This window comes from Gossypium raimondii, chromosome 8 (assembly GCF_025698545.1).
Source record: "Gossypium raimondii isolate GPD5lz chromosome 8, ASM2569854v1, whole genome shotgun sequence".
In the NCBI taxonomy this organism is placed as follows: domain Eukaryota; kingdom Viridiplantae; phylum Streptophyta; class Magnoliopsida; order Malvales; family Malvaceae; genus Gossypium; species Gossypium raimondii.
In genome coordinates, this window is record NC_068572.1 from 29,298,079 (window position 1) to 29,370,167 (window position 72,089).

The 72,089-nt window shown below is 33.5% G+C and overlaps 4 protein-coding genes and 1 long non-coding RNA gene across 11 annotated transcripts; all 5 read left to right on the plus strand.

Annotated features, from left to right (window-relative positions):
* The first annotated feature begins 10,325 nt into the window (after positions 1–10,325).
* On the plus strand, positions 10,326–11,839 carry LOC105793230 (uncharacterized). Its single transcript, XM_012622154.1, has 4 exons — positions 10,326–10,362; positions 10,477–10,682; positions 10,786–11,682; positions 11,816–11,839. The coding sequence occupies exons 1-4, from the start codon at positions 10,326–10,328 to the stop codon at positions 11,837–11,839; spliced, it is 1,164 nt and encodes a 387-aa protein (XP_012477608.1).
* Positions 11,840–32,029: 20,190 nt separating this feature from the next.
* LOC128042861 (uncharacterized) lies at positions 32,030–32,859 on the plus strand. Its single transcript, XR_008198336.1, has 3 exons — positions 32,030–32,116; positions 32,370–32,397; positions 32,519–32,859. It is a non-coding gene; the product is annotated as an uncharacterized LOC128042861 (long non-coding RNA).
* Positions 32,860–32,939: 80 nt separating this feature from the next.
* Positions 32,940–34,650, plus strand: LOC105791180 (dynamin-related protein 12A-like). Of its 2 annotated transcripts, XR_001132820.2 has the most exons (5): positions 32,940–33,100; positions 33,229–33,318; positions 33,796–33,857; positions 34,127–34,266; positions 34,362–34,650. XR_001132820.2 is itself a non-coding variant. In XM_052635301.1 (2 exons), the coding sequence occupies exons 1-2, from the start codon at positions 34,153–34,155 to the stop codon at positions 34,488–34,490; spliced, it is 243 nt and encodes an 80-aa protein (XP_052491261.1). In that variant the 5' UTR covers positions 33,949–34,152; the 3' UTR covers positions 34,491–34,650. The 2 variants fall into 2 exon arrangements, 1 of the variants encoding a protein (XP_052491261.1); XM_052635301.1 differs by lacking the exons at positions 32,940–33,100; positions 33,229–33,318; positions 33,796–33,857 and having other exon boundaries at positions 33,949–34,266.
* A 1,757-nt stretch (positions 34,651–36,407) lies between these two features.
* LOC105791179 (protein phosphatase inhibitor 2) lies at positions 36,408–39,988 on the plus strand. Of its 4 annotated transcripts, none has more exons than XM_012619127.2 (5): positions 36,408–36,496; positions 37,538–37,583; positions 38,375–38,487; positions 38,659–38,832; positions 39,529–39,988. In XM_012619127.2, the coding sequence occupies exons 2-5, from the start codon at positions 37,579–37,581 to the stop codon at positions 39,759–39,761; spliced, it is 525 nt and encodes a 174-aa protein (XP_012474581.1). In that variant the 5' UTR covers positions 36,408–36,496; positions 37,538–37,578; the 3' UTR covers positions 39,762–39,988. The 4 variants fall into 4 exon arrangements, with proteins under 4 accessions (XP_012474581.1, XP_012474582.1, XP_012474585.1 ...); XM_012619128.2 differs by lacking the exon at positions 36,408–36,496 and adding an exon at positions 36,579–36,603; XM_012619131.2 differs by lacking the exon at positions 36,408–36,496 and having other exon boundaries at positions 37,538–37,664.
* A 26,671-nt stretch (positions 39,989–66,659) lies between these two features.
* LOC105791181 (uncharacterized) lies at positions 66,660–68,222 on the plus strand. 3 transcript variants are annotated; one of them, XM_012619133.2, is made up of 3 exons: positions 66,665–67,142; positions 67,561–67,664; positions 67,952–68,222. In XM_012619133.2, exons 1-3 carry the CDS (start codon positions 66,791–66,793, stop codon positions 67,973–67,975), a joined length of 480 nt encoding a protein of 159 aa, XP_012474587.1. In that variant the 5' UTR covers positions 66,665–66,790; the 3' UTR covers positions 67,976–68,222. The 3 variants fall into 3 exon arrangements, with proteins under 3 accessions (XP_052490413.1, XP_012474587.1, XP_012474586.1); XM_012619132.2 differs by having other exon boundaries at positions 66,679–67,142; positions 67,558–67,664; XM_052634453.1 differs by lacking the exon at positions 67,561–67,664 and having other exon boundaries at positions 66,660–67,142.
* Positions 68,223–72,089: the final 3,867 nt, after the last annotated feature.

Genomic DNA, 72,089 nt, shown 5'->3' on the forward strand with positions numbered 1-72,089 from the left:
ATATTAAGTCAACATAGCCTTCCAATTTTGCCTCGTTAAGGCCTCGATCAATCTGTGTAGGTTCTGCTAAAACGAAGTACTAGTATTTATCTTGGTTAAACGCGAAGAATAAACAAGTGATATTCGCATGTTAAAATTGGTTAATGACTTGACTAGGTTATTCTAATAGGATTAGAAACCTAGAGGCAAGTAATTTGGATAAATCATAAGATGATTAGAACAAGAGTTGTTCACCAAACTTTAGGAGTTACATATGATGTAATTAGCAAGTGTTGCTTACCTAGATAACCATAATCTTGAGAGTAAAGCCAAAGCTGACTTAAGAGGAGGTGAAATATGGATCCTTAACCCACTTGAAATGCTTTTCGAGAAAGCCTTTCCGAAACTAACGTATGAGGGTATTAGTTTTGTAGTAAAATAGTGGGAACATCATTTAATTAAGTCCTTTTAATGATTAACATAAATTTGATAAATTTTCACATGCATAATTTCATTGTTGTGGATATATTATGGTACGCAAACACAAATACACTATCATTGCGATCGGTCCTTGAGAAGGACAAGTTGAATGGATTAAATTTTCTTGGTGGTTCCAGTAACTTGAGGATTGTCCTCAAACAAGAACGGAAATTATATGTCATTGAACAACCGGTTCCTAACGAGCCACCCACTAATGCCTCGAGGGTGATAGAGACGCTTACGAGAAGCATCTCGATGACATGGTAGACGTTGGATGTCTTATGCTTGCCACTATGAATCTCGAGCTTGAAGCAACATGAGGACATGGTTGCTTATGAAATGATTGAGCACCGAAAGAACTTTATCGAGGGCAAGCACGGCAAGAGAGGTTCGATATCTCTAAGGCCCTATTCCAATGTAAGCTAGTGAAGGAAGCCCAGTGGGACCTCATGTCCTTAAGATGATTGGCTATATTGAAAGCTTTGTCTAAGCTTGGGTTTCCATTGAGCCAAGAGTTGGCCATGATGTTATTCGCAATCGTTGCGGATAGCTACTGATCGGTTTGTCCTCAATTTCAATATGAATGAAATTGATAAGACTACTCCACGCTTGCTCAAGATGTTCTGAACTGCTGAAGGCAACATGAAAAGGTTGGACCCAAGCCTATCTTGATGGTCCGTAATAATAAGGGCAAGGAAAGGCCAAAGTTCGAGACAAAGCCCAAGGGCAAAGGTAGGCCCAAGCCCGAAAAAGTTACTGGCGCATTGAAACCTAAAGGAGGGTGGCTAAGGAAGGAAACTGTTTTCATTGTGGTGTGTTGGACATTGGGCAAACCGCCCTATCTATCTTGAGGAAGTCAAGAAGGCCAAAATAAGTGGAACATCTGCTTCAGGTATTTATGTTATTGATATTAATTTATCAACTACTACTTCATGGGTATTAGATACTGGTTGTGGTTCTCACATTTGTACTTCTGTACAGGGACTGCAAAGGAGTAGGACTTTGGCTAGAGGAGATGTGGACCTACGAGTTGGAAATGGAGCAAAAGTTGCTGCATTAGCTGTGGGAACATATAATTTATCTTTGCCTAGTGGACTTGGTTTATGTTTAGAGGATTGTTATTATGTGCCCAGTTTGACTAAAAATATTATTTCAATTTCTTGTTTAGACAAAGTTGGTTTTGAGATAATTATTAAGAATAATTGTTGTTCCTTTTATCTCAATAATGTTTTCTATGGTTCGGCACAATTGAATAATGGCCTCTATGTTTTAGATCAAATGAATCCCATCTACAACATAAATACTAAAAGATCAAAAATAAATGACTCAAATCAAACTTATCTATGGCATTGTCGTTTGGGCCACATAAGTGAGGAACGCATATCCAAGCTCCATAAAGATGGTTTCTTGGATTCGTTTGTTTTTGAACAATTTGAAGTATGTGAATCTTGCTTATTGGGAAAAATGACTAAGTCTCCTTTTACTAGTAAAAATGAACGAGCTAGTGATTTATTGGGCCTAATACATTCTGATGTATGTGGGCCAATAAATATACAGGCTAGAGGAGGATTTCATTACTTCATCACTTTCACTGATGATTTCAGTAGATATGGGTATGTCTATCTCATGCGCCATAAGTCTGAATCCCTTGAGAAGTTCAAGGAATTCAAAAATGAAGTACAAAATCAACTAGGAAAAACTATCAAGACACTTCGATCTGATCGAGGTGGGGAGTATATGAGCTTAGAGTTTGATGATCTTTTGAAGCAATGTGGGATTGTCTCACAACTTACTCCTCCTGGTACTCCTCAATGGAATGGAGTTTCTGAAAGAAGAAATTGAACTTTGTTAGACATGGTTCGATCCATGATGAGTCATGCTGATCTATCGTTTTCCTTTTGGGGACATGCACTTGAGACAGCTACTTTCACACTAAATCGTGTTCCATCGAAATCGGTTCAAAAGACACCATATGAGATATGGACTGGGAAACGTCCCAGTATGTCTTTTATGAAAATTTGGGGTTGCGAAGCTTATGTTAAACGTCAGACGTCTACTAAGCTTGAACCCAAATCTGAAAAATGTATTTTTGTGGTGTATCCAAAAGAAACCAAAGGATATTATTTCTTTAATCCCACTGAGAACAAAGTACTTGTTGCTCGGACTGGTGTCTTCCTAGAGAAAGAATTTGTTTCTAGAAAAGGAAGTGGGAAAAAGATTGAACTTGATGAAGTTCAAGAATCGCAAAATACCACTGAACTAGAGATAGACAACAGCAAGTTCCACAAGGGGTTGAGGACCAAGTAATTGCTGTAGAAACACAACCACTGCGTAGATCTTTAAGGGAACGCCAAGCACCTGAGAGATATGGATATCTCGTTACAACGCATGGTGACATTCTACTGATAGATCAATATGAGCCTAGGACTTATCAAGAAGCGGTGACGAGCCCAGACTCTGAGAAATGGCTTGAAGCCATGAGATCTGAGATGGATTCCATGTATGAAAACCAAGTATGGACTTTGGTTGACCCACCCGAAGGGGTTAATCCCATAGGGTGCAAGTGGATTTTCAAAAAGAAAACCGACATGGATGGTAATGTACAAACATACAAGGGGAGATTAGTCGCTAAAGGTTTTCACCAAGTTCATGGTGTTGACTATGATGAAACCTTTTCTCCTGTAGCTATGTTTAAATCCATCAGGATCTTGCTAGCTATAGCTGCATTTCATGACTATGAAATCCGGCAGATGGACGTCAAAATAGCTTTCCTTAACGGGAAACTTGAAGAGGATGTGTACATGACACAACCTGAAGGTTTTGTCAATCCAAAGGATGCTGGAAAGATATGTAAGCTACAAAGATCCATTTATGGATTAAAGCAAGCTTCTCGAAGTTGGAATCTTCGTTTTAATGATGCAATCAAAGAGTTTGGTTTTATCAAAAATGAAGATGAGCCATGTGTTTACAAGAAAGTTAGTGGGAGCACTATAACATTCTTGGTATTGTATGTGGATGACATACTTATCATAGGAAATGACATACCTACCTTGCAGTCTATTAAGACTTGGTTAGGAAGTTGTTTTTCTATGAAGGACTTAGGCGAAACAACTTACATATTAGGAGTAAAGATCTATAGAGATAGATCATGACGACTACTAGGTCTAAGCCAAAGTACATACATAGACAAAGTACTGAAAAGGTTCAGTATGGAAGAATCTAAGAGAGGATTCCTACCTATGAGATATGGTATTTCACTCTCAAAGGAAATGTGTCCTTCAACTCCACTGGAGAGAGAACGAATGAGTAAAATTCCATATGCTTCCGCTATTGGATCTATCATGTATGCCATGTTATGTACCCGTCCAGATGTCTCATATGCCTTAAGCATGACGAGCGAGATACCAAGTAGATCCGGTGAACGTCCATCGGACCACACCAAGAATATCCTTAAGTACTTGAGAAGAACTAAGGATGTTTTCCTACTATATGGAGGTGAGGAAGAATTAAGTGTAAAAGGTTACACTGATGCTAGCTTCCAAACCGATAAGGACGATTCTCGATCACAATCGGTTTTGTGTTTTGCCTTAATGGTGGTCTTGTGAGTGGAAGAGTTCAAAGCAAAGTACAATGGTCGATTCTACAACAGAGGTTTAGTATATTGCGACCAAAGGAGGCAAAAAAAAGCGGTTTGGATCAAAAAGTTCATTACTGAACTAGGAGTTGTGCTTAGCATATCAAATGCTATAGAACTCCGATGTGATAACAATGGAGCCATTGCACAAGCTAAAGAACCTAGATCTCACCAGCGATCCAAACATATACTTAGGCGCTACCATCTTATTCGAGAGATTATCGATCGAGGGATGTAGAGATATCAGAGTACCTACAGATGATAACATTGCTGATCCCTTGACCAAGCCTCTGACACAGCAGAAGCATGATCGTCACACTAAGTCACTCGGTATTAGATATATAAGTGATTGGTCTTAGTGCTAGTGGGAGATTGTTAGAGTATGCCCAAAGATCAATCATGACATGGTTGTAATAACATACTTGATTTATCATGTTTATTAATATAAGGCGTTACCATTATTATTTCAGTTTCTTTTCTGTGTATATAAATAAACTGTTTTATAATAATGTCCTGAGAATAATATGATTATTCTTAAAAGTTCCTTAGTCAAGTATTATTGTTGGATAGGACAACGATAATGCATTAAGACTAACGTGTAGTTGATTGATGATAAAGAGTTGTCATTGATATGGAATGTCGAATCATTACATGAATATGTGTGTTAGAGAACGACATATTGGGTGACCCGTTATGAGTATGTTTCTTGGATTATTATGTAATTGTCACGATATTACTCATAATGATTAATATTGATATGATCCTCGGACTTGAGATCATCATAATCCCAACATCGTGAGTTGTATATTTTGATACGATCAAGCGTAATCAGAATCGGTTGTTCTATAAAGACGATGTTGGATATACCACAATCTATGTAGAGGATATGGTTGGTCGATATAGGATAAGTCCCTCCTACATAATGGGAGTAATATCTTAGGCCACTTGATTAAGTAAGACTAGAAATGCATGGCCATGCTCAAATAAGTTGATATTAGATGTCATACTTATTTGTATATCGTAGTCTGCTTAAGAGATAAAGGAACACGGAATGGACAATGCAAGTGTGACTATTCCATGACTTGTGCCCAATCCAGAGATAAAGGACTTAAGGATTATTGCATAAAAGGTTAATCATAAAAAGGTTATGTCGAATCATGATCTCTTGTGACTTAGGTAGCAATGATGCATTGCTAGATGCCACTCATTGTTCGTAGCATTAGAATCGTTCTAGTGTTACTGCTAACGTTACAAGAACCTATAGGGTCACACCCTATAGTTGAAATGAACGGAATATACCATAGTTGGTATTGTTTTTGGGGTCGCTTGAATTAAATTAATTATAGAATTAATTTAATTCGGTAATCAAATTTCCAACACATTATGTACAAGGTTGTTGTACGTATAGTGAGGACATGAATTTGGTTAGCATAAGAATTCAAATAAATATATGGTTTACCAAACTTATATTATAATTAATGTAATTATAATTTTCGGTTTAAAATATTATCATATTTATTTAATTCTTAAAAACCCTAAAAAACAAAAGGATATAAATAATCACGTTTTTCTTTGTTTGAGTCTAGCAACCGCATAAGAAAAATAACTCTCAAAATTGTTTTGGGGATTCCTTCCGTTCGTAGTCAACTGGGTGGATTACGTAGAGACCGGGATCATGATAGATTGCGGTTTTGGTTCGACAGCAGATCAGACTACTTGTTGTTGAGGTGTTGCTGTCTACTCTGAATAAACATTAGGTAAATTCGTAACCTTGATCACCCCGATTCGTTCCTCACACATGGATCCATGGTTAGGGTCGCCGATTTTAATTTTTTTTCGCTGCGTCGTAGGGGTGCCGGCGATCCAACACCTAGGGCTCAACTTACCCTTACGTTCGAGCCGAAGAACTTTCTTTCACGGAGATACCTTAAGAAAGACTTGGCCACCCACAGAATACTCAATATCTCTCCTCTTCAAATCCGAATATGACATCTGTCTATGAGAAGCTGCCTTAATCTGATCTCAAATAAGTCTAACTTTGTCCTCAGTCTTAGAAACCAACTCAGGACCCAAAACTCGTCTCTCAACCAACTCAGTCCAACACAAAGGGGTACGACACTCACGACTATACAAAGCCTCGTCAGGTGCCATCTGAATACTAGATTGAAAGTTTTTATTATATGCGAACTCAGCTAGTGGCAAAAACTCTTCCCAACTACCATGGAAGTCAATTTCATAAATCTGCATCATATTTTCTAGAATCTGTATCACTCTTTCACATTGCCCATTAGTCTAAGGATGGAATGCAGTACTAAAATCAAGTTTCTTCCAAAACCAAGAGTTGAAACATGGGACCCTATCATAAATAATAGAAACCGGAACATCATAAAGTCTAACGATATCAGAAATGTACAGTTTAGCCAGTTTCTGCAAAAAGTAGTGAGTCCTGACTGAAAGAAAGTGAACAATCTTGGTCAAATGATCCACGATGACCCAAACAGAATAGATTGCCAAGATTGCTCACTGGGATACATAGCGTATGGGCTGCTATACGTTTTCCGCAGAATAGATTGCCACGTTTCAAACCAAGCCACCAGTATAACTCTCAAAGATCTCAATACATCTTATTTTCACTGGGATACATAGCGTATGGGTTGCTATACGTTTTCCGCAGAATAGATTGCCTCAACTCAAAATCGTTAGGCACACAAAGCCTATCACAGTTCAACCCAAAATTTGAAGTCGTACCTTTCTCAACCTAAAAAAACCGTGAAATCAAAGAATAATCCTCCAACTGTTTAACCTGAATCTGATCAATCCAAGTTGACTTAATTTGCAACTTGACTAACAAACTACCATCATCAAACAGACTTATGCGATCAAACATCGCCCTCAAATCAGTCATCGCTCTACGGCTAAAAGCATCGACCACAACATTGACCTTACCCAGGTGATACTCAATATTGCAGTCGTAGTCCTTAAGCAACTCAATCCACCTACGTTGCCTAAGGTACAACTCTTTTTTAGTCAAAAGATACTTGAGGCTCTTGTGATTGCTGTAAATGATACACCTCTCACCATACAAATAATGCCTTTAGATTTTTAAAGCAAAAAAAAAAACCACATCCAACTCAAGATCGTGCGTGGGATAGTTGTCTTCATGTGACTTAAGCTACCGGGATGCGTAAGCCACTACCTTACCATCTTGCATCAGAACACAACCCAACCCAATGTGAGAAGCATCACTGTAAACTACGAATTCCTTACCAGATTTAGGCTAAATCAAAATAAGTGTCTGAGTCAAAACATATTTTAGCTTCTCAAAGCTCGATTGTTACTCATCAACCCATAAAAATGGTGTATTTTTATGCAACAATTTAGTTAAAGGAGTTGCGATAAGCAAAAACCTCTCAACAAATCTTCAATAATAACCTGCTAAACTTAAAAAACTACAGATCTCAGACATATTCCTAGATTGTTTCCACTCAAGCACAACCTCAATCTTTTTAGTGTCAACTTGGATTCCCTCAGCAGACACCAAATGACCAAGAAAAGTAACCTCCCTTAACCAGAACTCACATCTGCTAAACTTAACGTAGAGCTTTTTCTCTTGGAGTAACTTCAGAACTACTCTAGGATGCTCATCATGATCATCTTTTGTCTTAGAATATACTAGAAAACTATGATGAACTAATCCAGGTATGGTTGGAACACCCGATTTTTAAGATCTATAAATACAGCCGGAGCATTCGTCAAATTGAATGACATGACTAAGAACTCATAGTGCCTATAACGAGTCCTATAGGTGGTTTTACGCACATCAACTTCTTTAACCTTTAGCTAATGGTACCTAGGACGAAGGTCTATCTTAGAAAATTTAAAGGCCCCACGAAACTGATCGAATAAGTCATCAATCACCGGAAGTGGGTACTTATTCTTTACCGTTAATTTATTCAGGTGACGGTAATCCACACACATCTTTATAGTATTCTTCTTTACAAAAAAACTGGTATTCCCCAAGGGGACACTCTAGGCATAATGAACCCTTGATCGAAAAGTTCCTGAAGCTGAGCTCTCAATTCTATAAGCTCCTTCAATGTCATGTAGTATGGAGCAATAGACATTGGAGTTGTACTCGATAGAATATCAATACAAAACTCAACCCACCTATCTGGAGGCAACCCTAACAATTTCTCGGGACAGACTGTAACAACCCGATTCTGGGCCTAGTCGAAACAATGGTTTTGGGACCACAAATCTGACGAGGGAAAATATGATTATTATTATATTTTTATGATCTACAATTTCATGGAAAAATTTCGTAAAAATTTCATTCAAAAATTTCGACGTTTGGGCACTCAATTTAGTCAAAAGGACTAAATTGTAAAAAGTACAAAAGTTGAGTTCTACATGTTAGAAGTGTCTAATTGTTATGAAATTATAAATTGGGGTCCTTATATGGTAATTAAACCATTAGTTAATTGATGGACAAAAATAGACATAAGAAATGGGTGAAATAGATTTTTTTATGGGGGCATTTTAGTCATTTGGTAATAAAAAGAATAAAATGGGAAAAAGATGACAAAAATCATCATCTTCTCCATAAGTTGCTGTCAAATTTGAAGAGTCACCATAGCTAGGGTTTCTTCACTTTCTCAAGCTCATAGTAAGTGCATCCTAGCCCCGTTTTTAATGTTCTTCGCATTTTTGGAATCCTCGTAGCTCGGTTTAGCTTATTCTATCAATAATTCATGTTAGAGTTCATATTTGGAAAAATACCCATAGGTGAAATGTGTTTATTTTGCTGTTTTATGGTGGAATATGAAGCTAGAAATTATGTTAAACAACTTTTGCTAAGTAATTTTAAGCAAAAACGAGTAAATCGACATAATCGGTAAAAATATTTATTGTTCATAAGTGTATGTTAGAGTGAGAATTTGATGTTGCCATAGAAGGGAAAAGTGTTCAGCATGTTATAAAACATAAGAATAAAGTGCGAAATTTAATTTTCGAGCTTGGGACAAAAATGTAATTATGTAAAAGTTTAGGGGCAAAAGTGTAATTTTATAAAAGTTGAGACGAAGCTTGTTTTAATAAATGTGAATATTAAATAACCTCAATTTGCTATTATAGATCAAGAAAGACAAGAAATCAACCTTAATCGGAGAAAAGAGAAGATTGAGGATTAAATTGCAAAATCTTTACATTTTGCATCGAGGTAAGTTGTATGTAATTAATATATTATTATAATTATTTTCGTTATACTTTGTGACAATATACGTAAAAAGGTTGATATTATAATGTGTTTTGAACGAATTGCAAATATATTTGGAAAGTAAGAATCTTTGTGAAAATGTTATAATGCTAAAGATTTGAGTAAGTATCGATGAACACGTGTGTAGTACTGTGTGAAGGCTACTACGTGTATCGATAAGTAATGGTCACATGTGTGGTACTAAGTGAAGGCTACTATGTGCACCAAGAAGCTTTGAGCACGTGTGTAGTACTGTGTGAATGCTATCACGTGTCTCGGTAAACTACGGTTATATGTGTAGTACTAAGTGAAGGCTACTATGTGAACTAAGAAGCTTGAACACGTGTGTAGTACTGAGTGAAGGCTACTACGTGAGTCGTAAAACTTGTTCACGTGTGTAGTACTATGTGAAGGCTACTATGTAAATTGTAAAACTGATCACGTGTGTAGTACTATGTGAAGGCTTCAACTCGGGAAGTGGACGGAGTTAGAACATCATCCTCACTATCATCATCATCTTTTGGGTATTTTGCAACCAATACTTTGAAAAAATGGCTTGTATAGATAACTTTATGTAATGTAGTATAAATATATATAGTATTGTTCGGTTAAATATGTTGGAGTTTATTAATGGATAAATTATGTCTGAATATATATATAACTGTTATTGCTTGGAAATATTGAAGTTGGTTGAAATTGTTTTTTTTTTAATCTGCAGGGGGTCTTATGTAAAAATAAGCAGAAATGCTGCCGAAATTTTTATAAAAAAATTTAAGTATTTGAATTCTAGTAATACCTCATACTCTGTTTCGGTAAGGAACACGGGTAAGGGGTGTTATATTTTAGTGGTATCAGAGCTAAGGTTTAGCCGGTTCTCGGATTAGTATAATGTGTGTAAATGTCTATCTATACATGCCATTTAAATATTGTGATAGTGAGATGATTTCTGACAATTTAAAATTTTGTTTTATATAGTAAATGGATCCTGATCGAAGTGTGGCAGATGATGTTGAAAGTAATGTGTCGGCTTCCGCACAAGGAACCGCGCATGAAGAAAATAGACATGAGACACATAGTCAGGATGAGGCTCGAGAAGCCTTCCTTTGAATGATGAGTAATTGGTATACAGAATTTGTCCGTGTAAATCCGAATGTTCAACCTCCCCCACCCCCTCCTATTCCTCAACTGATTCCCGCGGCTCCACAAAATGTTGACTTGGTAAGATCAGGTAGGCCTCCCGTTGACAAAATCCGAAAGCATGGAGCTGAAGATTTCAAAGCTAATATAGATGATGACCCACAGAAGGCAGAGTTTTGGCTTAAAAATTCCATTCGGGTATTTGATGAATTGTCTTGTACTCCCGAAGAATGTTTAAATTGTGCAATATCTTCGTTAAAAGATTCAGCGTATCGTTGGTGGAAAACATTGGTATCTGTAGTTCCAAAAGAAAGGGTTATGTGGCAATTCTTCCAGAATGAATTCAGAAAAAAAATATATAAGCCAACGGTTCATCGATCAAAAGCGCAAAGAATTTCTCGAGTTGAAGCAGGGCCGAATGTCTGTGGCTGAGTATGAAAGAGAGTTTGTTAGATTGAGTAAATATGCTCAAGAATGTGTACCCACTGAAGCTGCTATGTGTAAAAGGTTTGAAGATGGTTTAAATGAAGACATTAGAATATTTGTTGGGATGTTGGAACTAAAGGAATTTGTAGTATTGGTTGATCGGGCTTGTAAGGCTGAAGAATTGAATAAAGAAAAGAGAAAAGCTGCGATGGAGGCTCGAGATACAAGAAAGCGGCCTATGAGTAAACCATTTCAAACTCAATCAAATAAGTCTAAAGAGATGAACCCTAGAGTGACTACTTCAACTGGATATCTACGTCGAGACTGGGGAAAATTGTACTTGGGTTCTGAGGCTCAAGCTACATCGGTATCAAGTATGGGTAGTATGAAGCCTAGTAGACCAGAGTGTCAGCATTGTGGAAGACAACATCCTGGTGAATGTTGGTTAATTAGCCGGGCTTGTTTCAAGTGTGGTTCTCGACAACATTATATTAAAGATTGCCCTGAGAATCTGGAAGAAGAAAAATTTCAGAATGTTAGATCGAGTGATACTGTCAGCAGAGTTAGATCGTCGAGAAACACTGGAACTAAAGATAGCGATAAAAGTGGAATGAAGAGTACAGCTGTAAAATCAGAACCTCGAACACCTGCTAGAGCTTATGCCATACGAGCTCGTGAGGATGCATCATCTCCCGATGTGATTACTGGTACATTCTCTCTTTGTGATATTGATGTTGTTGCTTTGATTGACCCTGGGTCTACTAATTCATATGTGTGTGTGAATTTAGTGTCTAATAAAAATTTGCCTGCTGAAAACACTGAATTTGTGTTAAAAGTATCAAACCCTTTAGGCAAATATGTTTTAGTTGATAAGGTTTGCAAGAATTGTCCTTTGACGATTCAAGGTTACTGTTTCCCGGCTAATCTGATGCTCTTACCATTCGACGAGTTCGATGTTATCTTGGGGATGGATTGGTTGATATCGCATGATGCCAAGGTAAATTGTAGACAAAAAATTCTTGAATTGCAATGTGAAAATGGTGAAATTCTTCGGGTTGAAGCAGAGAAGCCGAATAAACTGCCTAGGGTGATTTTGCATATGTCTGCTCAGAAGTATATGAGAAAAGGATGTGAAGCTTATCTTGCTTATGTGTTGAATACTGGTATAACTGGGTCGAAGCTTGAATCAGTGCCGGTAGTTTGTGAATTTCCAGATGTATTTCCAGAGGAATTGTCTGGGTTACCTCCGATTAGAGAAGTTGAGTTTGCTATCGATTTGTTACCTGGTACTGCACCGATTTCGATTTCTCCATATTGGATGGCTCCGACGGAATTGAAAGAATTAAAGGCTCAGTTGCAAGAATTGACGGATAAAGGATTTGTAAGACCGAGTTTTTCTCCTTGGGGTGCTCCTGTACTATTTGTGAAGAAGAAAGATGGTTCTATGAGACTTTGTATTGATTATCGTCAGCTCAATAAAGTGACTATAAAGAATAAGTATCCCTTACCAAGAATTGATGATTTGTTTGACCAACTAAAAGGAGCAACAGTGTTTTCAAAGATTGATCTGAGGTCTGGTTACTATCAGTTGAGAGTTAAGGAGTCCGATGTGCCAAAAACCGCTTTCAGAACGAGGTATGGACATTATGAATTTCTGGTAATGCCTTTTGGGTTGACTAATGCTCCGGCTATTTTTATGGATTTGATGAACCGAATCTTTCGGCCGTATCTAGATAAGTTTGTGGTGGTGCTCATAGATGATATTTTAATTTATTCTCGGGATGAATCCGAGCACACCGAACATTTGAGAATTGTGTTACAAATTCTAAGGGAAAAGAAATTGTATGCTAAATTCAGCAAAAGTGAGTTTTGGCTTCATGAGGTCGGATTCTTGGGACATATAGTTTCAAGTGAAGGTATTCGGGTTGATCCAAGCAAAATTTCAGCAATTGTTGATTGGGAGCCACCAAAGAATGTATCCGAAGTTAGAAGCTTTCTGGGCTTAGCCGGGTATTACAGACGCTTTGTTAAGGGATTCTCTATGATTGCTTCTCCTATGACTAAGTTATTGCAAAAGAATGTCAAGTTTGAATGGACCGATAAATGTCAACAAAGTTTTGAAAAATTGAAGGCATTATTGACTGAGGCACCAGTGTTGGTACAACCTGAGTCAGGGAAGGAGTTTATAATTTACAGTGATGCATCATTGAATGGCCTTGGGTGTGTGTTAATGCAAGAGGGCAAAGTAATAGCTTATGCTTCGAGACAGCTGAAACCGCATGAGAAGAATTATCCAACGCATGATTTAGAGTTGGCTGCCATTGTTTTTGCTTTAGAAATTTGGCGTCATTATTTGTATGGTGAGAAGTGTCGAATCTTCACTGATCATAAGAGCTTGAAATATTTAATGGATCAAAAAGACTTGAATTTGTGACAACGAAGATGGCTCGAGCTAATAAAAGATTATGAGCTAGTGATTGATTATCACCCCGGAAAAGCTAATGTTGTTGCTGATGCATTGAACAGAAAATCTTTATTTGCTTTGAGAACTATGAGTACGAGATTAACTTTGTCTGATGATGATTCAATTTTGGCTGAATTGAAGGCTAGATCGTTATTCCTTCAGCAAATTCAGGAAGCTCAAAAGAATGACAGTGAATTGCAGGCTAGGAGAGCTCAGTGCGAAGCAGGTGTTGACTCAGATTTTCGAATTAGCTCAGATGATTGCCTGATGTTCCGGGATAGGGTATGTGTACCGAGAAATGATGAGTTAATTCAGACCATTGTATGTGAGGCACACAGTGGTGATTTATCAATTCACCCAGGTAGTGTGAAAATGTATAATGATTTGAAGAAATTGTATTGGTGGCCGGGCATGAAAAAGGATATTTCGGAATTCGTATCAAAGTGTTTAATTTGCCAACAAGTGAAAGCTGAGCATCAAGTACCATCAGGTTTACTCCAACCGGTAATGATTCCAGAGTGGAAATGGGACAGCATCACGATGGATTTTGTGACAGGATTACCTCTGACTCCAAGGAAGAAGGATGCTATTTGGGTAATCGTTGATAGATTGACAAAGTCGGCTCATTTTATACCGGTACGCATGGATTACTCACTTGACAAGTTGGCGGAGTTATATGTTGCTGAAATAGTGAGATTGCACGGGGTGCCTAAGTCCATTATATCGGATAGAGATCCGAGGTTTACTTCGAGGTTTTGGATAAAGCTGCAAGAAGCCTTGGGTACAAAATTGAACTTTAGCACTGCGTTCCATCCGCAAACTGACGGACAATCAGAAAGAGTGATTCAAGTTCTTGAATACATGCTCCGGTGTTGTATTTTAGAATTCGAAGGCAGTTGGGAGAAATATCTACCATTGGTTGAATTTGCTTACAATAATAGCTATCAGTCAAGTATACGAATGGCACCGTATGAAGCATTATATGGGCGTAAATGTAGAACTCCTTTATATTTGACTGAGCTCGGTGAGAACCGAATTCATGGAGTTGACTTGGTGAAAGAAACTGAAGAAAAAGTGAAAGTAATCCGTGACTGTTTAAAGGCTGCTTCAGATCGACAAAAGTCATATGCGGATTTAAAGAGAAAAGAGATTGAGTTTCAAGTAGGTGATAGAGTGTTTTTGAAAGTATCTCCATGGAAGAAGATTTTGAGATTTGGTCGTAAAGGCAAATTGAGTCCATGTTTTATTGAACCGTATGAAGTTATTGAAAGGATTGGACCCGTAGCTTATCGGTTAGCCTTGCCAGCTGAGTTGGAAAGAATACATAATGTATTTCCTGTATCGATGTTGCGATGCTATCGTTCGGATCCTTCACATATAGTTTCTCCTACAGAAATTGAAATTCGACCAGATATGACTTATGATGAGGAACCGATAAAGATTTTGGCTCGAGAGGTTAAACAGTTGAGAAATAAAAGTATAGCTTTAGTGAAAGTGTTGTGGCAAAAACATGGAATGGAAGAGGCTACATGGGAACCGGAGGAAGCTATGAGGAAACAGTACCCAAACCTCTTTTCTGGTAATATTTTCGAGGACGAAAATTCCTAAGGGGGGGAGAATTGTAACAGCCCGATTCTGGGCCTAGTCGGAACAGTGGTTTCGGGACCACAAATCCGACGAGGGAAAATATGATTATTATTATATTTTTATGATCTACAATTTCAAGGAAAATTTTCGTAAAAATTTCGTTCGAAAATTTCGACGTTTGGGCACTCAATTTAGTCAAAAGGACTAAATTGTAAAAAGTACAAAAGTTGAGTTCTACATGTTAGAAGTGTCTAATTGTTATGAAATTATAAATTGGGGGTCCTTATATGGTAATTAAACCATTAGTTAATTGATGGACAAAAATAGACATAAGAAATGGGTGAAATAGATTTTTTATGGGGGCATTTTAGTCATTTGGTAATAAAAAGAATAAAATGGGAAAAAGATGACAAAAATCATCATCTTGTCCATAAGTTGCTGTCAAGTTTGAAGAGTCACCATAGCTAGGGTTTCTTCACTTTCTCAAGCTCATAGTAAGTGCATCCTAGCCCCGTTTTTAATGTTCTTCGCATTTTTGGAATCCTCGTAGCTCGGTTTAGCTTATTCTATCAATAATTCATGTTAGGGTTCATATTTGGAAAAATACCCATAGGTGAAATGTGTTTATTTTGCTGTTTTATGGTGGACTATGAAGCTAGAAATTATGTTAAACAACTTTTGCTAAGTGATTTTAAGCAAAAACGAGTAAATCGACATAATCGGTAAAAATATTTATTGTTCATAAGTGTATGTTAGAGTGAGAATTCGATGTTGCCATAGATGTGAAAAGTGTTCAGCATGTTGTAAAACATAAGAATAAAGTGTGAAATTTAATTTTCGAGCTTGGGACAAAAATGTAATTATGTAAAAGTTTAGGGGTAAAATCGTAATTTTATAAAAGTTGAGACGAAGCTTGTTTTAATAAATGTGAATATTAAATAACCTCAATTTGCTGTTATAGATCAAGAAAGACGAGAAATCAACCTTAATCGGAGAAAAGAGAAGATTGAGGATTAAATTGCAAAATCTTTACATTTTGCATCGAGGTAAGTTGTATGTAATTAATATATTATTATAATTATTTTCGTTATACTTTGTGACAATATACGTAAAAAGGTTGATATTATAATGTGTTTTGAACGAATTGCAAATATATTTGGAAAGTAAGAATCTTTGTGAAAATGTTGTAATGCTAAAGATTTGAGTAAGTATCGATGAACACGTGTGTAGTACTGTGTGAAGGCTACTACGTGTATCGATAAGTAATGGTCACATGTGTGGTACTAAGTGAAGGCTACTATGTGCACCAAGAAGCTTTGAGCACGTGTGTAGTATTGTGTGAATGCTACCACGTGTCTCAGTAAACTACGGTTATATGTGTAGTACTAAGTGAAGGCTACTACGTGTATTGAATGATAAAAAAAAAATATGAGTAGTACTATGTAAAAAGCTCCGAATATTATTTTATATATACCGCCATGATAATGAAATACGAGGAAGTGATCGGAATGTAATAAGTTGTGAAAAGTGATTGAATTGATGAAATTTGTGTTGTGTTATAAAATAAATGGTTATAGTGCTATGTGAACAAGAGATGTTGGAATAGAATGGATTTGGACAATAACGGTGACGTTAGTTTGAAAATTCACAAAAAAAATTGTAGAAATTGAGTTAGTGGTTGAATGAGATATGAAATTAAATATTATTGAGTCTACTTTCATATAAAAGAAACAGAGCAAGCAAAAGAGTTGTATATTTTGAGATATTTGAACTTTAGTGAGACAGGGTCGGAATGATTTTGGAATCCCCTGTTCTGACTTTGGAAAATCACTAAAAATTGTAAAAGAATAATTATGAGTTATAATTTATATTATTAGAATCCTTGATGAGTTTATTTTTAAATGAAATAAACAAAATTATTATCCAAATTCTGTACAGTGAGATAATTCATTTTTAGTGAAGAGAGGTCAGAAATGTCAAGCAGTGAAATAGGGAAACCTTTAGAGAATAAACTGTACTAATTTGCTGAACCAAAAATTATGAAAATTTTATGGTAAGAATATATATGAGTCTAGTTTCATGGAAAATTTACGGATCTTAATTTGGAGTTCTGTATCTCCAGATAAAAATAATTTACCGACTGTGACGCAGAAAAACAGTTTGCTTTAAGTTGACTAGATGATAGATTTATGTGTGATAGAGATTATATAATATACGATATTACCTTAGAAATTGATTTATTGATTACATACATACTTACTAAGCTGTAAGCTTACTCCTCTTTGTTTTTCCTTTGTTTTATAGTGATATTAATCAACTCGGGAAGTGGACGGAGTCAGAACATCATCCTCACTATCATCATCATCTTTTGGGTATTTTGCAACCAATACTTTGAAAAAATGGCATGTATAGATAACTTTATGTAATGTAGTATAAATATATATATATATAGTATTGTTCGGTTAAATATGTTGGAGTTTATTAATGGATAAATTATGTCTGAATATATATATAATTGTTATTGGTTGGAAATATTGAAGTTGGTTGAAATTGTTTTTTTTTTATAAATCTGCAGGGGGTCTTATGTAAAAATAAGCAGAAATGCTGCCGAAATTTTTATAAAAAAAAATTTAAGTATTTGAATTCTAGTAATACCTCATACTCTGTTTCGGTAAGGAACACGGGTAAGGGGTGTTACACAGACATTCAAAAATTCTCTAACTATTTGAATATCCCTAACAAACGAATCCACTGAACTTAAATCTTGCACAAAGGTCAGAAATGCCTCACACTCTTTTCGAACTAACTTTCTGGCTACCAGAGCGAAGATTACATTGGAGAGGTAATCTGAACGCTCATCGACCATTATAATCTCTAAATCATCCTTAGATCTTAGAGTCACTCTTTTAGTGGCACAGTCTAAGCTGACTCGATACTCCACGAGTCAGTCCATTCCCAGTATCAAATCAAATTCTCTAAACGGCAACTCCATCAAATTAGCCGGAAACACAACATCTTGTATCTCCGGTGGAACTCTTCTATAAACCTTATTAACCCGTACTGAATGACCTAGTGGATTAATCACAGAAACCTCACCAGAAGTACTTTCAACTGGATACCCAGATTCAGAGAAACATAACTAGCTATATAAGAGTGTGTTGAGCCTATATCTATCAGTGTAAAATACGTAACAGAATCAATAAAGAACGTACCGACGATAATGTTCACGTTGTCTTTGTCTTCACAGCGTCTTGCCATATATACCAAAGCATGCTATCTAGACTCTATCTAATTTGCACCTCTGTCCGGTACTCTCTAACCCCGAGCCAAACCATTACCCTCTCTGACTTGCCCACGGCCCCTAGGTGGCTGTTGTATTCTCCTCTGGGTTGAACCAAACACGGAGTTAGAGCTTGTACCTGATCACAGTGGAGCGACTAATATCTAACGCAATGCTCCGTTGACCCGCATCACAAACTAGCTCCTAGCCTCTTCCAACATTTGCCCAGATGACACCTACCACAATCCCCACATAAACGAGTCTCAGTAACAGTAATCGATGCCTTAACCCGAGGAGGCCCATCAAATCTGGCCCATTTCTTTAGCCGCTGAATAGAGCTAAAGGGTCTCAAATCCCTATCAAACTTAGTCCGACCTCTCTTTCTGTCCCTCTTTTTGTGCTTAGTGCGCTTAACCTTCTTAGCAATTTTCGCATTGTCCACCAAGACTGCAAAAACTAGCTTCCTCTTGAGAGTTATCAGAACCTTAATATCGTACCTCAGCCCCTCCTCAGAATCAGTCGTGACTAGCGCACGAGCATATCTGCTTAACCTAAAAACTTTGGCCTTATATTCGGCCACAGTTCTATCTCCTTGAGTTAGGCTCATAAACTCGTGTCTACGAGCCTTAACATAACTCGCTCCCACATATTTGTTATGGAAGGCGTTCCAAAAATAATCCCAAGTAATCTGCTCAAGCTGAATACCCTTCTTAATGGTGAACTACCACCATTAAGCTTCATCGCGAAGCAATGACACTACACCCTTTAATTTCTACTTCGGAGTGAAGTCTATATCATTCATAATCCTTTCTGTGGCCACCACCCAATATTCAGCCACATTCGGGGTGACCCCAGCAACGCCCCTAAATACCTTAGCTCTATTGAATCAGAGTCGTTTAGTTGCTGACCCTCGACTCTCAGATTAAGAATGGGTACCAGCAACCTCTGAAACACTCTCAACATGGCTTGAGACAATGCGTTGTCCCCATCCATCTGAGTTTGAGACCCTGTCTCAAAAGTCAGCGTTCCCCAAAGTCTCACTTGTATCCAAATTAAACATACTTTCCATCAATGATGACTCAGCTCGAGCTCGTTTTTGGCACTCGTCGAGCCTATGAGTACCTTGTCCACGTGTTCCACACGTACTAATTATATATTATCCACATTACCATAATTTTATGTATTAGTTTTGATGTTTATTATCAAATATTTTATGTCTAGAACTTTATCAGAAGAGTTTACAAAGTTGTTACAGTCTCTAACTATCGCAAAGTAATTCTAATATTATAGTGTTTTTTCTAAACTAAGAGTTTAGCTAAGACAAAAGTACTTATAGGATCGACACTGGAGGTTCGGTATTCCATAAACTCATTTTTCAGTTTTAAACAGAAAGACTTTTTGTTCAAAAAAACATTTTTCACAAATAATTTGAACACAAAATCACAACATGAGTTTTGAACCTAGGCTCTGATACCACCAAATGTAACACTTCAAATCTGGCCAGACGTTATGACCAGATTTGGAGATGTTACCTTAGTTCATTCTTAATTCTAGAAACACTTTCGATAAACCAGATTCTCATTTATTTAAGTAAACCCTTCTCCATTATAAAATCGTTAAATATTTATGGTCAAATTTTTATAAAATCTCTTAGTTTTGTAGTGGAATTCCTTATCAAATAAGAGTTTTGGAAAACACAATTTGATTTTGGAAATTTGATATTTTACAGTTAAAGTAGATGTAGTTTTGGAAACATTCAAACAGTTAAAATGAAAGTAATACCCAAAATTAAAAAAAATCCCCAAAAAGGCCCAAAACAATCCAACAAAATCAAAACAATATAAACAAATTAAAATAACGTAAATAACAAAAAGATGTTTAACCAAGCTCCCATTGTCCCGACCCGCCTAAGTCTGAGGATTACCTGAAGATCAAACAAACAGAGAATGAGCTTCTAAGCTCAGTGTATAACATATAAATAAATCAGCAGATATCATTTCAGACATGCGTCCAGATTTCAATTAGAAAAATCTCATAAACAAAAACAATATTAGAATATATAAGAAGAAAATGTAGGATATAAACTCAAAATATAAGTTGAATAATAATAAATTGAATGATTTGTGTACAATGCAAAGGCCTATATATAGGCTAGCTAAATAAATCTAAATAAAACTCTTAAGTATACTAGAACTCTAATTAATCTAAACAAGAAGTAGTTTTAAACTAAATTTTCTTATTGACATAAAACTCCTAAATAACTTAAACTACTTAATAATTATTAAAATTCAAAATAATAAAATGGTAAGTTGATAAATACAATATTGGGCTCATATATAATAAAAATTAAGCCCCAAACCCGAATTTTTTGCTTTTGGTTTTCATTTGTTTGTTTTTGCTTTAGGTTTTCATTTTTTTCTTTTTATTGTTCATTTACGCATTCTAACACTTTATTGTTTCTTGTGTTAGTAGGTTAAATCACGTTGCACATTCCTTTCTCAGTGCAACAGAATTCTTTAATTTCTAGCCGATTTTGAACTTATAGTGCTATTATGTTTTCTTTGTTAGTTTGATTCTAATATATTCTAATTGATTGATATAGGCACTTTTTAAAAGACTCACAAGATTAATTCTTACCTCATTGGGAATTTGATTTTTATTTTTGAGTGCATAACAGTGAGGTTTGCTTAATTTTTCTTTTCTTGAGTGTTATGTTTTTTTCAGGCTTTCCTAATGATTCACAATACTATGGTTGGGAAGTTGAGAAGGGATCAAGAGGTTCAAAATGCTCGAGATCAGTAACGTGACACTATTCTAGACACGATCAGCAAAAATTTAGAACATCCAAGTACAAAAATTGAGTGTCGAAATTGTAATTGGGGAGATAAGATTGATCAACCTCATCTTCGTGCAAATAATGCTCGATGTGTCTCTCGTGCAAATGATGAAACTTTGGTTAATAATGACCATAAGCAACAATTTTTAGCTAAACCAAAGTTCAATATTCCACTATTCTGTGGGAAGCAAGATCCTGAAGCATATTGTGAGTGGGAATAAAAAATTAAACTTATGTTTCGTTACTATAAATGCCAGGAAGAGGAAAAAGTCCTATTGGCGACCCTTGGATTTTCAAATTATGCGTTGAGTTGGTGGATTCAACTTGGAATTGATCGTCAAAGAAACTACGAAAGGGTAATTGAAACATGGGACGAGTTGAAGAAAATTATGCGAAAGTGTTACGTTCCTTCTCATTACTACAAAGAGTCAAAACGAGACTTCAACGCCTTGTTCAAGGTAATCGATTTGTTGATGAGCACTTTAAGGAGATGAAGATGCTTATGTAAAGAGCAAATGTACAAGAAGATGACGAGACTACCATGGTGCGGTTCGTAGATGACTTGAATGTTTCAATAGCCAATGCTCTTAATCTTCAAACCTACATTGATCTTGAGGATGCAGTACACAAGGCCATTGAGGTTGAGTAGTAGTTTCAACAATATCAGTCTTGTCCATTTAGTGCTTCACAATATCATAGAGGTACGAGTTCTAATTCTACTTTCACGAATTCAAAACCCCCTTATGCTACTAATAAGTGGCTGCCAAATTGTGATGAGACTAAACCTTTTGAGTGGAAAAGTGAGGCTCTTATAAAACATTTTTTTTACATCTTCTAAGCAGCTCACTTCTACTAAATTTTCACCAAAACAACAAAAAGCTCATGATATGAATGTTATCCGTGCAAAGGGTGTAAGCACTATAGTCGTGATTGTGCCAGCACGAGATTTTTGTTGATTGAAAAAGATCATAAGGGTTTCCAATATCCAATTAAATATCCAACTAGAGAAGAAAGTAAGTATGACTTTGTACCTTTTTTTGATTCTTATCTAGTAGAAAAGATATTTCTGATGACAAACTTTGTGAACCAAAAAAAAAAGATGATGGTGAGAATTTCTTCCTTGAACCAATGGATTTAGATGAGATAGAAACGTCATGTTCTCCTATTGAGATAGAATATACTGAATTGAATATTCATAATACTTATGGGGGGGATATGGGAAGTGAGGAAAACTCATGTGAAAAGACAGAGAGAAAAGAGACCTTAAGTGATAAAAGTCTACTTAATTGTCCAAATTTGGTGAGTAAAAATCTATATGAGGTAAATTTGGAGAGTTTCTAAGTGGAAAAAGAAAATGAAAAGTAAGAAAATACCCATAAAAAAAGTGAGGAATGATTATGTTTTAACTAACTTTAACTCAAATTTGTTTACTGGTGTTTGTTTGTTACAGGATTTCAATGATCCTTTGACGGGCTCTCAATTATATTACTCTACTATCGATAGATGATTTTACTTGCGAGAAAGAGGTAAGTTGAACATCGATAATTCTCCACTGGTGCTAGAAGATAAGAAAAGTAATGATACATCGAAAATTGAAATATGTAGGCATACCTTGAATGTTTTTAATAACTATGCTACTGATTTTATTTTTCCTGACAACATGCTTTCTCATTGGTCAAGTTTCAATAAACAATGGTCTGAAAGTTCAATTGATTTTATGGGTTTATCTAGGTATTTAAAGTTTACTTTTGTTGCATTCGACAAGTTTATAAAAGAATCTCATGCATTTGATCTTGCAACAAAATCTTCTACCTTAAACTCTAAATATGAATTTTTACGTAATAATATTAAACTACTTGATTTTTATAATTATGTGAAATTCTTAACTCATCGTTGGAAATTTTTTTGGATGACCATGATTATTCAAAGAAAGTTACAAGTTACTTTTTACTTGAACACTCATGTGCCTAATATTTATTTTTCTAGTGTTGAAGCTTTGTTTTTGAAGGAGAGATACTTGGTCCATGCTGATTTGTGATATCAAAATCATATCTTTGATCCTGGAGATAGTTTTGGTGCACAAAAAAACTTAGGTAAGTATTTTATTCATTTTATTGTTATTTATTCTAATCCCTTTTCTTTCTGTGCAGCTAAATACTCGAGGACGAATCTTCTTGAGGAAGAGGGGAATGATGCGAGTCTCAAGGCACAATTTTAAACCTATGAATGTGATGGGCTCACACTACCTCAAGGCCCAACAACAATGTCAAAGGCTAAGCAAATCAAATCAGGATTCGATCAAAGACAAGATTCGAGAATGAATCTTTTCGAGGAAAGGGGGAATGATACATGCACGGATGAGGTGAAATTTATTAAATTCCACTCACCAAACCTGCCAATTTTCAAGCTTGAGAAATCAATAGATTTACGATAACTTTTTGGATGGGATCCTGATATTTCTAGGCTGATATGTCTCATGGCGTTTGAAGATCTCTCTCTTATCTTCGAAACGTATTTTGAATCACTTAATTTTGAGTTCAGGAGCTCAAGTTATGACCATTTTAGTAAAGACTGCGCATGCAGAATTTTTGAACGGGATTATGACGAGAATTACAAATTTCAGGGTTTTAATTCGAGTTTAAATCATATTGGGTTTGGGTTTTGGGCTTAATTTTTATTATATATGAGTCTAATATTGTATTTATCAGCTCTTATCATTTTATTATTTTATTATTCCAAATTTTTAATAATTATTAAGTAGTTTAAGTTATTTAGGAGTTTTATGTCAACAAGAAAATTTAGTTTTAAGCTACTTCTTGTTTAGATTAATTAGAGTTCTAGTATACTTAAGAGTTTTATTTAGATTTATTTAGCTAGCCTATATATAGGCCTTTGCATTGTATACAAATCATTCAATTCGTAATTATTCAACTTATCTTTTGAGTTTATAAATTCTCTTTGAGTTTTTTTTTTTAAGAATTTCTCTTGAGTTTCTTTTAGAAGAGTTTTAACAATCTTTCCAGATTGTGGGGATCACCTTCAAACTTTTTCTTACCAAGTTTTCTTTCGTAGAGGGGAAATTAGAGCCACTTGAAGGGGGTTATGGATTCTTTATGTTTTGAAGGCTTCTTAGGACTTCTACATACCACGTTTTATCTTTTCATCTATCTTCTTTAGTTTCTTCCTTATTGTTATAATCGTAGATTTATTATTCTATTTTAATTATATTAATTATTTATTTTAATTGTTTTATCTAACTTGGATTTGATTGTGTTTTAGGTTGTGTCAAAAATCTAAGTTTCTTTCCGAACGTCTAGAGCTCTAACTCAAATCCGCGACTTTGACAAACTTTACGATCCGCTTATGCATTCATCCGTCTCATTCTTTATCACCTAACAACCAACTAAAATCATATTTTTTTTTCTATTCATAGAGTTTGACAAATTCACAATCAAATTTTTAATCAGCCACTAATTCTGCAACTTTTCAATTTGACCCATTTCATTGCTTCTTATTCCAATTTAGCCTAATTTGCTTGTTTATTTGAACTTCGGTATTGCAATTGCGTCCTGACAAAATTAAAACAATAAGTCACAAGCTTAGTAGTATTCTATTTAAAATTTGATCATAAATAAGTACATTAAACACACAAAATTAGCTTGCTATCACTGAACAACCATTTGTCCACATTTATTCTTGATGTAAAAAATAAACTTTTTTTTATTAATTTAGATATTTTAAATTTTTTTAATTTATATCTATCACCTGTCATATTGAGAGGTCGCCATGTGTAACTATCGAATCGACCATTAGTGCCACATAAACACAAACTAATGGTGCTAGTGTGGAGGTACCAACCTTAGTGATGGAATGCAAGTTCAGATACCAACTAATCAAAAAAAAAGTTCAAGGGGAAAACTACATATTAACTCATTACATAATGAAAAATATAATGGTTATTTGTTTGAAATATTAATAAAGTATTTATTATACCTATAATAAATAACCTATTATTAATCATTCAATATGTCACTTGTCATCCAAGGAAGTATGCCAACTAAGCCTACCTTCCATATTTGCTTAAAAACCATGCTATAGATTGTGTGTGTCATATATCTATATCTATACTATTATTTAAACATCTGATTGCGTTGGTGTTTGAATCAATCATACATCAACTCAATTGCAAAATTATTAAATTATTCCTACATGTTTTAAATAAATTATATTATTACACGGTACTTTTACCTTTTACATTTTCAATAAAATAAGTAAAATGTTTGCATATTTTTATATTTGAATCCATTCCATACCATTTATAAAGGCTTAATGCTTAGTTTGATAATCAAACTATGCATGTTTTTCCACTTTAGTACCCGAATATTTTTTTGTCTGTACTTAAACTATCATTTCGTTACCCAATTCAACCCTTTTTTTTTTTTTGTAACAACAATAAAAAAATCAATCACTACATGGTGCCAATTAGAATGTGCACATGGAAATTAAGTTTATTTAAAATAAAAACATTAAATTTAAAATTAAAAAACACATTTGACTTTGACTCACTGTTGATCGATGTTGACCATTGTTGATTGAAAGTGACCACTGTTGATCATCCACGTGGTGCTATTAGAACATGCCACGTTTTCTTTTGTTTTTACTTTTTAATATTATATTGATTTAAAATGTGAAAAAAATATAATATATAAATAATTCAAAAGAATTTATAAAAATTAAAATAATATATTAAAATTGAAAATTTTACAAAATTAAAAATTTATTTAGATTTTAAAAATTGTTGAAAGAAAACTTAAATGTTGAGAAATATATATTCTACAAAATAATTAAATTTTATTTTGAATTTATATATATATATATATTTCTGAATTTTTAGAATTTAAATTTTTGAAAAAATAAAATTTATTAAAATTTTCTAGAATATATTTTTGAAAATTTAAGTTTTTTTACAATTTTTAAAATTTAAATATATTTTATTTTATTTAATTTTTTTAAATTTTAAAATTTTATATATTATTTTGATTTTTAAAATTTATATTTTATAATTTTATAAACTTTTAAACTTTTTAAATTTGAATTTATATATTATATATATTTTTTATATTTTTAATCAATATAATATATATAATATTAAAAAAATAAAAAAAAAGACATTTGCATGTTCTAATAACACCACATGAATGGTCAATCATAGTCAACGTAGGTCAACATGGGTCAACACTGGTCAATGGTTAGTCAGTTATGAGTCAAAGTCAAAGGTTTTTTTAAAATTTAAATTTAATGTTTTTATTTTAAATTGCTTAATTGCCACGTGATATGTAAACTCCCCAATCTAACCTAGACGTTATGGCCGAATCATGAAAGTTACATTAGCCACCGAGATGGCTCAGTAAACATTGAGGTTTAGTAAAAAGAGTTAAGTAGTAGTGAAAGCCTCAAGTTTCTTAAAAAAAAACGTCTTATTTTAAAGGCATTGAAACTCAATAAAGTACCAATATGATTTGGATAATCTATCAAACTTTGAAAATTTTGAACAAAACGCTATTGTAAGATTTCAGTATATATATTAATTTAACTTCGTATAGAACTGGTACATTTCGCTTTTAGAAAAAATAATTTTGTTTTAGTTTCAAAATCACATCTAAAATTTAATCCGTTTTAAGAAAACATTAATTTAATTTAATTATCTCATTCATTTAATTTTAATCAGCAAAATCAATAGGAAAATTCATATTTATGCCATTTAAAAGTAATTTAATATAATGTCTTGAAAACCTTAACCTCTTTTTGTGTTTAATTCTAAAAACATATAAATTCAATCCCAAAATTAACACCTATATGAAAAATAGAAAGTTCATGCCACGATTCATTTGTAAGCAATGCAAAAATCAACAAAGTTTATAAAATGGAGTTTAAAATACTTTTGTATAAAATCCGGTGATAATGCTCCAATTGCCGAGTCCGAGCCCTAACCTCACGAGTTATCTGGAAAGATGGGAAACTAAAGAATAAGCTATAAAGCTTAGTGTGGTCTTAAAACAAAAAACAGATAGCATTTAAACAGTAATATAGCATACGAAATGCAGAAATCAGAGCATAGCATTTTAATAGTATCATGGCAAATTTTCAGTAAATTAACAATATGCATGAATAACAGTACAATATTCCTACCTATCTGTCTGTTACACTCTACAATAAGAGTTCCCTAGAACTCGTCCATCCCTACACACCAAATTAAAATTTTGCGGACATTTAATTTCTGTACTTCCACCTTCAGTATCCCAATCCCAATGCAATAATATGACATGCTTTTATTAATTAGAAAGCAGTAACTATGGCAATATTAACATGCAAATTTCATGTAATCGGTAACGGATTGTAATTTTAACAGTAGCAATAAATATGCATAGTAGCAATTGCAGACTTAACACAAAGTTTACATCTCATACATGATCGACATTGCAATTTAGAAAAATGGCATAATACAAAAGTTAGCTTTACCACACATAGTTTCATACCCACTGAATTGAATCGTCAGTTTTTCAGTACCACAACTAACTCTATTTTCATATCAGATATGGTATTTCTTAGCAAAACTAAAACCATTAGAACCATTTAATCATTAATAAAATATAAAATCAGCAACCAAATTCTAGAAGAGTCTCATATTCATTCGACCAAATACCAACACATACATGACAATACTAGTCAAGACACACACCTTCACCACAAGGCCGATCGGCATACCTCAAGTTCTAATGTCCACGGAACTAACTAAAAATTTGACTAAGGTAAGTGCACCTATCAATTAATAGTATAGCTACGGTGAGTAAAAATATCGCTTCCATAAAGACTAAAAGTATGAGTAATTACCGTCTTTCTATTATTTAACCGAATAATTCGAGTGATTGATTAAAAACTAAAATTAACTAAATTAATTAATTAATGAACACGAAAATAATTGAATAACAATCAAGAAGCAAAATAATACCTAGGAAATAATTCACCTAGATTTCATCTGTCACTATCAATCTAAATTACGCAACTGACTCTAGGTTGATTAATTGAATTTTTTTTCTAATTAAAACCCCTATTATTACATTAACTCATGCTATGGATTCCCCTATTAGATTTGAATCTAATCCAGTAGATTTATGTCATCCTATTTTTAGGATTGCATGCGATTTCACTCAATTATGCAAGACCTACTCTTAAACAGGGTCTATTCCTTCTTTGATTTAAGTACATCAAACATTGATCAATAATCTAAAAATATCACACCAAGAATTAAGCACACATAATTGAAAACAAGATCTAAGTATTTATTGCGTAAAATAAAAATCAAAAGACAAAATTCATCATTAGGTTCATCTCTCCTAGGTATTTAGAATATTAGTTCATACTTGCAAATAAAAACATCCAAAACACAGTATAACCACAAGAAACAAAAAAAACTCACGATGGCTTCTAAGAAATCAAATGCGAGTCTTCAAATCTGCTTCAGAATCGGCTTCAATGGTATTTTTCGAGTTGTTTTCTTGAATATTCTATGACGACTCACTCCTATCTTTTTATTTTTGTCATATATATTTCTTAGAATTCTAAAAAAAACCTAAAAATCGCCTTTTTTTTTGCGATTTAGGGTGCAATCCTGTGTAAACAACACTGCCTGCCACATGATTGTGTGGTAGCTTGTGTGGCTCACACGACCGTGTGGAAGGGGTCAGCCTGTGTGGCTTCTGTAGGTCGCTCCGATTTTCTATATTTCACTTCTTTTGCTCCAAATGCTCTCTTAAGTGTCAAAACATAAATTTAAAGGATTAGGAGCATAAAAATCACCATTAACATCGAATAATCACCCAAAATCGCATTAAGAATGGAATTAAAACATGTTACTTTTAACACTTATCAACTTCACTTCCTAGTGTACAAGTTATTATCATGAGATTTAATAGATTTTATAGATCAGTGCCTCATTCCATAACTTCATCTAACTTCTTTGCATTGTGAATAATTGATCTCTTTGGAAATAAATTCACGGGCATATTGTTCATGAAACTCTTTTGAAATTTTTTAAGTCACAATTTTAAATTCCTAAATAATAAATTTTGAAGCTTTTATTGAATATATAAGTTTTGACCATAATTAAAATTTTTACAATATTTACTTATTAAAATCAAAATTTTATAAGAGCAATGTTAAAATTAATATTTACTTATTAAAAATTTAATATTTGAATATATTCCTTTTCGAAGTTTTAAACATTATTAAAAAGATTTACAATATAAAACAATGATTTTATCAAATGTTAAATAAGTTATAATATTTATTTATATTTCTAGCGTTACGTTTGACCCATACATCGTATGAATATGCAAGATATGATAAAATATATAATAACATCTTATGTGGTAACATATATTTTTCATATATGGAAACCTCATTAAATTAGATTTGACCCTTTCAGTTATACTATTCACCTATAAATACCATCCATATATTTCTTAAACATTTTCATTTTATTAGATTTTAACAGCTCTTTCTAATTAAATATTGTTCGTAATTAATTTTTTAGGTTAAGTTTATTTTATAGCTTTTAGGAGACCAGTACTTGCATCATTATTGGGTGCAGTGATGAAACACGTTCTACTCTAAAAATTAAATTCAAATTTAAAATTTAAAGACGATATTATTGAAAAAGATAATTACAATACAAACTTAGAATATAAATCATAAAATTATTTCTTTCTTAAAAAAAAACAAAGAGTGGCTATCTGGCAGGACCAATAGCATCGGAATAAATCCAACAACATCCATATCTTTCCTAGTAAAGCATCGGAAGTGGGTTGGTTTGTTATGGCCTTTGTGCTTATCTAAGATTGGCACACAATACTATTATAAACCATAATGGGGTTGGCTCATAGATTGTGAATCTCCATTAATATATGTACATATACTTTTCATCTCTAATCTTTGTGCTTATTCTATTTTAATTATAGTTTTAGATATTTTTCTATGTTAAGTTTAACATAATTTGTTCTTAGTAGATCCAAATTGATAACACATCTAGTTGAGTTGTTGTTAAAGTGATGATGTGACCATTTAGCTTATATGTAAATTTATTATTAGTTGAACATGGCTCGCATAGTCTCAACCGTGTGATTGAATTTGGATCTACTAATAGCATTATAAAAATAGAAGGACCAAATTATGTCAAACTAGAGTAGAGGGATTAAATCGTAAAGTTTAGTATAATAGAGGGACTAAAACATAATTAGACCAACATATTCTCTTTTCTCCCTATAAATATGTAATGAGATCTGCTGTTTTTTGTTGTAGGGAGCAACAAAGGGGGATTTGTTGAACTTTAAAGATATTTCCAGTGGAGGCTAAATGAGTGAAGTTTGAGTGTCATTGCACTGGCAATGGGGGTGCTAGTTTTGAGTCCAGCTCAGTCCATGCACTCTCGTTCAATGTATTGCTGAATGTAAAAAGATTTTGCATGAGAAATCTTTAGTGCAACTTGTGCTTCATGCCGTCAAGGAAAATACTGCATCTGCTTAGGTTGCTAATCTTTTCTCTTCTTAACATTGTTAAAGAAATTTGAGATATAGCAATATTATTATACGTAATGCATAATATATGATTAATAATTACAAAATCAATATCATCACCCTAGAATTGACTGACTTCTTACTATTATTGTTGTTTGTATTGCATACTGTAACCTGATTTTTTTAAAAATATAGGAAAAAAATCAATTTGGGAATTTAACTTATTGTGCCACATGAAAAGAAATTAGTTATCTTTATAAGGATTAAAAGTGAAATCTAGTGTTTAATATATTTATTACTTGCCATATATTATCTTTTTGATTTTCTTACTCATTAAAATATTTAAATCATATTCCTTGTATCCATCAAAATAATTATTAAATCTTTTTATATCCATGATTTCTTCTTCATATATATGCAAATTTAAAGGTGATAAATAATATTATTTTGTAATAAGAATGTTAATTTCATATTTTCCAAAATATATAGCTGTTAGAGGTGAGTATTCGATCGAGTCGAGTCGAATTGAGTCCAAAATATTTCAGTTAGCCGAGTTGACAAATCCTATTTTAGCAACCGAACTCAATCCGAATTTTTTCGAATCGAGTCGAGTTAACGAATCTTACTATTTATACTTAATGTTGCATTTAGATGGATCGGCTATTTAACTACATGAACAATATAATGATTTTGCCTTTTAACTTAATGGGTAAATATTTATCAAAACAACGTAATTTTATCTTTTCTTAGTCGAATTTTCAAATAACTCGAATTGTGTAATTTATATTCGAGTTAAACCGAAAAACTTAATTTTTTATTCGAATTGACCCGAATAACTTGATTAATCCAAATAACTCAAACTATTTAATTCAAAATTTAAATTTTTTATCTAAATTTTCAAATCGAATCAAATTTTTCTCGGTTAGAGTGCCAAATGTGGAAATATGAAATTAGTAATAGAATGTTTTTGTTTTGGATTCCGCAGCTCCGCAAGTCAACATTAACACTATGTTTGGTTGGGTGTATTGGCCCCTAATCGGTGGGCTCCATTTATTGCGCTTCTAATCCGTTGTTTGGTTCAATGTATTACTATTACGGGGCTAAACCATTACTGACCTAATCGGTAAAATCCACCGATTTCTAATCCCTTCTTTGAGCTCAGTTTAGGCACTGCTTCAGTTTTGGTCTCTGTTTTACCCTCCCCATTCCCGCTTCTGTTTTGCCCAAAATCCATGTCTTCTGTTTCTTCCTTCTAGCTTTCTTCTCCACTCTCATCGCCTCTTCTCCTCCTCTTTTTTACCTCTCTTTTTTATATAGGCTTTTTTCACGTGTGGTGGGCATGGCATGGCACTGGTATTTTATTATCTCTCTCCATTATCCCCAAAACCCTCAAATATTTTTTTTTATTTTTCCTTCCCATCGATCTCGCCAATGGCCAACACTAATCTCCCTCGAAGAATCATTAAGGTTTCTCTTTCGATCTCACTCTCATCCTTCTCGGTTTCCTCATTGGAACCCTCAGAAAATCTTCCTTTTTTTAAAAAAAAATAGTGTGCTCTTTTTTTTGTGTTTCTAGAGTTTGATTTGGTAGCTGAATTGTTTTGGGGTTTTAATGAATCAGAAGCTTCAGTAAATTGTTTTAAGTCTTCTTAGTTTGTTTCTGTGAATTATGTCAATGTTTCATGCTTAATTTTTGTTTCTTTATCTTTGATCTAAATAGGAAACTCAGCGTCTCCTCAGTGAACCAGGTAAATACTTTGCTTCTTTTTTTGAAATTCTTGTTGAATATTGTTTGCTATCGGTTTTTTTTTTGTTTAAATGTTATGGGCTGAAAAATGTTTAATTTTATTGTTTTTCCCTTAAATACAGCGCCTGGAATTAGTGCCTCACCATCAGAGGATAATATGCGATATTTCAATGTGATGATCCTTGGTCCAACACAATCTCCATATGAAGGTAGTTGATTTTTTTAATCTGATGGGTTGCGCTTTTTCTTTGTGTTAGAAATGTAAAATTTTAGCAGTTATTGTATAATAGTTGGGTCTCAACTGATTGAATACATAAAGATTGACACCATTGCCAATTTTTAGTCATTAAAATGACCTCTATATGCCTTAAGAGTATGATTTTTCATTTGAGAAAATGGTTATGCTGTGTTTATTTTACTTCATTTCTATCTTTTAATGAGAAAGAAGGGGCCCTTGTTTTCAATGTTGAGTGTTGAAATGTAAGTCCAATTAGCATGGTTTTAAGTCTTATGCTGTGGTTAGTCTGGTCCAGTGTTGAAATGATCTTATCTTTCGGGTTGGATTTGTCGATGTTGTCTTCTAGACTGGAAAACTACTTAGGGAGGCTGACAAGGAATCGGGTCACAAAAAGACAATAACATCACTTACAAAATCTGCAGACGGTTCACACTTCCTTACTGGTTCCTTAGATAAATCTGCCAAGGTGATGCATCTTATTAACCTCACAAGTTTTTTGAGCATTTGTGGCTATTTTCTGAAATAACCCCAGATTCTTTATTCTTTGGCTAAAATTTCCTCTGCCTGATTCTACATTTTTCTGTAAATGTTTAGCTATGGGACACAAGAACGTTGACTCTTATCAAGACCTATGTTACTGAACGTCCAGTCAATGCTGTAGCTATGTCTCCACTTCTCGACCATGTAAGTAAGAACAAATATGAGCAGCATAACTTGTATGCAATTCCCTTTGCCCCTAACTGCATCTTTCCTTAGTTGGCTGCATTAAAAATCTGACATAGCCTTTTTCTAGTTCTTGAAGTTCAGTATCTCGTTTCTTAGTATTGTAATAACTTCTGGACTTGAAACATTTAAACTTCTAGCACTAAGGCTTAAAGGTGTCTAATATTGTAATGCCTAGTAAATTTACACCTAGAAAATTTGAAGCCTTATATTACTGTTATTCGTTGTCTGCAACATATTTCCACGGTGACCTAAAAAAGAAGTGCAATATTCAAAGTGCAATTGTCTTTCTCATTTTAAATTCAAATATAATAGCCATACCATTTTATCACTTTAAACCCTATCCTTTTAGCTTTTCCGCTGCAACATGATCAGTGAGATTCTTGATTAATTTGTATGATACTATCTGAAATTGATTGATTATCTTGCTAAATGTAGAGGGTCAGCCCGAGAGCATTGTGCAAGATATTGAGAACATGGTTCGCTCTTACATTGAGAAGGTAAAATGCATTTGATCTTTATTGTGTGCTCCTTCTAGTAAAATTTACTTAAATAAGATTTACAACGATGTTACTGCCAACAATATTTTAGGATAACGCGTATTTTATATGTGACTTCTTCGAAAATCCTAGGAAAAGTGGATTGTAGATTGTTGCTGCAAATTGCCACTTCCTCTGTTTCCAATAACTTTGCAGTGTACATTTTTTATGGTTTGTGCAAGAATGACAGCTGAACATTGTTGCTGCAAATCCTAACAATGTATGAGCAGGAAGTACAGTTTTGTCTTACGTAAATATGGTCTGCGCTACTTTGCGCCACTCGATTCCAAAGTCCATTGTTTATTGTCAAGTCCATGAAGCTAAAAGAAGCCTGCTTGACTTTTTCTACACGGAATTGGGTAAACTGGAGGTGAGAAATGTCCTCTCTTAACCAACTTACCGTCTGTTACTTATTTTGGTGAAACAGATGATCAGTGAATGATTTCTGGGAAATTTCTTTTGTAGCAAAAACGATTATCGGCATTACTGAATGAGGATCCAGCAATCATGGAACGCCGATCCGCTCTTGCGAAGAGACTGGAATTATATAGGAGTGCACAAGCTGAAATCGATACGGTCGCTTGGTCGAAGTAAGAGTGGGTAAATTTAGATCCATGGGGCATGGTATTGGGATCTGTTTTGTTGTTTTTTCGTTAAAGCAATATATTTTTTAAGAATTTTAGAATGCAAACATCATTTGTTGTGTATTCTGAGTTTCTTTAAAGCTGTATAATATGCAAATGTTTTGCCACTTTATCGCTTATGTGATTTTTCATTCATTAATTTAAGCATCCGAACACATTTTGGGAATAACTTGAGTCTGACCCAAATACCTCTCGATTTTTTCTTTTTTCTTTTTGCAATTTATTAATTTAAGCATTTTTGAGATAAATTTTAAAATTACTAGATAAATCCTCTTCCCATGCTTCGGAAAATTAGTCATATTTTGACTAAGATATTTATATTGGAATATAATGATTTGATTCTAAATTAGTCATATTTTGAATAAGATATATAAATATATATATAATAATTTGACTCAAGAAAATTAACTTGGAAGGTTTTTCGATATAATGTTCGAATCACTCAACTTCTAAATACAATAATACAAACATGCAATAAATTAATACATGATATAAAAATAATATGAAAATAATATGAAAAATAAATTAATACATGCAATAAATTAAAGCATATAAGCGATGCATAATTCAATTTTAACCAATTCAAACAATGTATTCATGATTCATATGCTAATTTCATTCACTATCTCATTTAGCAATTCAATAAAAAAACATGACATTTCTTTATCGAATCTACTGATTCGCTAAGTTTCCATATCGACCCTCCAAGCTTTTATAAACCGATTCGCATGGTCTTTTACATGCTACTGATAATCACATATCACATATATGCATTAGTAGTACTATTTCATATTATCAAATCAATTCAAATATCATTTAATCGATTCAAATTTTATTATTTTAAATTATATTTTATAGTATTATATATTATGATTTTAGTAAATTCATATAAGAATATTTAATATTAAAGAATTTTATTAAATTATATATTTTACTAAATTATATTTTTAATAATAATTATTTTAAATTATATTTTATAGTATTATATACTATGATTTTAGTAAATTCATTTAAGAATATTTAATATTAAGAATTTTATTAAATTATATATTTTTACTAAATTACATTTTAATAATAATTATTTTAAATTATATTTTATAGTATTATATATTATGATTTTAGTAAATTCATTTAAGAATATTTAATATTAAGAATTTTATTAAATTATATATTTTATTAAATTATATTTAATAATAATTATTTTAAATTATATTTTGTAGTATTATATATTATGATTTTAGTAAATTCATTTAAGAATATTTAATATTAAGAATTTTATTAAATTATATATTTTATTAAATTATATTTAATAATAATTATTTTAAATTATATTTTATAGAATTATATATTATGATTTTATTAAATTCATATAAGAATATTTAATATTAAGAATTTTATTAAATTATATATTTTTATTAAATTATATTTAATAATAATTATGTTAAAATATGATTAAATTATTTATTATTTATATTAATAATCTTATTAAAATTTAATAATAATAACAATAATCATTTACCTAAACAAATTTATGCTAAGGGTATTCTAGTCATTTCAGTTTTTTCCATTATGCTATTACACCTCTATTCCATTCAACCAAACACAAGATTACTATTACGCCTCTATTTCATTACATTCAACCAAACAGTTGATTTGCTATTACACTTCTATTCCATTACACCTCTAATCTAATACAGCGAACCAAACTGCCCTAAGATTTCTGCGTTGCCTTTGGGCTGCTAAGGACTTGCGTGCCAAGATCTACACTGATATTTATGAGTCAACAAAAAAGTCAACTAAAACAAAGGTGGAGATAACCCAATTGCATTCGGATTCAACCGGTAATTGAAGTTAATGAAAGGGTAGAATTGGTAAAATAAATAATAATATAAAATACTTAAAATCCCCCAAAATGGAAATTTTTTGGTATTCAAAATCAACAGGAGCGATCGGAAGGTACAAATTTCTCTCTCCAATTGCTTTTTCGTTTTCTTTTCTCGGTGAATTTGAAATTCCTTCGGTGAAACCTTAAATTGATGGAAATATTTTCCTGATTGTTAATGGTTATTGGGGTTAATTTTGCCGTTTTAACTTTTCTTGTTTATATTATCCATTTTCTCAGCATCCATCTGAACTGAGCTTGATAGCCTGATCCTTGGACTGAATTAGCTATATACTTCATTCATTTGATTATTGTTTATGTTGCCTTTTGCTTCTTGGTTCTTTTGATTCTAGGTTTAATTACTTGCATGTAGTTGTATTTTTTTACTATAATTTCTTATATTTATATATTTAGGGATTTCTGGTTAAGTAGTTGTGTAACTATGCAATCACTTTCGGTTTCATTTTCTTGTGCCCCTGATTCATGCACTAGTTAACTGGTTTAGGCATCATCCATTTTGAGTGTACATTAATTCTTTTTGTCCTTGCTTTTTTTTTTTTAAATTGTTTTGGATCTTAAGAGTGGTAAACCACAAATCTTTGGACGTATTAGTGTTTACATTTGGGAATTGAGAATCTCTGTGACTCAACATGGCTACTGATTTGCTTATGGATGTAGCCCTAGAATAGTGAGATTTTGCTGCCAGGTTTTGTCTTGATGAAGTTGCCCTTGAGGATTAGTTTATTTAGGATAATTCTGTTTTCCTCTCATGGCCACTACTGGCATTTTTTGTTTTTAGGTTTGACATGGTTCTCTGGAGTGTGAGTAGTTAAGCTTTTGCAACATTTGGTGTTGTAACTTCTTTTCTTTTCTAGTACCTAATTTCTGAATTTGTATTGTTATCAACTCAAAAGACTGTCTGCCTTTGAACTCTTTCCAGTTTGATTCTTTTTTTGACACTCTTATGCTTAATATAAAGTAAAAGCCAGCACAAGCCTGATTTTAGCATGAATTAGTAATTTCGCTCTGCATTATCTGCATAATAGTTTAGTGTTTCATTTTTTTTTTTGTTAAAAGTGTAGCTAAGTGACTACAATAATGTTTCATTGGATCAGGACTTCTTGAAGCTTGCTGTTAAAACACCGGAATTTTCCAGATGAAGTAATTCAGAATATCTTCCTTGTTCTTTTATTTGGTTTCCTTTTGGCTCTTTTGGAAGCAGACGGGATGAGATGATTGATGGTTAACTTTATCGTATTCAAAATTGCTTCTATCTTTATTCTTTATAGCATATAACAAGATATTACTATATTTGAAGCTTCTTGCATTTCTGGACACTGGAACTTCTGAGCCAAATAGAAATCTAACTTCTGCTTCAACTTTTAGCTTGTTTTCTCCCCATTTAGGTTTCAGCTAACTAGTTCTACATGTGACTTTTTCCTTTTTCTTTTTTTAAATATATTAACAATGCAGATTGTCCGTTTTAAAAGAGAATGGATTGTTCTAATTATGCAATATTCATAAGGTGTTTCTTCATTTTAGAAATGACTCTTTAACATATGAATGCATGGCTTGATATAACTGTAGGTGAGCCCATTCCACCAGCAAAAATAGGTAAAAAATTGCCAATTTTAGTCATATATATGTTATGCCAAGTCTATAATTTAGATGTAACACTTTAATGAGGAAGGATACAGTATACTTATCTAGAAATCAGCCTCATATCTTTGCCTTGATTAGGCTATGCCTGGAGTGCAAATCCAGTTTCTGAAGTAGTCGAGAACTAGCTGATTTTAAGAAGGATATTCCCATTTTGATCATAGTTGTTTGTTTTTATGCTTCTATTTTGTTTTGATATAGTTAGCTACTGTAACAAGAATTGTAAGTTTTTGTAGTTATAATATTCTTAGTTGTGTTTTGGATCTAATAATAATTCTTTCTTGGGGTAACAGTAGGCGTGTAAGATGGAATGAGGAAAATCTGGGGGAAATTGAAGCAAATAAACCCGTAAGGCAGAAAATAACTGAACCCAAGACGCCGTACCACCCCATGATTGATGACGATGGTATTTTCACTTGCATAGTGATTTACCTCTTGTATTAGCCTACATTTTTGTTTGAGAATTTTAGAAAATGGTGCTTGTGTAATTTTATTTTCACTTTATTTGTACCTTGGTTAGAGCATTAATCTGAACATTGGATCACATTTCTCACCTTATAGTCCGTATCTTGGTTAGGGTCTTTGTCTCCCAGAGGACGTAGTTTCAACGATTGTGTCATTGATGTGGATGCTGAGGAATTATGCTCTGCTTTGAAAGATGTGGCTTCCTCAAGTAGAAAAACAACTGGGCAATCAGGTGGTTGGACTTCTTCTGAGGATGAGGCTGATCCTATGGATCATGATGAAGAAGGTTTGTTGACCATTGCTTTTTAGTTGTCGTTTCTGATGGCATATGGGAAAATGTTTTACTTTCCTTTTAAGTTGGTTAGCATATCTAATGACTGCTTTATCTTTCATGAGATTACAAGGGAGCAATAATCCTTGTTTGTGTGAATGGTATAAGGTTTGACTGTAGAAAACAGGCTTTTGATGGTTAGAGCCTTTCTTGTTTCTCCTAGTGAAATTTATCATCGGACATTTTCTTTTGGAAGGATGTGAGGATGAACTTTGAAGTGGTCAGGATTTACCTGCTGTTGTCTGGTAGAAAAAGTCATGATGTTGAATATTATCATTAAAAGCACTATAGCTTCTAAACTTCTTCTTTAACTTAGCTTGGAATTTTGCACCGTTTTTTTTGTACCCTTTTGTCTAGGTTCAAATGATCTGTATGAATCTCTTAGTTTTCTCTGATGCTTTTTAAGTTATTGAGAAAGAAAACAGAAATAAATGACATGATGAAAAAATCACACATTATCCAATTGCAAACAGTGATGAAGGTTCAAGACCACTCATTCCCCTTGCCCTTGCCCTTCTCCTTCTCTTTCCCCCTCCCAATCTATTTTATCTCTTTTAGTTCATCAATTGTGTACAATGTATTGCTTATGCTTAATCCGTGGTTGATGTTTTTAGTCTGTTCCACATTTTTTTGGTTCAAATTTCCAAACAGATCAGAATAGTAAGAGTTTTAAGGAGCAAAGGAAAGCACACTATGATGAGTTTTTGAAAATAAAGGAACTGCGACGTAAGGGTTCTTTCATTGAGGATGAAGATGATGAAGTGGAGGGTGATTCATCATCATCATTAAGCTCTGGTGTCAAAGACATAGGAATTGGGGAAGGTCCTGCAAGTTTGCCCCAAAAGTCTTCTGCAAGTCCTGGGCATCCAGGTAATGGATTGTGATTGTAGAAGTCATCCGACCAGTCAGAGACGCAAAAGCTCGCTCTTTTGACGTTCTTTTATGGTTGTTTGATGTTTATTTTGATGCACCGCAAAAAAGTTAGGGATTTTCCTTTTTCCATATTTGAGTTCGCTTGTACAAAATTATCTAATTTGGCATGTTTGTATGAAATCTTGCTCATCTAAACTTGTGGTCTTAACAAATAAGCATGATGGCGAAGGATTTGTGACATTGCTGTGTACCCTCATACTTATGCGTCATTGCAAATTAAAGTGGGAGATATTGATGCTGTACTGTCATCTTTTGCTAGCGGATTTGAGAATGAACCAAGATTCATCCTCAATTTTGTAAAAGAAGATTTTCATGCTAGGCTAACAAAATTATCCCGAGCACACATCTCTTCTCAACTTGTGCACTGTCGAATAAAGGCAGCAATATACCAGTGAGGGTCTTCAAAACTTCAACAATATATAGCTAGTCCAGAAACTGTCATCATGTATACCGGTAAGGCTTAAATGGCAAGCCTAGCCTAACAAAGATTCAACCATACATCCTAAATCCTTTCCAAGCCCAGTACCCACCTACCTACCTTAGAGTTTAGCTCCACAGCGTCCCAAGAGCTGCGTATAATGGGAAGTGGTATCAGAGTACTTCAAGCACACTAACGATAGGGTAGACTGAGTGCATGAGAATATCATGTCAAACGCGCAAATAACCATGTATTAACCCCACCTTAAATAGGAAAGAGGTCTTTAAGCATATATGATAGTTCAATGTACACCCTTGGGAGCGATGTAGGCAAAATGATGGAGAAGCTAGTGATGAGCGTGTTAATAAAGAGTAATTTTATAAAAAAAAAAATAAGTGGTAAATTATAAAACACTTTTTTTTTTCATTCAACATTCATCATTCATCATTTTTTTCTGAAATTTTTCTTGTTCTTTCACTCTCCATAATTTTGCTAAATAGATTATCAATCTTTCTATACATTTAAGTATGTTGACTTAATTTGGTAACAATTATTCTTTTCAATTTCAAGTTTATTGATTAATCTCTAAAAAATTAAAGTTGTGGTTTTACTTGATAAATTAGGATTTTTAGGCAAGATTAAGTTTTTATTGATGGAATGGTTTTGGGATGTTGATTTTGTATGAGATTATTAATATCTTGATTGATTTATATTTTAGAGAACATTAATACAAATCCTTGAAGAAATTAAGATTGATTAATTGTATAATCATTTATTTCTTGAATATAGATTAAAAGTAAACATTTTGTTTGAAAAATTATTGTTGCTGGTGTAATTTCGTGCATTGTGTTTTAAAATTGTATTTTCATAGTACCAAAAACATTTATAACTTTTATGTTGTGAAGGGAATTATATTTTATCTTATAACTACAGGGATAATTGCAAAATAAGATTTTCTTTTAATTCAACTTATAAAAATGATATGCATAATTTTCCTTTATTTTTCAGCTTGTATAATAAATATTTAATTACTATTTAAATAGTTTTGTATACTCTTATATTTAATTAATTTATATAAACTTTTTAGAGGTTTTAATTTTTCAAAAATTGACCCATGATCGAAATATTCTTGCTCCCCCTATTGATCATGGATCTCCACTGGATGGAGCTCGTTGTACTAGTTCTTTCAACAGCTGGCTGTAGCCGTTTTTCGGGCAGCGGAATCCTTCCCTTAGCACCACGGTATTTGACGGGGCTCTTTTTTTGAGCTGCCGAGGCATGGTCTCCCAGGGAGGCATCACATGTCGTTGATAGATGCATCCGCCTTGCCGGCGACTTTCGACCTTCCCAAGTTTCTTCTTCGGGGACGACAACTTTTACGCTTGTTGGTAGGGTTGCCTTGGTTTGTTTGTGGTTAGGCGTTAGGCCATTGTAAACCTTGGAACTATTATGGTGTAATTATTTGGGCTTTGTAAGGAAAGCTGATGATATTGTGTGTGTTTTGGAAAGAGGGTAATTGCTTAGCTCATTTGGGCTTTTCTGCATTCACCCTCGATTACTTCCAAAGATCACTTGATACCTTCAACCAACCCCAGAGGATTCTCTACTTGCTGCTGATTATCCAGACACAGACGAATCCAGTGTGGAGCTTAAAGTACGATTTTGGCTCTGGTTCAATGACGTTTGAAAAAATTCAAGCTGATACGTGTCCCGATTAAAATACTACACATGACATATTGAAATTAACGTATAAAAATTCTCAAAATTTAAAAAATAATAATTTAATAATTTATAAAACAAAATATTAAACATTTTAGACACTTATATATCTGACTTTGACCACTGTTGATCGGTTTTGACCGATAGCTGATCGAATATAAATGTTTTTTCATTTTTAAAATTATTCTAAAACTTTTATGTATTTAGATTTTTTATATCCTTTTAATTTTCTTAATTTAATTATTTTAAAATTTTAAAGGGTTTTTAATTATTATATATATATATATGTTAAAATTTCACATCTTCTCGTAATTTTCTAAAGTTCAACTAAAATTTTCAAATCTTTATATATGTTTTGAGTTTTTTGAAAATTAACTTTTTTTTGAATTCTTAGAAACTATATCGACATATTTTACAATTTTATAAAATTTATTTAAAACAAATTCAATTTTTCCTTTTTTTATTTTTAGAATTTTTAGGAACTATATCAACATATTTTACAATTTTATAAGATTTTATTTTTAAAAAAAATTTAATTCTTCGGCTAATTTACCAAAAAAAGCCACTTTTTTTAAAAAATTACGAAATGGGCGATTTTTAATTATTTACCGAATGGGCCATTTTCCCGAAATCGCGTCCACGTCGGTAGCGATGTCGAGTATGCGTGATGAGACATCGCGTCCACGTCGGCAGTGTCGCTACTGATGTGGACGCGATGTGGTCGCTGTGAACAAGGTTTCAACGGTCAAAAAATTGACCGTTGCCCCCCCCAACGGTAAAATTTTTTTTTTACTATATAAACCCCCCACCCCTCCCCTTTTATTTTCACAAATAAATTCAATATCAATTTCCTTCAAAAATTCTCTCAATTCCCTTCAAAAATTCTCTCAATTTTCTTCCAAAATTTTCTCAAACTCTCAAATTCCTTCCAAAATCCTCTCAATTTCCTTCAAAAATCTCCAAGTCCATATTAAATTTTTTTCCCATTAAATTTCATTTTTTAAGAAAATTTTAAAATTTTTTATTTTTTTAAAATAATTTTAAAATTTTTAATATTTTCAACAATGGCCGGATCATTGATTCGTCTTGATAGGAATCACATATCGGTGGAGCAAATGAACATGGTAAGTATTAAATTTAAATTTTAAATTTTATTTAAGATATTTTATTTATGTATTTTTAGATATTTATTAATTTATTTTTTGTTATAAAAGGCTGAAGATCGGGTATTGACATGCAATATTCGGAATATGCATGCTCCTCCATCACCGTTAGTAGAGAACTACTTGCGGGAAGCGAGATTTTGGCACGTGGCGATGGTAGGCCGGGGATGCAAGTTGGAGCCGAAACTGATCAGTGCGTTGATCGAGAGGTGGAGACCTGAGACGCACACATTTCATCTTCCATGTGGAGAGTGCACTATCACTCTAGAAGATGTCCATCTGCATTTGGGATTGCCGGTGGACGGGCACCTAGTGACCGGGTCTGCCCAATCTAGCAATTGGGAGGCGGTGTGCTACGAGCTTTTGGGCGCCGTTCCGGATAAAATGAATGGAGGTAAGGTGGAGATGGGCTGGTTACGTGCCACCTTCCCCGGTCTGAATCAAAATTCAATCGAAATTGAAAGAATCCGATATGCTCGAGCATACATTCTTCAAATAATTGGAGGCTATCTCATGGCCGACACGTCACGGAGCCGTGTACATCTAAGGTGGCTGCTAAAACTCGTTGATTTTAGAGCATCCGGTGAATTTAGTTGGGGGTCTGCCGTCTTGGCAACATTATATCGGGAGATGTGCGGGGCGACCAAACCGAGGAGAGCAAAAATCGGAGGTTGCCTGTCACTACTGCAATCATGGGTACGGTTTCGCTTTCCATTTCTACGTCCTCGAGTGAACCACCCATATACATTCCCACTCGTAACGAGGTAAATTTTATATTACATTTTGAAATTGTTATGTAGATTTTGTAAGAATAAAAGTATGCTAAAAATTTATTTAATTAGGTGGAACCATCCGGGAAGTTATCGTGGATTACCGACTGAACTTGAAGATATACGGCTTCTATTGGAGCAACGGTCGAAGCGAGTAAGTATTATTGCAAATAGATATTTCCATCCATTCGCTAGTGGATTGATATTTAGTATTTAGTATTATGTATATATGTAATATTTCTATCATGTTCATGTAGTTTCAATGGACACCATACGAGGATCCGGCATCCGGCAAGAATCCGGAAGAGTTTTTACAAAATCCGAACGCTGCACGTGAAAGTGGTGTTGATCAACTATGCAACCGTGGAGCCCCACCGATGCATGAGTCCTACGACGGTTTGATGTAGACAACCGATCCTCGCGGACCACGAGGAGTTTGACGAGCACCACAAAATCGACCTTCGGTTGTTAGGTACGGATTGGCGTGAATCTTTGGTCGTGTACATGAAAATGTGGGAAAATCGTAATGAATATCTACCTACTCGGGAACCAATCATCGTTCCCGAGTTAGCGTGCGTTCCAGAATACATGCCATGGTTTAGGGTCAATGGGAAGCCGTATTTACTTACGCCGGAGGAGAGGCAGCGACAATTACGTGTCGGAAGGGAAAGGCGCGGGCCTCTAAATCCAAGGGGACAAGACCACGAGGCCAGCCCCCCAACGAGGCCCAGACATTCACCCGGTTCATCATCAGCGGCCATGCAATCACCGTCCCCAACAAGAGCACCGACGCAGTCACCTGACGCAGCAATTCAACAGATGATACCCACGCATTCACCTTTCCCTATAATGCCAGGTATGTTTCCTAGCCCTTATATGTACCCTAACCCGTACATGTATCCTTTTCCGAATCCTATGGCAGGTTGGAGCCAAATGCCCGGATCAGCTCCATTTCCTGTAATGCCAAGCGGACCACCGATAAGTAGTCCATCGGCACAGGAGGGGTCCCAATGGGGGCCGTCGGGGAGCTCTCATTTTTACCAATCGCCAGCAACACATGGCTTTCAAACTCCGTCGCCGTTCATGATGCAAACACCTCCACATACACTATTCTTTAAAGGTGGATCATCGTCCCAAGTCCGACAAGCAGATGCCGAACCGGAAGAATAACAATCACCACCCGAGGAAGAACAACCGCCGCCGGAAGCTAGAGGAAGGAGGAATCCAGCGCGTAACCGTCGACGGCCGCCATGTGGAACCGAATCCCCCGGTCATAGACATTGATTACCGTATTAAAAATTATCCTTTGATGTAATGAAATAGAAGTTTATGACGATGTAATACACATAGAAATTTTTTCGAGTTATTTTGACATTATTTGATTAAAAACCCTAACCTAACTTAATTTAATTAAAAACCCTAACCTAACTTAATTTAATTAAAAACCCTAACCTAACTTAATTTAATTAAAAACCCTAACCCTAACCTAATTTAATTAAAAACCCTAACCTAATTTAATTAAAAACCCTAACCTAACTTAATTTAATTAAAACCCTAACCTAACCTAATTTAATTAAAAACCCTAACCTAACTTAATTTAATTAAAACCCTAACCCTAACCTAATTTAATTAAAAACCATAACCTAACTTAATTTAATTAAAACCCTAACCTAACTTAATTTAATTAAAACCCAACCCTAACCTATTTTACATGAAAACCCTAACCCTAACATATTTTAATTAAAAACCCTAACCTAACTTAATTAAAAACCGTAACCTAACTTAATTGAAATCCTAAGCTAACCTAATTTAATTAAAAACCCTAACCCTAACCTATTTGAATTAATGTAATAATTTTACCAACATAACTCAATGGTTTGACAATCTTACTAACCATTTAAGAAATTGTAGTTTTACATAATGTTAGATTTAAGTAAAATGTTTTGATTGGTAGTAACATTTAAGAAATTGTAGTAATTTGATAATTTTACCAACAATTAATACAATTATCAATTAATAATTGAATAAAAGGTAATTTCTTCTATAATTACATTCAACTATTGCGATTAGGGCATGATCGACTTGTATGGCCTAGGTTCCTACACCATCTGCACAACTTCTGTTGTCTGGCTGCTTCTTGGATATCCATATTGTTCCGTATTCTAGTGGAGAAAGGTCGACCTTTCGCCTATGACGCAATTCTCTATCCGTAATGACTTAAAAGGAGCAAGACACGGGTGGCGATTCGTTCATCGGGACCGGTGGGAAAACGTGTCTCCATCGTTGTACATGTTTTCTAATTTGACACTTTGTCCACATAACTCGGCGGATCCGCACGGAGTTTCGACGAGTTGCAATAACATGGCGCATGGATAACGAAGTGCATCGAACTTCCCACAGTCACAAGTCCTGTTTCGCAAGTGTACACGATATTGCCCGCCAACAACGCCTTGGTGCGGTATATCGAACTCCGTCACGCGAAACCATAGATTGTCTCGATCGTGACACACAGCGTGCATGATATTTGCCCTCGCCTTCGCCTTGTTAATTTCTTGAACTATCTTACTGCACCATACATGCCCACCCTGCATCTGGCCTGCATAAGTTGCTGCTCGCTTTGGAAATAGCGCCGCCAAACGGAAATATGTCTCTCGCACAACCGCTGTTATCGGTAGATGGCGCGTTCCTTTAAGAATAGAATTTATGCATTCTGCCAGGTTCGACGTCATATGGCCATATCGTAGGCCTCCGTCGTATGCTTGTGCCCACTGTTCGAAACGTATGTTGCACAGGTAGTCCGCCCCTTCTCCATTTTGGGATCACAAGATTGCCAACATCTCGTGAAAACGATCTTTATTCATTTCATACCCTACCAATATAAGAACATAGCGAATATTTTATACCCCTTCTACCAATAAAACTAATTCAATTTGACAAACGAAATAATACTGATTATACAAGAAATACCCATGTTGGTCACTTGTTGTCGTTCGTCTTAGATGGATATTGCCCGTAGTAGTTCAAGCAACGTGTCTCAGGCAATATCTATGGTGTGTACACTGCCACAAGCTTCCCTCTCGATCAAATGCAGCTAGTATACCGCGCCCGATCCGAAATAACACGATATTAGGTTGGGGCACACATGCCTCCTTAACCTAGAGAAAAGAAATCCATCATCGACGACTCCCGGTGTTATTGCATATGCAATTGGAAGAATTCTCTCACCGCCGTCCTGTGCCACTGCAACCAATAGCCGATGAGTGTACCTACCGAACATGAAGGTACCGTCAATTTGTACCAACAGCTTGCAGTACGGAAATGCGTCTCGACATTGCTTAAAAGTCCAAAATAGGCGTTTGAACACTTGGCATCCACGTAGCAATCGGTCGTTGTAGTACGCATGTTCTGCTTTCAAGGTCCGTAATGGCACTGGACGATATCTCTAGCACCGACACCATTGCCATATTTCATTATATGAGGCGTCCCACCCACTATGCATCTTCTCCAATGCCTTTTGCTTAGCTATCCAAGCATTGCGGTAAGAGGGCGTGTACCCCATTTGGCTACGGATATTGGCAATTATCACCGGCACTAAAGTCCGAGGATCTCGCTTTTATCGTAAGCGATATCAAGCTAGCCAACATAGTGAATCCATTTTCGATGATCTTGAAACACCTACGAGAGGAGGAGTACATTAAGTAATGCAACATTGGAAAATAAAAATATTATTCAGACACATTCAATACTGTACCTGCAGCACATGTATGTGGACCTTTGTACTTTTTGATCTCCCACAACCCTGTCCTCTTCCTTAACGAGGCGACGATTTTCCATGAACATGTGCCGTCTTGCACCGCACACTTCGCCTCAAACTTATCAGATTTTGATTTAACGACGTGGTAATTAACGCCGTTTTTGATGCTATGCTGTTTCAAAGCACCAATAAAACTATCCTTATTGGTAAACTAATTACCAACTTCAAGTTCACCGAGATCTACCCCCGAACTTGTACGATCGCGCACCGTGTGGTAGATCCGAAACTCTAATGCATCATCTGGCGACGGATCGACATTATGCATGTGGGCTTTGGAGGTGAGTATGCTCAATCGTGGATTTTCTTCATCATCTGCACTCATATCACCATCTTCACCTTCAGTTGGAATAGGCTCTGGTTCAAAAAATAATCCCACCTCTGCACCATCCGGCCCGGGCTCTCGAGGTGGATCCACATCGGAGTCACCTTCTAACCCACAATCATCTGCAGCGTCGACGTCCCTCACCGATTGATGTCGTGGTAGTACGTCATCCCTTCTTCGGGTATTTGATAACGTCCCCAATTGGATGTAGATTGCCATCCAGTAGAACTTGATGTAGTTCCCCAGCTCGTATTTCCAGCGTCAAACGTCGAGCCACCGACGTACATGTCCCATCCACCAACAGAGTGTCTTGGGGGGGGATGTGCATTCGATACCGCTACCGAACATGGGCTGTTCCGTATTTTGTAACACGCTAACCGAGTGTCGGCCGGGGTCGTGTATACATCTCGAACACCGGACGGAAGTACATCAGTTGGCGACGTAAATTGTACATATAACTCAATATAAGTTGCTCCGCTAGCAAGATGAGTCTGCACAATTGCCTCCAAGCTACGAGCACCTTTTATGTCGAACGAGTCATATGTCACCGGATCAACAGAAGAACAAAATCGATACGTCATTGACGTGGTTCCGAAGATTTTACGCCTAATTCTTTTACGGAGTTCTGTCAAATCTATGTTTTGGCTAAATGACAGTCGCACCGTATTCTCCGACAAAAAAACAACACCATTCTCGGTGTGGCAAACCTCACCATCGTAGTAAATAACAACACTAATACGTTCACTCATTTTGAAACTCTAACTTTCTTAGCCTCTCTAAAATGTTTCTGCTATGAGTTATGCATTCTAAGAACATTTTCTCTAATTTATAGCCTCATTAAACTTGTTATCAGAGCAAAATCGCGTCCACGAGTAGCGATTTGACACTATTTGCTCAGAAACGTCAAAAAAAATTATTTCCTACATGACCAACTGTAGCGGTATCGCGTCCACGAGGGCGCGATTTCACAATTTCTTCTCATATAGCATCCTGGTATCAGCGATTTTATACTATTTGCTCAGTAAATGTCAAAAAAAAAATTATTTCTTACATGACCACTGTAGCGAAATCGCGTCCACGAGGCCACTATTTCACAATTTTTTCTCAAATAGCATCCTGGTAGAAGCGATTTCCCACTATTTGACCAGATACGTCAACTCGAAAAAAAATTTTCCGACACCCCTAACCCCTAAAAAGCCTGCACCCTAAACCCTAAAAGCCATAATAGGCGAACGTAAAATCAGCGTCAAAATCGCGTCCACGTCGTAGCGATGTCGAGTGCGTGACGAGGACATCGCGTCCACGTCGGCAGTCGCGGCGTGGACGCGATGTCATCACACGCACTTCGACATCGCTACCGACGTGGACGCGATTTCGGGAAAATGGCCCATTCCGGTAAATAATTAAAAAACTGGTCCATTTCGGTAATTTTTTAAAAAAAGTGGCTTTTTTTGATAAATTAGCCTAATTCTTCCTTTTTTTAAAATTTACATATAATTATTAAGAATGGAGCAATGTGCCATATTATAATTTGTTAAAAGTGTCACGAGGTGTATTATAATTGATTCACATGTTAACTATTTTTTAACACTGTTAATGTCATTCCACTGAGTCTAATGACAAATTGTAACTTTAAATACTAATTTTGTTTTTTTTAAATGCTAAAGAAAGAAAAATATACACTTTTAAGCGCCAAATCATGCTTTTAATCCAACATGCAGAGATAATAACTGAAGGTTATGTGGTAACATTTTTTCATGGGTTGTTGTTTGAAATGGTGTATATATGAATGACACTTAATTTTCTTGATTCAAATTTATAAATTAACTTAAAATTTTAAATTAGTTTTTTTAATTATTCGAGTATTATTATTAAAATCTAGATTAAATACTATTATCATTTGGATATTCAAATTTGAATTCGCTAAAATTCTTTATATATCACCAAAATTATAGGCATTTTGTAATTAATGAATTTGAAATTTCAATTCAATCATTATCTAAATAAGTAATGTGAATTCAGTAATGGATATCTAGGACATCTATCCGTATTCACTCTAAACTTTCAGTAGATAATAATTTTAAAACTCAATCAAAATATTATCCAAATTCACCATATTCAAAAAAATGGATCAAATATCATAGACATCTAAATTTGCAATATGAATTGCCATAATCAAGTACAAGTTTGGTGAGGTTTTTGAGATGAAGCTTTTGTTAAATAAATATATTTAAGGGTAAATATTTGATATATTATTAGTGAAATTTTTAATTTTATAAATAGGGTTCAAATTGTATCACATGTACCATTTAAAAAAAACTTATATCTTTATTATTATTTTTATCCTAAAGGGTATGTGTCACACAATTGTTTTAATATAATGTGTCACACATTTAACTCTGCTTGTGTAGTTTTTAAATTTCACTACTAGTACATAGTTTTTGTTATAACACTTCTCACTTTTATAAGGATGGGAGATGTCACCAGAACACTTATATTGCAAAAATTTTGTAAACTATTTAAGAAATTAAACTTTGAAACAATTCAATAAAAACATAAAATCTAGATAAATACATTTTGAAGTCCTTGAAATTATTTTAAAAACATTTAGAAATATTTGATGTGTGGTTGGAAGTGTCTGGGGTCAAATATGAATTTTGATGGGCTTGAAATACTTGAAATAGTGTAGTGACCCAAATTCAAGGAATATGTATCAATAGATAAAATGTATGTACTGATATGTTAGGTAAGGTATTGGTACCTATATATCTGTACCAGTACCTAGGCTAGAAACTAGAGCTTTTCAACTACTAAAAGGGTAATTTGGATTTTTTTTTCTAAGGGAATATTTAGAATATTAATATATGAGACTAATTGAGTACATGAATTAATTCTAGCCATTGGATTTGTATTCAAATCAAGTGATTAATTTGGGCCACATACGGGTTGACTTTGACTTTGACTTTGACCTATAATTGCATTTTGTTGGTCTCTTAATGTGTTGGGATCTAGTGCATTTAGTATAGTATTCTTGTCTATGTACTTGTAATTTTTAGAACATATTGGTTTAGATAAATATTCATCAATATAATTAATATCTTTTGTATATTATCCTCAATAGTTTTTGCACGCAAAGCAAAATGAAATAAAATGTTAGTTCATTTATTATCTAAAGTTTAACTAATATCAAGCGACATTACGTGGTTGGATCATAGTGTGGAAAGATAGCTTATATTAGTAGATAATCTAAGCATGTCCTTAGTTTAATCAAAATTGAGCAAAGCAATTGAAAGACCAATATGTCGTCTATTAAGTCTAATTGAGAAAATACATTGTCTTGGGTATCGAAAAGGATGACTCCTACAAGATAGAGACATAGGGCACGTTTGGTTCGCTGTATTGGAATAGAGGCGTAATGGAATAGAGGCGTAATAGCAAATCAATTGTTTGGTTGAAAGTAATGGAATAGAGGCGTAATAGTATTCTTATATTTGGTTGAGTGGAATAGAGGTGTAATAGCATAAGGAAAAAAGTTAAAATGACTAGAATACCCTTAGCAGAAATTTGTTTAGATAAATTATTATTGTTATTGTTATTAAATTTTAATAAGATTATTAATATCAGTAATAAATAATTTAATCATATTTTAACATAATTATTATTAAATATAGTTTAATAAAAATATATAATTTAATAAAATTCTTAATATTAGATATTCTTAATATTAAATTACTAAAATCATAATATATAATACTATAAAATATAATTTAACATAATTATTATTAAATATAATTTAATAAAATATATAATTTAATAAAATTCTTAATATTAAATATATTCTTATATGAATTTACTAAAATCATAATATATAATACTATAAAATATAATTTAAAATAATTATTATTAAATATAATTTAATAAAATATATAATTTAATCTAAAGTTTGAATGTGTATTTACCTAGAAAAATCAATGAACTCTCGTGTAACTATAACCTTAATAATATATGATGTATAATTAATATTTCGTGACTAATTAATAGCATAGAGATAAATATAGTAATGACGAATTTATAGTATACGATTAAAATGCTAATAATTTATAGTATACAATTAAAATATTATAAATAAAATAATAGTAAATGATATATAAGATAAATTAACATATAAATAATTCATATATTTAGAAGGAATAAAGATAAATTTAGTGTGATAAAATACAACATTACTTTGAAATCAAGGTTGCGAATTAGTTTTCGTGCAAGCTTTTCCAAATGCTATATTAATGATATTGAACAAGTAGTAATGTAAAGCTCTTTTCTTATATCCTCCAAATACTTCAACTGATTTCTCCATTTATCAGCAAAATAAAAGCCATCCTGAGCAGCAAAACAACTTCCAAATATAGCATTTGATCCAGTCATCCTCATAAACGAACAAGTCAACCCCCTATTACAAGCCTCAGTTCCCAATAGGCAATAGGAGAAAAACAAGATTTCAGTGGCAACATAATTCCAAAATATATAAACATGCATTTAAAAACTTTTAGATCAAACATCAAATTTACTGGCAATGTTGCAACAAAGCGAAGTGCCATCCTCTTTATCGGTATGAACAGAGAAATAGGTGTCTGGGCATAGCCCCAACAATCTCAATGCTTCCTCTACAACTTCGTCTAGATTCTCGCAGTAAACACCAACATGATCACTTGTTTCATATCTGAAAAGGAAGACAAGTATGAGCTGGTGAAGTTCTCTATTATGTAGCATCTAGTTTTAAGATGAGGATAAGAGAGGAGAGGAGGTCATCATAATTGGAAAAAGAGAAAAAAAACTTAGCAATACAGAACAAAATATTTAGGAAAGTAGTAACTTACGATAGTCCAGTGCCAGTAATATCAAATTCAAGATGGATGCATGAACGATCAGATGCAGGAGTATGAAGCTCCTTCCTCACAGCCACATTAGACCTTCAAGTTAGAAACAAAAAACCAAGTTAGATTTCATCAAAGAAGAATACTAAAAAAATGGCCACCAGGATATCTGAAAAAACTATTCCTGTATACCTGCATGAATGTTGAGCATCATAAACAGTGTGGCCATTTGCATTGTTCCAGTTCTTATCCTTGACAGGTGCATTTGCAAGATCATAAAATACAACACGGTATTCCAAAATAGCAGCAGTGTATGGGGTAGAAACAGTTGTTGCATCATCGTCATCACGCAGAAGCTGATCTAACTCGGGCCACACTGATTCACGCCTAGAAGAGCAACATGGTTCAATAAAGGGTAAATGTAAAAGAATGAAAAAGCTTTTTATTCGAACAGAGGTGATGTTCTTTTTACCAGGCAGTAAAGTCATCTTCAATGCATTGATCATCATCTCCAAGACCCACAGGAACTAGACGTTTTGCTCCTGCAAATATAGTAAGGCCAATTTTAGCACATAGGTTCCCATGCAGTGAAAATTTGATGACATTATGTATGAACCAACTCTAAAAGAATCTTCTACTACATGGCCCAAGCATTTTATCCATCTGTGTATATTTCTGTTTGAACATTTGAATACATAAATAGAAACATTTGGATACATGTCAAGACTCACTTCATCTCACTGAAATTAGAATGCACATCTATTCAGAATTATCAAGTTAAAAGATGAACATTATAGTTCTAGATTGCAATGTATATTTAGTGATTTAAGTAATAATATTGCCAAAAACTTCTGCATTCACCTTTCAATAAAACTTTTCCTCGTGAAACAGTCAAGTGACTAGAGGTGAGTGATAATATAGCTTTTATACTGGAATGATGTGGATATTAAGATGCATCATCATAATTCATAAAACGGAAAATTAGTTAGCCAAGGTTAACAATATTTTTAGCATCCAAGTAGCCATTACAAAAATTAAAATTCCATGAATCGAAGTGTCAGTTTATAAGCGAGGGGGAGATAAAAGAAAAATTAATAGTATACCCTGCTCAGTAAGGATTTCATCAACAACCTTCGCAACCTAAGGAAAAATAAAAAAGAAATGAACATATAAAACTAATAAGAAAAACATAAAGAGAAAGCAAATCAAGGAAACACTTATATATAAATGTAACGGAACCTTGGCGAAGCCTTCGGCGGTGCCGGTTTGAGTACCGAAAAAGATAGTGACTTTTTTCTTTCCATCGTCAACTTCATCTTCATGATCTTTAACAATCAGAGGCTTATGAGGAGTGATTTGCTTAGGTTTCTGAGAACCAGATCTACTCCATCAGATCGAGCGGCGAAACTTTCATTGAACCAGAAGATGAAGACGAAGGTTCCATTTGTTACAGAAAATTAAAGAACCGTAAATGCAAAAGACAAATGGAGGAGAAATTAGAGGCGGAGGAGATCTCTGATCGGCTTTAATGAAAGAAAGAAATAAATAAATAAATAAATAAAATTTGGCGTCGTTGAGAGTTTGGTGGTAGTTGAGAGTTGTGAGACTTGTTCAGAGAGGGAGCTGAAAAGAAGAAGACTGGGAGGGTAAAACAGGGAGGGTAAACTGAAGCAATACCTAAACTGAGCAAAAGGGAGGGATTAGAAATCGGTGGATTTTGGGGATTAGATCAGTAATGTATTAGACCCGTAATAACAATACCCTGAACCAAACAAAGGATTAAAGGGAGATTAAGTGGAGCCCACCGATTAGGGGTGTATTGGCTATGCCAATACACCCAACCAAACATGGTGATAGATGTGACTGACAAGATTGATAGCACATTGGACAAGATCCAAGTAGAATAGATCCTAGATCTATTTATTGATTTATTCACTTTTGACGGTCATAGTGTTGTATATTTTAATCCTGAGTGGATGATGGACTATGTATATGTGATTCGTATACTTTGATGTAAATGAAAGCTTGAGTTCAAATAGATAAGGAACAAAAAGTTGGTACATTGGGTATATTGCTTCTGTAGTATGTAGCATCACTTCACAATAGTGGAATTCATAGGCCAATTAAAGGGTAAATGATATCCTCTCAATAGCATTACATGATAGATGAAAAGCAACGTGGCCACGAGTAATTTGTATTTGTGATAAATGACTTAATTACTATTTGATAGTAATTGAATTTACATGAAGACAGATGCAATGGTTGCCACAAGATAAAATTATTTGACTTGGTGCCCTAAGTGTAGTATTTTCGTCTATGTACACTTTTATTTTTCTCAAATAGATTGGTTTAATAAAATTATCTATGAATTACATTAATAATTTTTGCATATTGTCCTCAATGGTTTTTGCACACAAATAAAAATGGAAGAAAATAGTAGCTCACTGATTATCTAATGTTTAACTACTGCTAAACAGTATTACGTGGTTGGATTGTAATACGAAAAGACAACTTGTATTAGTAGATAAACCTAAACATGTCCTTAGCCTAATTGAAAATGAGCAAACTGATAAAAAGACTAATATGTCATCTATCAAGTTCAATTGGGGAGATGTTTTTGTCTTGGGCATCAATTAGATGACTCCCAAAATATAGATATATAGATGTAATTACTGGACTGGTAGTACATCGAACAAGATCCAAGTAAAATAGATCCTGAATCCATTTATGGATTTATTAACTTGTGACGTTCATAGTGTGACATACCTTAATCTTAAGTGGATGATGGACTATATATGCGTGACTCATATACTTTGATGTAAGTAAAAGCCTCTGTTCAAATAAATAAGGAATCAAAAGTTGGTGCGTTGGGTATACGATTTTTGCAGTATATAGCATCACTCATAACAATGAAATTCATACCCTAATAAATAGGTAAATGATATCCTCTCATTAGCATTACATGATAGATGAAAAGTAAACGTGGTTATGAGTCATTTGTCTTTGTGATAAATGACTTAATTACTATTTAATAGTAATTGACTTTTCATGAAAGAAGATGTAATGATTACCATAAGATAAAATAGGATCATATTGGGAGAATGAAATTATCCCAAATAGATTAAGGATGTACTATGAGGGTAACAAACTTATGGCAAGGTCATTGGACCAGCACTGATTAAGTAGCTTTCATAATGGTATGTAATTGGGGGGAGCTATAGTGGAATGACTTCGTGACTAAATGAGTTTATAATTAATAGGTAAAAAGATGAAACTTAATTATAAATCATTTGATCTTTAATCACATATGTTCAAACGGATCCCTTCGCTAGCTCGTTGAAATTGGAAATGAATTTCATTCAAAATCAAATGAATAGAAATGATAAGTTAGAGAAATGATTTACATTCAAAAATGAATGTGGTTTCTCACTAAGTATGAAAATGGTCGAGAATTAATTTAAGTTTTTGAATTATTATTCAAGTAAATAATTGAAGTTTAAAATGGAATTAAATTAATTTTTCATTGTGAATCCTTTGAATGTAGAAATTAAATATATTTTCTCATAGATTCTTTTATGGTAAAGTTGTCATGACCTAAGCAAAATTAGAATTGGATTGAGAAAATTATTTAATTAAAAAATCAATTTATTTATTAATTTAATTTAATTTAATACGATTTATTTTGGGAAATATAAAAATATGCATTGGGTTGGATTAAATTATAAATTGTTGGGTTAAAAGTCGAATAAGCACATATAATTGGACAAGATACAGGAGAGGCCCAAAACCCCTCATAATATGTATGAGGGGCAGGAACCCTAGTGTATTTAACTAGGGTTAGCCACCCCTCTCTCCTAATTCAAATAGGGAATTGATTTTTCTATTAAATAAGTATTATTTGTATTCTAGTAATTCAATTATGGTTACTTTATCTCTCCCTATAAATATATGGCACTGGTAGAGTTAAACACACAAAACTTTAAGATATTGTTATTCTGCCCGAAAATATTGAGAATTTACTTCTAAGTATAAATTCTATTTTCCAAGAATAACAATTCTACTAGTTTCTATAAGAGAGAGAGATTTACTTTCTTACTGAAAGTACGAAAATTATTTCTACTTCTATATTTGATTTATAATTGTTCGACCCACACTCGAAGTAATTCGTAGTACGAGAATAGCGGAAAAATCGTTTGGTTGAAAGCCAAGAATGTCAAGGATCCTTCTCGCACAAAGCACATGAACTTTTTGGGAAAAGTTTATTGCTATAATTATCACAAACCGACTCAATTTTCAAATTTTTTTTTTTACTGTGCAAGTAAACCGTTTTCGAATCGGAATTTTTTCCAACAAAAATTGAATATATTAGGAGAACAGATTTACCCCGAAGAGATTAAGGATATAATATGAGGGTAACACACTTGTGACAAGGTCATCGGAAGAGCATTTATTGAGTGGATTTCGTAATGATATATAATAAGGGAGAGCTCAGCCACAATGCTTTCATGGAATGACTTCGTGACTAAACAATGTTGTAATTAATTTGCGAAAAGTCGGAACTTAATTATAAATCATTTGAGCCTTAATAATATATGTCCAATCGATTCCTCAGCTAGCTCGATATAACTAGAAACGAATTGCATTTAGAATCAATAATATGAAATGAATGAAAATAAAAAAGCCAAAGAAATAGATCACATGTATCACTGACTGTAGTGAATGCGTTTTCTCGCTAAGTACAAAAATGACTTAGGAATTAATTTAATTTCTTCAAATTATTATTTAATTAATTGTAATTAATTAGTGATTATGGATCTTTTGAATAAGACAATTAAATATTTTCCCTCATAGATTCTAATATTGTAAAGTAGCAATGACTTTAGCGAAATTAGAATTGGGTTGAAAAAATAATTTAATTGGACCTGATACAAGAAAGATCCAACTTGGCCTTATATCACATAAGGGGTGGCAAACCTTAGTGTTTTGTGGAGGGTGTCACCGTCCCCTATACTATAGTTCTACTATGATATTGTATTTTTTATTAAATATTTTTATTTAATTAGACCTTATTCAAATAGATGTTATGTTGTAACACCCCTTTCCCTGCCAGGAGACATGGCGTATATTAATCAGCCAAATAAACCTCTCAATGGACTAGGGTGTTACTGATAGACTCAAACCTTTGGCTTAATTTAAATCTTTGAGAAATCAGTTGCAAGGATTCTCCTTTTAGTGAAAGATCATTATTATTGGCTCATTTAGTAACGTATCTTTGAAGAAAGTAATAGGAATTAATAAAGACAATCTTTAAATCATACACTGCCATGTATGGCAAATACACTTAATAGAAAAGACAAGTTTGTAATATGCAAATCAAGGGAGTTTGCGTACACATGTATAATAAGGGGAAGTTCTACTTTATGACAAAAACAATATAGTTGTGAGGTAAAAACAAAAGTCAAGTATAAAACATTTATATACGGCATCCGCCAACTAGATAACTTGGCTTTATATCACGTAAGGGGCACAAATCCTAATGTTTTACGGGGGGTGTCACCATCCCCTATACTATAGTTCTACTATAATATTGCATTTTTATTAAATATTATTATTGAATTAGACCTTATTCAAATAGATGTTTTGTTGTAACACCCCTTAGCCCGTCAAGAGACATGGCGTATATCAACCAGCCAAACAAACTGCCCAACAGATCGATGTGTTATTGATAGACTCAAATCCTTTGGCTTAATTTAAATATTTGAGAAATCAGTTGTAAGAGTTCTCCTTCTAGTGAAAGACCATTATTCTTGGCTCATTTAGTAACGTATCCTTGAAGAAAGTAATAGGAATTAATAAATGCAATCTTTAAATCATACTCTGTCGTGTATGGCGAATACACTTAAAAGAAAAGGCAAGTTTGTAATATGCAAATCAAGGGAGTTTGGCGTACACATGTATAATAAGGGGCAGTTCCACTTTAAGACAAAAACAATATGTTTGTGGAGTAAAAACAAAATTAAAGTACAAAACGTTTATATATGCCATCCGTCAACTAGCCAACTTGTCCTTATATCACGTAAGGGGCGACAAACCCTAGTGTTTTAAGGGGGTGTCACCGTTTCCTGTACTATAGTTCTACTATAATATTGTAATTTTTTATTAAATATTATTATTGAATTAGACCTTATTCAAATAGAAGTTTTGTTGTAACACCCCTTAGCCCTTCAGGAGACATGGCATATATCAATTAGCCAAACAAACCACCCAACGGATCGGGGCATTACTGGTAGACTCAAATCCTTTGGCTTAATTTAAATCTTTGAGAAATCAGTTGTAATGGTTCTCTTTTTAGTGAAAGACCATTATTCTTGGCCCATTTAGTAACGTATCCTTGAAGAAAGTAATAGGAATTAATAAAGGCAATCTTTAAATCATACATTGTCATGTATGGCAAATACACTTAATAGAAAATGCAAGTTTGTAATATGCAAATTAAGGGAGTTTGGTATACACATGCATAATAAGGGGCAGTTCCACTTTAAGACAAAAACAATATGATTGTGAGGTAAAAACAAAAGTTAAGTACAAAACTTTTATATACGCCATCTGCCAACTAGCCATGCATGATACAAAATACACAAGTGGTTCACTCGTAGACGTAGCTCTGGCGTAATCCCCTTCTATTGGTCTTCTTCTATTACTCAAAAGCTGGGGAAAGAAAAGTAACAGAGTAAATTCAATTGAACTCAGTGAGTTCCAAATAGAGGCAGAATGATTATCAAGTTATCGATAGTAAACCCAAAAATAATGACAATTTCGAGACTTAGTCATATAGACACATTGTGCCAAGTTGCCAGTGTAATACCCCTAACACGTCTCCATCGCCGTGTTAGAGTTACAGAGCATTATCGAAGAATCGAAATAACATTTTACCTCAAAGCATCTCAATAAAATCATTTAACATTATTTAAGTAAATCACATTAAAAACAATCAAACATATGCATTTGGGCCTTAACTCGAGCCTTCGAGGCCCTAAAAATAGTTTAGAAATAGTCTGGACTAAATAAAAACAAATCAGAAATATTGGGAAAAAGTTGAAAATTTTGAAAACAGGGGTCACACGGCCGTGTGGCTAGGTCGTGTGACATAGCCCAAGCCGTGTCACAACCCGTGTAACTCACTGAGTTAGGTCACACGGCCGTGTCGCAGGCCGTGTAACTCTCTGACTTGCAACACACAACCGTGTCGCAGGCCGTGTGCTAGGTCGTGTAACACAGTGACATGATACACTAACAATTTACAAATGACACACGGCTGTGTCGCCAGGCCGTGTAACAACCTGTGTCCCAGGTTGTGTGATCCATAATTTGACCCTAAAAATAAGTCATTTCAAGGCCAAAACACACCTAGCCATCCATCCTATTTGTGCACACATTCAATTGACTTAAACATCATTCAAACACTTATAAACATACCATTTCAAACATCATATTTCATATAACCAATATGCCATTCAAATGCACCACATTTATACCAAAACATTATTAACCAAACAAATCAATATATCCATACTCCAAGCACAAAACCTAGTTCATTTTTCGACCAAATGATATCACCAATGACCATTTACATGCCACCACAAACATACCAAAAGAGTCTTATATACAAGCACTTAAGAATGGCCAAAATGACTTAACTTGCCAAGGTTCCAAAGCTCATCAAACTAAATATAAACTTGAAAACCATATACATACCAAATCAACCATTACACATTCAAGAAATACCATTATAAAAGGGGTCCTATACATAACCTTGGCCAAATTACTCAAAAATTACCGAAATGGTTGTTGGATAGTGTGATTGATCCCCGACAAGCTTTCAATCGATCGAGCTTCTAATAATCTATAAAACAAAGAAAAATAACTACGTAAGCAACTAGTGCATAGTAAGCCCGTATAAACTCAAACATTACTTACCATTTCTTTAACACAAATTATAGAATAAGCATAATATCATTACCAAGACCATAAGTTTAGTAAAAGCCTATACAAGCACCATCAAACTCACAAGTTTGTAGGTTCATCCATGATACATATGAGTTCAAACATATAGTAAGTAAATTTCATATACACATCATTTAATTCATCAACCTTTTCATAAGATCATGAATCATTTCATTTATATACTTAACATGCCATTTCTTTTACTTACCCATTGAACCATCTAGAATTACATTGGATACTCAAGAATGCTCACACATTGTGTGCCTTTACATATAACCGTAACCTTTCCTTTACATCAATACTCACACGAGCTATGAAATGGGACTACTCACACGAGCTGTAGGTCGAAATGTTAGTTACACGATGCTGCTCACACGAGTTGTGGAGAATCTGCAACAAATGCAGGACCTCAGCCATCAGTAGGACATTTAATACCAGCACCCGAAACATGAAATCCCTAATGACATGTCATTCGTATCCTAAGAATTCTTAAGGTTCAAACGGGATTCGTTATTCGTCAATTACTTAAAACACTGATACATAAACATTTTCAATTCCATTTATATTAACACAATATATTAAATAATCAATTTAGCTATCATTAATACGATTATAATTGATACGAACTTACCTCGACAACTAAATTCGTAGAAGTATAATTTCAGACTAATCCGAAGCTTTCACCTTCCCTCGATTTAAGTCTGATTGTTGTTTATGTTGATATAAATAGATAATTTCATTCAATTAAGTACTTCAAGTATTCAATTCAATTCATAATTCATATTTATGTAAAATTACAAAATTACCCTTAATATTTAAACTTTTCACAATTTAGTTCATAAGCTCATAACTTGAATATTAATCATTTTAACCTAAATCCATATTAACCAATGCTACAAGGGACCTTGGAACAACCCATAATTACCAACATTTCACAATAAAACCCATGAATTTACACTTTCAACAATTTAATCCCTATTTCAAATTCATCAAAATCATTTAACAAAATAAGTTTGTTTAACAACCAAGATTAATAATCTATCAAATAACTTCAAAACATATTAAAAAGAAACAACCATGAAAGTCCCTTAACCCCTAAAAATTTTGTAAATTAATCCTCAGGTCAGCTAGATTAAGTTAAAACGAACTCAAAAACATAAAAATCATTAAAAACGGGGTTTAAATTCATACCATGCAAGAGTAAAATGCTTGACCGAACCTTTTTTCTTCTCTAATGGCTATTTTAGGTTGTAGAAACAAAGATGGAGAAGATAACATCTTTCTTTTGTCTTTTATTTACTTAACTTTTCTTTTATTTACTAAATTACTACTTTAACCTTAAAATTAATAAAAAATTCAATAAAACCTTGTCCATAACTATCCACTAACTTAATTAAGGTATATTTACTATCTAAGCACATTAACTTTCCTTTCCATAGTGATTTAGCCTTTTTAACTAATAGAATTCAACTTTTGTATATTTTTCAATTTAGTCCTTTTTACCTAATTAAATATTTAAACTTCAAATTTTCTTAACAAAACTTTAATAAAACTTTAAAATAATCCCGTAAATATTAAATAAATATTAAAATAATAAATCACTCATCAGAATTATGGTTCCAAAACCACTGCTTCTAATACCACTGAAATTGGGCTGTTACAGCCAGTACAATTCTTTGGCGACAACATTTCGCCAACATAATGCATATAGTACCTTGACAGATACATACCACCAACTTATACATACTTCTCTCAATCATGTATGTTTACTTATGACCCAACTTTATGCCAGCCTCGAACTCATATTTCAGAAATCAGAATCGTGTATCAACCATAATCATTTTAATATTCATATTCCTTGTTAAATTGAACATGTGTTCTCCCACAAGGTCGGCTCGTGATCTGCCTGTCTGGTTTGCAATAAAGTTGCCTTATCGGAGGCACTTCAAATAATTCTTCTTTCTACTTTTTCACATGTCACAAATAGTCTGGTACTAGGTTTAGACACAATGTGACTATTTTTACCTCGACCATGGTCATGTTCACACACACAACACGGACTTATTACACACTCGTCAATACAAGACACATCGACCCATCTTTATTAGGGACAACTTACCTTTCACGATCCACATATCATAGAATTTTCACAACTCAAAGGAAATAATAAGGAACTCACTAGAAACTTCAGGGTAAAATCTACTTTATTAGTCTTCTGCCTCAATTGTTTGGACATTTGCTAGCTTTTTGAGCTAAATAAGAAAAAATCATAATTATCAAACCATTTATCTATTAAAAATTGATTATGCATGCATTAATGCAAAGACGCAAATTCCCTCAATGTCATCCTAAGGGTTTTCAAGAAATTACCAGTCAGCTGGTACTTATCAATGGCATTTGACAAGCTTCTGGAAACCTTCCTTCTCTCCTCTAGCAAAAGATAACTAAAAATTTTAAAGACGTATGGAAGAACATAGAGAAACATGTTGGCTATATGCATCATTTTATAGCACAGACAGCGTAAAATAAACTTAGTGGGAAGGTAAAAGATCCCACTATCGCCCTTGAAATCTGTAACTAAGCTTGCCTAATAATATTTGAAATCTAATCTTTTAAAAAACGCAACTACTACCACTAATCATAGTGGTAAAACATTGCCTGTACAATTAAGCAACCAACTAAACAGGTCATCCAACTATCTAAACATATCAAACTGTCATCTACAGTATCTAGTTCAATTCCAACTAGGTTTCAGCTAGACTCTAACGATACTCACTGAGCTATCGTTTCCATGTAAAATAATTCTATCGCTCTGCAAACTAGCAAGTTCACCCAAAACATCTAGGGTTGGCGGATCACCTCATAAAAGAGTCCACCAAACCTAGGAACTCGCCAAACTATAAAGTTCGCAAATGGAGAATTCTAACAAGGTATCTCTCAAAAGGGTGTGCTGACAAATTCACACAATAGTCCAACCCAACGCTTTAGCTGATAATTCACCCCATTTCTACTTTGGCTTACTCAATTATACACCAACAACACATCAATATGATAGATGCCGAACGGGCCGTTACAACTCTCTCCTACTTAGGAAATTTCATTCTCAAAATTCTTCCCTGCGAATAGTTGAAGGTATTACTCTATCATTAAACTTTCCCTCTCCCAAGTGACTTCTTCCATATTGTGGTTTCTCCACAACACTTTTACTAGTGGAATTCTTTTATTTCTCAATTCTTTCACTTCTTTTATCAAAATTCGAACAGGCTCTTCTTCATAAGATAGGTTAGGCTTTACTTCTAGAGTTTCTACTTGAACCACATGGTTTGGATTCAATCAATATCTCCTCAGCATGGATATGTGGAACACGTTATGAATATTCGACAGTTCTGGCGGTAGTGCCAATTTATATGCCACTAGACTAACTCACTCCATCACCTCATATAGTTCTATAAAACATGAGATTAGGTTTCCTTATTTTTCCAAATCTTATAACTTTTTTCTAGGGAGAAACCTTCAAAAATACATTGTCTCATACTTCAAACGAAATATTCTTTCTTTTTCTATCAACGTAGGCCTTCTGTCGATCTTGAGCAGCTTTTAAATGAGTTCGAATGATCGAAACCTTCTCTTCTATTTCTTGTACCAAGTCAAGACCAATTATCTTTCTCTCACTGAGCTTTAGCCAACAGGTGGGAGATTTGAACCTTCTTCCATACAATGCTTCAAAATGCGACATTCCTAGACTGGCATGATGATTGTTGTTATATGTAAACTTCGCCAATGGAAGATATTTTCCCAGTTAATTCCAAAACCTATTGCACAGCTTCCGAGATATCTTCAAGAACTTGAATTACTCTTTTTGATTGCCCATTCGTCTGAGGATGGAAGGCGGTACTGAACCGTAACTTTGTTTCCAAAGATTCTTGCAGCTATTTCCAAAACCTCGATGTGAACCTTGGATCTCGGTCTGACACTATGGACATTGGTATGCCATGGAGGCGCACAATTTCAGATATGTAGAGTTTTGCAAATTTTTCCAACGAATAATTTTTTCGCACAGATAGGAAATGGGTTGACTTAGTAAGTCGATTTACAAGCACCCAGACTGCGTTCTTATTAATATTGAAAGGAAAACCCAAAACAAAATTCATGGTAATCTATAACTTTACCTAGTTTGTCGAAAATAATAAAATTGGAGGAACCAAGCTCAAACTTGGGATTTCTAGGGATAGCTACATTACTTAACCGCTAGGCAAGATACTCAATTTTGTTTAAACTCTTACAACATTTATTCTTAAAACGAGGCGTGACACTTGCTAGGGTTTGGAGCAAATTTTCACAAAATAAAATTGATGCAAGGGAAGAGATTTGAACCTGAGTTTCAAGGACAAATTCACTAACACTTAACCATTAGTCCAATAACTTTCTTATTTAGCAAATGCACAATGGTAACATTATAAATCGGGGCGTGACCACTCTTGGTTTCACAAACATTGATACTAACCCAATTTTTGGGATGCGACAAAAAATGATATAAACTTATATATATTATCAAAATATAAAAACCTAAAAAAATTATAAAAATTATAAAATTAATAAAACATATGTAAAATATTTAAAATTTTATAAAAATAATAAAATTATTAAACTTTATATAAACTCATAACAACTATAAAAGAATCATAAAAACTTGAACTGGACCAGATCAGTGGGTTAGAGTGGTTAGACTGAAATCAACAAGGGAATTGGTTCGAAGAAAGCCATTAGACTGGTTGACCTAGGAACTAGGTGATTAAACTGATCTTTTTAATATTTTTTATTATTCAAATTTTAATGTTTTATTTTATTGAACTGGATAGACTAGTTGAATTGACAAATCAATGGCTTGACCGTTTCGGCCTTCGGTTCGATTATGAAAATCTTGGTCTGAATATTTCATTCTGGCATATGCTAGTAGTTGGATAATGAAGTTTTGGTTTGATAAAAAATATTAAAAATAAAAAAAAATCAATTCAACCACCTGATTCCCAGGTCAGCCGATCTAATGGCTTTCTCTAAACTAATACCCTTATTGCTTTTGGGCTAACTAGTCCAACTGACTGATTCGATCAAATTCAAGTTTTTATGATTTTTTTATAATTTTTATAAGTTTATATCAATTTTAATATTTTTATAGTTTTTTAAGATTTTTAATACGTTTTTAAATTTTAAATAAAATTTATTAATTTCATAGATTTTTTATAATTAATTTTATTTGATTTTTAATATTTTTATAAGTTTTAATAATTTTTATAAATTTATATCAATTTTAATATTTTTTATTTTTTGATGATTTTTTTCTTTTTCTTTTTATAATTTTTATGATTTTTAATCAATTTATGAGAAAAATAGTAGATTAAGCCAAAAGCCAAAAGCTATCACGTGCCATCATCTGATTGATTCATCAATTTATTTTAACAGTCAATAGGGTGAATGATAGAAATCGTTAACGGAAGGATTTAATTAATTATTTTAATTAAAAACATGAATTTAATTGAATACAAATTTAATACATGAGCATAATTAATTTCTTTTATATTTTTAATTTTTTTTTTACATATAAGCATAAAAAGATAAGTTGTTATATTCAAAAGTAATAATAAGTTCTGAAATCTTCTTTTAAAATTCTGCTTTAATTTATGCGAACGAATAAGCTTTTTTTATTTTCCTTGGAAGTAGCTCATCTTAAAAGAATTTATCCAAGTTACAGGCGTCGGTGAAAACTAGCGAGTATAGAACTTAAGTACTCGCTCTTAATTCCTCCATTCTCAATTGGATTTTTTTTGTCAGAATAAAAAAGTGAAATACCACCTACGCCTGCACTCTATATAAAACCCTCCGATTTGGCTCAGAAACAAAAATGAAACCCAAAAAGAAGATTGGTAGAAAATTTAATATACCCACCCACCACCAACTGTTTGTTTCTCGGGAATCCGAGAGAGAGAGCGAGAGAAGAAAGAGAAGGTTTGTCTTTGGGGCTTGGCTTCGAAGGCGAGGGTGGGCACTGGGCATGGAGTCGCACGTGCCCAGCAACCGAAATGAGACATGGACGGAGGAGAAGCATGTGCACTTCTTGAACTCCATGGAAGCATGGTTCGTCAATACAATGCTTCAGAGTAACGACCGCTATAATCTCCGTCTCGACCGTCACTTGCCTGATAGCTCCGACTCCACTCTCGATTGCAAACCAAGGACAAAGCATTCCACTCCAGGTAATGTTTCTCATCATCGGCCTTTGTTTTCTTCTTCTTCTTCTTCATGCTGCATTTTAGCACATATCTTCATATATCCATGGTGAAACATGGGTAAACTTTATCATATAACAAAAGAAAGCGTTTTTTTTTTCTTTCTAATCTCTGAGTTAGACCTTGTTTGTTTAAGTGCCAAAACACTGGCGTAAGGAAGTTGTGAAATATTAACTTGTACGAATTCTTTTATCTTAAACTTTTAAAGCTTCGTTTTTGACCAGCCTTCCTAACACCACGCAAAGAATACATAAATTGTCGAATATGCCAGGAGATATTTGTTGCAAGGGTCAGCTCTGTTATGGTTTTCTTTTTAATCGTTTTTAGTTATTCTTTTGACATTGTTCCATTCTGGCCTTTTGGGATACCCCCTCCCCCACAGTAGCAGTACATTTCATTGGCAAAACTAGAAGCAAAATGAAGAAGAGTAGGCCTGTTAAAAGATCAATGAGATCATCATCTCAGCCGCATGATTCATCACAAGATCAGGTTGGTGATCACTCTCTCGACCATTTAGAGACACTGATGAGATGGTTCAAAATCAAGGTGCTATGAACTGACCTAGTTAGCTGGAAAGTTCAAATATTTACAAAACAGATTGTCTTGACTTTTTTCTGACATTGATGAAATTTTTTAGTCTTATCGAATCAAATTGCGTTTCACCTTACTGAATTGCATTCATGGGTGTGGGTTTGATGGTTTGATCTTTTGTTCACAAAGCAAAGTCCCCAAATTTGATGACTGACTAAGGAGTTTGTGTATGTGCATGTGCTCAGGTGGTGCCACAGTTAAAGAATTAAGAACAGAAAAGGAGATAAAGATGAGAAAGACGTCCCCAGTGTTTTTCACTTGCATCCATCAAATTTATTTGTGTTTTAGGACTTTTTTTTTTTCTATTAATTTCTTCTCCATTGCTTCTTTGCTTTTTAAATGTATGAACAGCAGCAGTAGCAGCAGAGTGAGGTTTGAATTGTGAGTATATGTACTATGAAAAATGGCAGATTCTGCCTTCCTAAATTATCCAAAATGTTCATGTTTTTCAAAGCATCCGTATTTGTGTTCAACATATGATGCATGAATATGTTTATACTATCAATAAGTAAGTGTTGATTACTCATCTTCGAAATTCGAAGATGATATTGTTGAGAGTTGCAGTCACGAATCTTAAAAGAATTAATTTTTATGGTGATTCAAATGATATTTCTTTTAATTTGTTATAGAAATAAAAAAAGATGATATTTCACCTGGTTATTGGACAGCCTTTGAGACAGGGAGTTGAGTTTGGCGGTTCATGGAAGATATTTTTACAATTATATAACTTTATGAGCGGGATCATTTTGCTCTTAAAGTGTATATATAAAGAGTGGAATATGGGATAAAAGGAGAGGGCGGCATACAGGGACAAATAAAGGAGAGAGATATAATGTTGCACTCTGAGGCACGCCTTATCCTGATGAGTGTGTTGGTTACTTACGGATGTGTTGAAGTCATATCAGATAAAGTTAGAAAAGGGCAATATCTTACCCTATCTATTCTTACCAAGTGTCGCATGGCAATTGGCAAATTACAGTGATTTTGGCTAACAGGAAATTTAACAAATGTTAATGCATGCTTACAACGGTTTTCTCTGTTTAGAAAGGTTTGGTTGAGTTCGGATTTAAGTGGTTGAAAAAGTGAAAGATGTCACATTCTGATTAAACTTAAATAGTAAAACATATAAAATATATCTATAAATACAAAAAAATTAATAATTAAATTTATAATATAAGATAATGTTACGATTTGTATGATATCTTAAATAAATATCATATATCTATTTAAAATTTTAGTTATTGATTAAATGATTTCATGTTTATATAATTGAAAATTAAATGGAGAAGAGGCTATCAAAACTACACTCAAACTGCCAATCATCTAATATAATTTACTTATATTAAAGCATTTTTCGAGTTATTCTTATTTTTAATTACATCGTCAAACAATTATAAAATTTTTAAAAATATTAATTCTTTTAATTATAATTAATATTTTTGTTTTTCATATTTTATGTTACATTTAAATAAAACAATTACAAATTACAAATATAAAGATAAAAGACTTGCTCAAAAATATTAAAATATAAATTTATTATCACTCACTTATTAAATACAATTTTAACATAAAATATAGTAAATTTAACGAAATCTAATTTTTATTGATTCTAAAATAAAAGTGAAAAAAGATTGTTCCCTCTCAGAAAAATAATAAAAATGAAAAGAAGAGCAAGCGATAAAGATATTTAGTGGGACTTGTTTAACGTAATCTGTAGTTTGAGGCGAAGTACAGAATTAGAGGTGCTCATGGGTTGGGCGGTTCGGCCCAGCCCGAAGGCTTGACCGAAATTTGGAAGGGTTTGGGTAAAAAATAGGTCCGAAATATGGGCTCGGGCAAAAAATAGGCCCGTTTTAAAAACGGGCCGGGTATCGAGTAAAATTTTTTTGGCCCGGGCCTGGCCTGGATCTAAATAATTTTTTTTATTTTTAAAATTTATTATTAGAATTAACTTTCCCAATTCCCCTCCCCATTTCCTCGACACCCTTCCCTTCTCTTTTTTTTTTCTTCAGAGACAAATCCTTAAATTCCCTTCCCTTTTTCCCCCCAAATCGGAAACCCACCTCGCCCGACCCACCATTCCACCTCCGGTGATCGGTCCTCCACGACTCCACCTCCGCTCTAACGGTGCTTCCAGCGAATCTAGCCTTCAACGTCTTCAAAGGTGAGTTATCTGTTAACGGTTTCCTAATTTTTTAACGTTTTCTCCCTTTTTTGCTTTTTGATGTTGGTTGTGATTTTGATTTTTGCTGTTAATGGTGTTCGATTTTGATTTTCTTTGTTAATCTTTGTTAATGGTGTTCGATTTTGATTTTCTTTGTTAATCTTTGTTAATGGTTGTGTTTTTATTTTTTTTTAATGGTGTTACATTAATGTTGCCATATTTATGGCTTGAAGGTGTCCTGGCACATAAATGGTATCAACACAAACTGAGGATGAGAAAATGAGTTTAAGGCCATCGAAATTGTCAGTGTTTAAGCTATGACGAACCAGTAACAATGAATGAAAAATCTCAAATGAATTGGAATATGATGTTTGCTTATTTAACTGTAAGTTTATTTATTTATGAACTGTGATCCTCTTTATGATAAAAAAAAGACACCTACTCAAGGGTATTTCATTGAAATTATTATTAGATTATTCTAACCATTCTGAAATGAGTTGTCTAAAAACCCAATACAAACATGTTACTATAATGATGGTTCAAAGCACATATATATAGCAGAGAGTAGATAAAACTTGGTTTGGTGTAAAGATCTTGGCATATCTGATTATAGTTTGTTTTAATATTATATTCTGGCAGGTTGGTGCCAGTACACATCATTCATGCATTAATACATGATGCCTTAAGCCTTGATTAAGCTCTTTGTGTGGAAAGAGCTATGGATTCCTAATTTCGCTTATTTTCTTGTTAACCTAGTCATTCAGTTGCCTTATAATTTGCTAAGGATGAATCATATTATAAATCAATTGTCAGAGTCTCATGGACCTTCCTTTTATGTCTTTGTTGTCACATTCTTTTTCTTTTTTATTATTTCAGTTTTGAAAAGCTAATGAATTTTTATTGGTAATAATGCATTCTTACTACCACTGACTTGCAAGAGCTTTGTTTGCTTATATTTGGTAGCCTGAACTTTATGTCAGTGTAGACACAATCATAAGTAGTTGAAACCTGAAGCTCATTGTATCCCTCGCAGAAAAAAATATTTATTTAAGCGGGGCCTGAAATTAGTTCATTTATTTTCATTTAACTAGTTCCAGCATCAACTGAATGATTAATTAAGAGAAAGCTAGGGAGTAATAAATTGCAGGTTATTACCAACTTACCGTTACATTTATGGTCTAAACATTTGTTTGAGATTTGTTTTCATTCATATTCCAATTCGTTATGGTCTAAACGAATTGGAAAATCTCAAACGAACCGTTACATTTGTTTTCATTAGTTTGATATAGTAGTTGTGTTTGCTTTGTTGCTTTATTTAATCTTTTTTTTTTGTGTTTGCTTTGTTTTATTGCAGAAACAAGCTATTTAGTGAGGCAGAAAAAATAGCAAGCGCAGGTAAGTTGCTACTATCACTATCTCACACCCTTTCCTTCAAAACAGTCAACCTTAGCGACTTTTCATTTGAATTTTGTGTGTTCTTTTAGTATTACTTAAAGACATGTGACAAGTTTGATCTTGTATCACAAGGCGACTAGCATAGTTAAATAACTAGTTTATTATCTCGTGCAATATATAAGTTCGGTATTATACTATTATGTATTATGTAATATGTATTTATTTTTATATGAAAATGGTCGAATATCATTTTATCCCTCTATTATGCTTACAAGTTACAACTAAACTTTAATCTTTATATCCTTTTAACAAAATGATTAAATTTTAGTTTCTATACTTTATTTTTAACATAAATTGGTGCTTATATTTTTATAATGTTATTAACTAAATAATTAATATTGTTAATTTTTTATTAAAACAATAATTTTAAATGTAATATACTATTTTAATAATATATTGTTATGAAATTTATAATATACTATTTTAATATACTATTATAAATATAATTTTTAATATATTGTTTTAATATACTTATAATTATATTGTTTTAATATAATGTTTTAACTTTTAAATTTTAATATATTGTTATAAATATACATTTAATTTGTAACACATTAAATGTTGATGTCCTAATGTATTATAGTGTTACTTGTCAAACATTAAAAATATTTAAATTTAAATAATTACTTACCATTTTAAGAAAATACTAGAAAACTATGTCTTTAATTGCCCAAGATGTTGTTTAAAATCTAATATTTTTATGA

What these genes read in the sequence shown, in the direction of transcription:
- LOC105791181 (XM_052634453.1), top strand. Translation starts at nt 66,791, where the DNA reads ATGAAACCCAAAAAGAAGATTGGTAGAAAATTTAATATACCCACCCAC. An exon ending in GACAAAGCATTCCACTCCAG is followed by an intron (nt 67,143 to 67,951) that starts GTAATGTTTCTC and finishes GCATGTGCTCAG; the next exon opens with GTGGTGCCACAGTTAAAGAA.
- LOC105791179 (XM_012619127.2), top strand. An exon ending in CCCCATGATTGATGACGATG is followed by an intron (nt 38,488 to 38,658) that starts GTATTTTCACTT and finishes TATCTTGGTTAG; the next exon opens with GGTCTTTGTCTCCCAGAGGA. An exon ending in TATGGATCATGATGAAGAAG is followed by an intron (nt 38,833 to 39,528) that starts GTTTGTTGACCA and finishes ATTTCCAAACAG; the next exon opens with ATCAGAATAGTAAGAGTTTT.
- LOC105793230 (XM_012622154.1), top strand. Translation starts at nt 10,326, where the DNA reads ATGGATCCTGATCGAAGTGTGGCAGATGATGTTGAAA. An exon ending in GGCTTAAAAATTCCATTCGG is followed by an intron (nt 10,683 to 10,785) that starts GTATTTGATGAA and finishes TGGTATCTGTAG; the next exon opens with TTCCAAAAGAAAGGGTTATG. An exon ending in CTGGGTCTACTAATTCATAT is followed by an intron (nt 11,683 to 11,815) that starts GTGTGTGTGAAT and finishes TGACGATTCAAG; the next exon opens with GTTACTGTTTCCCGGCTAAT.
- LOC105791180 (XM_052635301.1), top strand. Translation starts at nt 34,153, where the DNA reads ATGGTCTGCGCTACTTTGCGCCACTCGATTCCAAAGTCCATTGTTTAT. An exon ending in CGGAATTGGGTAAACTGGAG is followed by an intron (nt 34,267 to 34,361) that starts GTGAGAAATGTC and finishes TTTCTTTTGTAG; the next exon opens with CAAAAACGATTATCGGCATT.